The sequence below is a fragment of the Dendrobates tinctorius genome, unplaced genomic scaffold, assembly GCF_039654945.1.
Source record: "Dendrobates tinctorius isolate UK_male_01 unplaced genomic scaffold, ASM3965494v1 ptg000058l, whole genome shotgun sequence".
Lineage (NCBI taxonomy): Eukaryota > Metazoa > Chordata > Amphibia > Anura > Dendrobatidae > Dendrobates > Dendrobates tinctorius.
Window position 1 is genome coordinate 10087182 of NW_027361726.1, and position 72089 is coordinate 10159270.

Consider the following 72089-nt stretch of genomic DNA (forward strand, 5'->3'; position numbering starts at 1 on the left):
TACTATAATACTGCCCCTATGTACAAGAATATAACTACTATAAAATCTGCTGCCTTCATGCTCTCCAGTGATTCTGAAGCACCTAGTTGCATTAGGTCTAGTAATAAATGGCAGAGGGTCATGGACTAGAGCCCCTCGCTGACCTGTGCAGATCAGGATGAGAAGACAGAAACACTTTCTTGTGGTTGGGTAATTGTGACATTGGACTTTATACTTTAGCAGCTCCATGTCCTACATATTTGATGCTACAGTAAAGCATTGTTTTTCATTTTTTGATATAGTGGGTGATTGTGCTGTGGCTCTTACTTTCTTCTTGCACTCCTCTGCTGGTGTAAACTTTGTATCACATGGTTTCCAGTAACTTATATCTGTTCTCTCCTAGAGTGATGATGACAGATATGTAACCAGAGCCCCTGACCTTAAGAGGGGCCAATATAGAGCTGGGGGCCGTGAGTGCTTCTTACACTTCAGACTGCACCAATGTCGCTTAGATTCTACCAGGATTTGGCGACTTCTCGGTCTGTGAATCATGTACCTGCAGGAGATGACTGAGCACATTGTAGAGCAGGTAAGAGAATAACTCCTATGTGCACATGTTCCTTATAGGCTGCAGATGCCAGTTACTCAATAAGTGGGGGTCCGATTGCTAGGACCCCCTCACATCCTGAGAATGGGTCTTTATATGGCGCATTAGGAATGGGGAAGTGACCACGCGTTCATTCTCTATAGGACGGCTGGGAAAACCAAGTGCTGTGCTCCATTCATGGGGATTTGAGAGCCCCATTCTTGGGATTGACGGGGGTCCCAGTGGTTCGACGCTCACTGATCAGAAAGTTATCACTTGGGTAAGGATGTGACGGACGACAATAAATACAATGGCACACTAGGTCTATGTCTATAGGTGGAGTAGAAAGCAATTCATAGTACCATGAAGTGACACAATATACGAACAGGGAAATCATAGGGCTGCATTATATCGCTGATGGTTCTTGTAATCATGTACGCCCCCTGCTGGTCCTGAGCCCCGCTGAGCATGTGCCGCTCCGTGACTCATTGGAGAAATATAAAGGAAAAGGGTGAAAACAAAAGAAATATATAAGAGGTTATCAGAAATGGAGGAAATTCCTGTATGTGTCCATAAATAAGAAACATAAAAGAAAAAAAATACTCATGGATTAGATGAAAGGTGCTGGAAAAGGCGACAGAGGCACCCGGGAAATTCCACAGCCTCTAACACTACGGCCATTCACTAGGATGCAATTGTCCATTAATAATTAACTGGAAGGTTTCCAATAACCGTTTATAAGCGAAACATGGCTGCTCTCTGGCAGTAATAGCGCCATCTTTGTCCATTGGTCGTGTGCGGTATTGCAGTTCAGCTTCATTAAAGTGAATAGCACTGAGCTGTAGCACCAGATAAAGCACGAGCCGCAGTAGCTCTGTTAGGCTGTGCGTGCACAGTCTTTTTGCTGAGTTTTCGGAGTGGAAACTCCAAGTTTTTGAGGAGAATTTGAAAAGTTTATGCTCAGTTTCTGATCCAAAAACTCCTCAAAATCTAGGTGTGAACATAAACTTCACCCCATTCTTAGGTTATGGTGACATTTTTTTTCCTAAGTTTTCAGATCAGTAACTCTTCAATAGAAATGCGTGGTGCATATGTGCCCACATGGCGTCATATAGATCCCAGTATAGCTGCTTCAGGTAAATGCCCGCAGTCGTTTTGACCAAGACTGCTGAATATACATCACAACAGAGACACCAAGACTGCTGTATACTTCACATAGGAGACACAAAGACTGCTGTACATACATTATATATGAGGCACTGAGACTGCTGTATATAGATCACATAGAAGACAGCAAGACTGCTGAATATACATCACAAAGGAGACACCAAGACTGCTATATATACAGTACATAGGAGACACCGAGACTGCTGTATATACATCACAAAGAAGACACCAAGACTGCTGTATACTTCACATAGGAGACACCGAGACTACTGTGTATACTGTATATACATCACATAAGAGACACTGAGAATGATTTATATATATAGTGTAGTATAAATCAACACTGCTGTGTGCATCGCATAGAATACACAAACTGCTGTATTCATCACATATGTGATGTACCCAGTCTCAGTGTCACCTATGTGATGTACCCAGCAGTCTCAGTGTCTCCTATGTGATGTACCCATCAGTCTCAGTGTCACCTAGGAGACACAGACTGCTGGATACATCACATAGGAGATGCTCAGACTGCTGTATACATCACATAGGAAATACAGAAAATGTTGCATACATCACATAGGTGAGACTGAGACTGCTGTATATATAACATAGGAGACAACAAAACTGCAATCACATAAGAGACCAAGATTGCTACAGTATATATTTCACATAAGATACATCGACACTGCTATGTACATCACATAGGCGACAGAGACTGTTATCTTAATTTAACTTTGTTTACTTTTTAGTGTTATCTGTTATTTGCACTTGGACTCATCGTACCCGTGTGGCTAATTTTGACTGTTTCATCCGACTGACCTACGTTACATTGTGGGATTCATCTCATATTTTGATCTTGGATGAAATATCTATGGACCAGCGCAACTCATTCAAATTGTTGCTTATCATCTCTTTATCTTTGTATTACCATTCATGTTTTTCCCCTTTCCCCTTATCTTTCCCTTCCTATATTTATCAAAATGTAATTTTATATATAATATGCATATTTGGTGTTATTGTATAGGGAACTATAGTGGGGCTCAAGTCCACAGATCATTTTTCTTGTGCTGTCCACTTTATGTGTCATATATTTATGCTGTGTGCTGGTTTCCCTTGGTTGGTGCGCGCATGCGTGGTGTTATGCGCCGCCTCCTCTTGCTGCGACGTGTCTCTGATGCATTGTCGGGCATCTCATGCCCGTACATGCGCTAAAGACATGATGCGCTCGCCGCTCTGAGGACCTGCCGCTCACACGGCGCATGCGCTGATTCACGGCCTCCCATTGGCTCCAGCGTCCGATGTGATCTGTCACATGGGCTATTTTAAGGTCCTGTGCCTACAATATACCATCCCCTTGAGAAAGCGGCATTTTACCTGCAAAACGCGCATCGGGGTGGACATCGGACCCCGGGATCACCCCCTTTGAGCCCCTACCTGCCTGGTAAGCCTCCAGCTATTTAGCGATAATGATTCTTTTCACTCTAATGAGTGCTTGCCATGCTCTCCGGTCACTTGACCATTAATCTCTACAACATTGAATGTGGTGGTGTCTGCAAGAGGGTGTTTCTTCCCGTCCTATTGACATTTATTGTCTTGGTGCATGTCTTTGGTTACTTTTTGTATGTAATGATTTTTAGTAGAAATATGTAATAAAGCAATTTATATTTTTACAAATCTTTTGTCACCTTTCTCTCCTTTCCTCTGGTTTTTCATGTATCTTGGAGTTGCTGTAGCGTTTTATAGACACATCACTTGGTGTCCCTTTCCCTTGCATTAATATGCAACTGGGTTTTGCTGTTAACAGTTTTTTCTGTGTTTTTCACAGCTTACCCCAGTATTAATATGGAGTTCCATGCACGCGACGGCACTTTGCGTGCCCAGATTAATGAAGTGTTCCAAGACAGTGCTGATAGGTCTAGTAACAACTCCAATAAGGAGTTGCAGGAGGCTATTTTTCAGTTCAAGGATCTTCTCAAAAAAAGAAAGAGGGTTTGGTGGAACCACGAGTTCCTCAGCAAATATATTCAGTCTGATCTTATACCAAGGGAGTTGCCTATTCAGGTATTCCCGTCTTTTCCAATATCTGAGGATACTTTCAAAAACAGATGGGAAGAATTAACTAATACTTGCTCCAAAGGATTTATGACCCTTTTAAAGGAGATGAATCATCAGACTTTGGAGACTCTGGAATCTGAGATTGATAAACTACAGGTGATTCTGCGGAGGGACATGTCCAGTGAGTCCCTTAAGAAATTGAATGATGATATTGATGCAGAGCTGCAAAAATGGGCTCACAAAATACAGACAACGAAAGCAAAAAAATTTAAGCGCAATATCACTGATAAACAGATGTCCAGAGTATATCGCTGGCAAAATGTGACTGAACGTTGAAGATCTAGATATAGAAATTTTTCGTTTTCGAGATCAAGATCTACCTCTAGATGCTCCAATAGATCACATGACGGAGATTCCACCCCAAAACCACTGTCTAACGAGGGAACATCTAGTGACCAATCTACCAACCAATGAATTATGACTAGGCAAACTACCAAGAATAAAACGTCTAGTGGGAGGTCGACCCAGAATGGTACCCAGGGTGGTCTGCAGGTATTGAACCTTTCCCAACATAGACTCACAGATACACAGGTGGAGGTTTTGAGCAGAGGACTTTCATTTTCTCCCACTAACCCATATGATTTTTTCACAGCCTTAAAAGATTTGGAGTTGTTTTCAAGAAAGCTCCGGCTCAAAAAATTACACAGTCGTGGTCAAGTTCCATCATCTATGAGCCAAATCGAGATCGAAGCCCTTAACAACCTTGAAGAGCTCCTTGAGAAACAATCAACACCTCAAACAAGCAGGTTTCCATCTTCTCTCTTGCCCAGATTGACCAGGTTCCCTCCCTTGTCTCTAAGTCCCGCGATTGAGATATTTACCAAATTGGTCGCTGAGGATTTTAAGAAATTATCAACAAAGAAAAAAGTATGACAATTTAACTCTGAAACAGCATCAGGCTATTTCACAGTTACAGGCTATTCCTGATGTTGTCTTTAAATCTACAGACAAGGGAGGGAACATTGTCATCTGGCCGAGTGACATGTATGAGAGGGAGGCTTTCCGGCAACTTAGGGATCCTAACACCTATACGAAGTTGCATTCTAGTCCCATGACTTCCTTCTCGATTGAGCTCTTCCAAATTTTGAATTGTGCCTGTGAGTCTAACATCATTTCTAAAAAAGTATTTGACGGTCTGGTCACCAACTGCCCCAGGGTGCCCACTTTTTATTTATTACCCAAAATCCACAAGGATGCCCTGAAACCCTCTGGGCATCCTATCGTGTCAGGAATTGGTGGGCTCTGTGATGTTGTATGTAAGTTCATTGATTTTTATTTAAAACCTTTAGTGAAAACTCCTGGCATGGGTTGATGGCATCCTTGTGGATCATAATGCTTTATTTGTTACTGCGGATGTAGAGTCTCTCTACACTTGCATCGATCATGCCCATGGCTTGGAGGCGGTGCATTTTTTCCTGGGGACCTCCGACCTGGACGGCCCTCTGTGTGATCTGATTCTTGAGCTGCTGCACTACGTCCTGTCCCACAACTTCTTTGTTTTCAAAGATAATTTTTATTTCACCCCCTTTGAGCCCCCACCTGCCTGGTAAGCCTCCAGCTATTTAGCGATAATGATTCTTTTCACCCTAATGAGTGCTTGCAATGCTCTCCGGGCACTTGACGATTAATCTCTACAACATTGAGTGTGGTCGTGTCTGCAATAGGGTGTTTCTTCCTGTCCTATTGGCATTTATTGTCTTGGTGCACGTCTTTGGTTACTTTTTGTATGTAATGGCTTTTAGTAGAAATATGTAATAAAGAAATTTATATTTTTACAAATCTTTTGTCACCTTTCGTTCCTTTCCTCTGGTTTTTCATGTGTCTTGGAGTTGGTGTAGCGTTTTATAGGGAGGCACATTACTTGGTGTCCCCTTCCCTTGCATTAATATGCAACTGGGTTTTGTTGTTAACTGTTGTATACATCAAATAGGAGACACTGAGACTGAAGTATACAATACATCACATAGGAGACACAAAGATTGCTGTATACACATTACATAGGAGACACAAAGACTGCTGTATATACATCACATAAGATACACAGAGATCACTGTATCCATCACATAGGATATACATAGATCGCTGTATACATCACATAGGAGACACCGAGACTGCTGTGTACATCACATGGTATACACCAAGATTGCTGTATATACATCACATAGGATACACAAAAATTGCTAAAATACATCACATACGGGATACTGGGCTGGAGCATATACATCACAGGCAATGCTGGCGCTGCTGTCTTAATCAGTGGGATAGGATAGGAGAGTGTGCTAACTTTTCCCACAAAAAACTTACATTGCATATCAGTAGTGCATGCTGCATGTACAGTATGTGCTCACAGTGTAAGGGGGAATTAAAGTGGCTACCAAAGCTGGTCTGCCAGATCAAGTACTGTGGTCTAGTGTTGAGCATTCCGATACCGCAAGTGTCGGGTATCGGCCGATACTTGCTGTATCGGAATTCCGATACCGACTTCCGATATTTTTTCAATATCGGAAGTCGGCATCGGAATCGGAAGTTCAAAGTTGATTGACAGCCTGACGTCATCATGATGCGCGGTGTGTGCGCATCATGATGCGCCGTCATTTCGGGCCTTCCGGGGGTCTCTGCCGGCCTGCCGGGGGGCTGTGTGGACTGCCCGGGGTCTGTACCGGCCTGCCGGGGGGCTGTGCCGGCCTGCCGGTGGTCTGTGCACCCTGTGGGGGTCTGTACCGGCCTGCCGGGGGGCTGTGCCGGCCTGCCGGTGGTCTGTGCACCCTGTGGGGGTCTGTACCGGCCTGCCGGGGGGCTGTGCCGGCCTGCCGGTGGTCTGTGCACCCTGTGGGGGTCTGTGCCGGCCTGCCGGGGGGCTGTGCTGATGTCCGGGGGTCTGTGCAAGCATCGTCCGATGGGACTACAAGTCCCATCTGGCGATGCCTGCTACCATGACAGTGATTGACACATTAGCCAATGATGGGACAGTAGTAGTCCCATCATCCGGCTAATGTGTTAAATGTTAAAAAAAAAAAAAAAAAATACTACATACATACTACATGCATGCTACATACATACTACATGCTACATACATACTACATACATACTACATATATACTACATGCATGCTACATACATACTACATATATACTACATGCATGCTACATACATACTGCATGCTACATACATACTACATACATACTACATACATACTACATACATGCTACATACATACTACATATATACTACATGCATGCTACATACATACTACTTGCTACATACATACTACATACATACTACATACATAACACATATATACTACATACATACTACATACATACTACATATATACTACATATATACTACATGCATGCTACATACATACTACATACATACTACATGCTACATATATACTACATACATACTACATACATACTACATACATACTACATGCATGCTACATACATACTACATGCTACATACATACTACATATATACTACATGCATGCTACATACATACTGCATGCTACATGCATGCTACATACATACTACATACATACTACATGCTACATACATACCACATATATACTACATACATACTACATACAATACATTCATACAATACATACATAGACATACAGTACATATAACATAGAGTAACATACTTACCAATACTTGTCACATTGTTCCCCGAAGCCATTGTCGTCTACGGAATAAATATTAACATAACAAACCACAAAAATACTCACCCACGATCCGAAGCAGTCCACGAGTGTGTCCCACGACGATCTTGGGTAGAGAACTGCAGCATCAGCTGTTGCTGCCGTTCTCTACGGGCTGCAGGAATCCAATGACAGAAGGTAGGTATCCTTCCGCACTGTATTCCTCCGCCACTTAAAAAAAAAAAAAGTCCCTAGTCTCACTTTATGCCATTGCTGTGTGGGAAATTCCCACGCAGCAATGGCATAAAGTGAGACTAGGGACTTTTTTTTTTTTTAAGTGGCGGAGGAATACAGTGCGGAAGGATACCTACCTTCTGTCATTGGATTCCTGCAGCCCGTAGAGAACGGCAGCAACAGCTGATGCTGCAGTTCTCTACCCAAGATCGTCGTGGGACACACTCGTGGACTGCTTCGGATCGTGGGTGAGTATTTTTGTGGTTTGTTATGTTAATATTTATTCCGTAGACGACAATGGCTTCGGGGAACAATGTGACAAGTATTGGTAAGTATGTTACTCTATGTTATATGTACTGTATGTCTATGTATGTATTGTATGAATGTATTGTATGTAGTATGTATGTAGTATATATGTGGTATGTATGTAGCATGTAGTATGTATGTAGTATGTATGTAGCATGCATGTAGCATGCAGTATGTATGTAGCATGCATGTAGTATGTATGTAGTATGTATGTAGTATGTATGTGGTATGTATGTGGTATGTATGTAGCATGTAGCATGCATGTAGTATGTATGTAGTATATATGTGGTATGTATGTAGCATGTAGTATGTATGTAGCATGCATGTAGTATATATATAGTATGTATGTAGCATATATGTAGTATGTATGTAGCATGTAGTATGTATGTAGTATGTATGTAGCATGTAGTATGTATGTAGCATGCATGTAGTATATATGTAGTATGTATGTAGCATGCAGTATGTATGTAGCATGCATGTAGTATATATGTAGTATGTATGTAGCATATATGTAGTATGTATGTAGTATGTATGTAGCATGCATGTAGTATATATGTAGTATGTATGTAGCATATATGTAGTATGTATGTAGCATGTAGTATATATGTAGTATGCATGTTGCATGCATGTAGTATATATGTAGTATGCATGTTGCATGCATGTAGTATATATGTAGTATGTATGTTGCATGTAGTATATATGTAGTATGAATGTAGCATGTATGTAGTATGTAGTATGAATGTAGCATGTATGTAGTATGCATGTTGTATGTATGTAGCATGTAATTTTTTTTTTTTTTTTTGTACATTCAACACATTAGCCGGATGATGGGACTACTACTGTCCCATCATTGGCTAATGTGTCAATCACTGTCATGGTAGCAGGCATCGCCCGATGGGACTTGTAGTCCCATCGGACGATGCCTGCACAGACCCCCGAAGCCTTCACAGCCCACCGGAGCCTGCACAGCCCCCCTGGCAGGCCGGCACAGCCCCCCGGCAGGCCGGCACAGCCCACCGGAGCCTGCACAGCCCCCCTGGCAGGCCGGCACAGCCCCCCGGCAGGCCGGCACAGACCACCGGAGCCTGCACAGACCCCCTGGCAGGCCGGCACAGCCCCCCGAAAGGCCCGTACAGACCCCAGAGAGGCTGTACAAGGGAAAAACAGGATTTTTCTTATTCCGATACCGGAAGTCCCATAGACTTGAATGGGACTTCCGGTATCGGAATCGGCGATACCGATACTTTTTTTTAATATCGGCCGATCCATTCCGATCCGATACTTTGAAGTATCGGACGGTATCGCTCAACTCTACTGTGGTCCCCTGGAAAGGTTCCCAACCCCTGCCTTAAGTAGTTAAAAGAAGTGAGCTTAGACATAACATGTATACAAAAAGGTCATTTTCACAATGTTGTGCATTGTATTAATTTTTTTACTGCAGAAACTCTTCCTATTCATTTCTATGAGGAGGAACTAAAGAGCGATGAAGATGTTTGAGAGAAGTAGGTGTTGGAAGTCTGGACACAGCCCTTACCAGCCGGGACAGCAGGACTTACCGCTCAAATTGGGACAGTCCTGCTGTATCCAGGACGGTTGGGAGCTATGGTATATCTATGTTATTATACATCTGTTGTGAAGTGCCAGTCGTTTTGATGTTATCATACATATAGCCTCTTATGTTTGGGGACTGATGGTCTGATCTATCCACAACAAACCGCTCATTGTGCGATATGTGAATGTCGCCACATTGTATCACTGATCACAAGAAGAGGAAGTGATCGTCACCCTTCTGCAGAAGTAACCGATTATTCTACAACAGTGCGGGCTTTGTTGAGTTCTGATGAAACAATATTAATTATTATCTATCAGGTTAATTACGTCTGCGCTCATTCTGCCATCTTTTGTCAGCAGTCACGATATCTGTTATGACCTTTTGGACTATGGAGCTCCAGCAGCATGACTGGTTCAATCACATCTTCCTGCCCCTGATATCACCAACCTTTTCTATCCTCTATTGAGCTTGTGTTTATACACAGAAGCCTATCTAACTTGCAGAGCTGCAGTGTAAAGCATGGGGGAGTGAGAGACTGACAGCCTGATTTTTTGTTGAGACAAAAGGTGAATTTTAACAATATAAAAGACTATATTAGAGACATGGAGGGGGATTCCTGTGGACACTGCAGTAATCTGTAGAACTGTTATGAAGTGACAGTGTGGTAATGAAAATTTGCTAAAAATTTGCTCTCTTGTGCAATATTGGGAGCATTCCCAACTTTAGGATTAAAGTGGATATTCATGATCAGATAAACATGCCAATTTTCTTAGAAGAACACTGCCACACCTGTCTTCAGGTTGCCTGTGGTATTACAGCTCAGGTCAATTAAAGGGAATGGAACGCCACAATACCTGGAGACACGGGGGCCGCGGCTTTTGGTAGAAATTGGGATGTATTAATAGATATTAGTAAGGGAGGGGAGACATGTTTACTGCAATGTAGCGTTACATAATCATACGCTATCTATAGACCTTACAGAAAGGAGCTGATGTGATTGTGACGGGTCCCTTGGCGGCTCTGCCTCCTGTCTTCACTGTACAGTTTTATACGGTGTTTGTTTCCATGTGACAAGACATTGCATTTTTTTCCATTACGATTTTTTTTTTCCCAGCACTGAAATACACAATAGCTTCTGCAACATTTATTGCATTTCTGATACATTTCGCTTGCGATTTCCTATTGTTTTTATGCATTTTTGTTACAGGTTTGAAGCAGTATTTTTTTTCTTAGTGCATTTTTTAGTGCAATAAAAAGCTGGGATTGCTGCACTTAAAGGGGCTCTCCAGTCCTGTGGTGTAAATTGGCAAACTTCTGAATTCTCACAGCGCGCGCACGGCACGCTGTCAGGATTCTCCAGCGTCGGCGGCAAGAGAAAGTGGTCACATGAGCCCAAAAATGGGATTTGCACTCTTCTGGTCACAATCTGACGAGACGAGTGTGGTCTCACTCAATTCACTTGTAATCAGTGAGGCCGAGCACAACTAGTTGGCAGGTGACTACACCGGAGAATCCTAATAGCGTGCGCTACGTGCGGTACATGTGGTGCATGCGGTGTGAGCATTCAGAAGTCTGCAGTCATACAGAGTGACTGGAAACTTTCACCACGAAACCAGACAACCCATTTAAAAACATAATTTTGTGCACGCTGCTGTTTTTTCAGGTTCCTAAGGTAGCCTGGAGGGGCTACTAGGGATAAAACATGGCTGATTTCTTCTAAGCACAGTGAACCACGGCTGCCTACCTGCTGTATGATACATGATACATCTCATTCACTTCAATGGAGCAAAGTTGCAAAAGCCGATATCACTCATAACACGGAGTGACGGAGGTGACGATGGGAAGAAAGCAGCCATCATTCTCTAATCCAGAGCAATCCCTTTAAGGATAAGCCTCTGACTTGTGTAAGACAATTTCATCATGATTGATTTATTTCCTTACAACATCATCCTCCGCACAGTATATATTTATATATCACCGCACTTACTCAACCGTGGAAAGAAAACGCTTCTCTTTTGTGGTTTTGTATTTTGGAGATATTTAGAAAAATAATGGAAACCCCCCCAGTATGGAATTCCTTACAAAATGTGCCAAGTGACTGCGTGATGCCCTTGACCAGCCGTCCTCATATGTCCTGTAGCATCCCCTTCTGAACAATGTAAAAATATTATAATAATTATTATTACTGCCTCCCTGGCAGATACAATGTATTATTAATAATAATAATAATAATAATAATAGTAGTACTGTCTCCCTGGTAGATACAATGTAACAGACAATACCCAGTGCACTGGTCGGATCTATGTAAAAAACCTCCTTGTGCTCGAAAACTTGGGCACACGCCTGGCATTACCACATGCATACAGTGTCCTTGGGTTTATGTATGGCGTCTTTCACCTTCATGGAGGTCAGCTATAATGCTCATGGCACAAGCTCAGTAATAGAGGTGTCAACAATACTGCAGAGAGCTAGGTCACGAGTAGTATGACAGACCGTCGCGTGGTTGAGCTTGGGCTCAAGGGCGTATTCCCAGCTCTATTATTCTTGAATACATAAGACATCCTGCATCTGAAATCAGGACTTATACTGTAACAGCGCCCCTGACACGTGGGCATTGTGCCTGGCACAGGAGGCATGGCGGCTCTCATGAGAGCTCGGGAGTATTGAGGTTAGAGAGCATCAGGACAGTCTTTGCTGTTGACTTCAAGACACTGACGGCGGTGTGGCCGGTATGGAGGGCGGTGTGGCCGGTATGGAGGGCAGTGTGGCCGGTATGGAGGGCAGTGTGGCCGGCATGGAGGGCAGTGTGGCCGGCATGGAGGGCAGTGTGGCTAGTATAGAGGGCAGTGTGGCCGGCATGGAGGGCAGTGTGGCCGGTATGGAGGGCAGTGTGTCCGGTATAGAGGGCAGTGTGGCCGGCATGGAGGGCAGTGTGGCCGGCATGGAGGGCAGTGTGGCTGGTATGGAGGGCAGTGTGGCCGGCATGGAGGGCAGTGTGTCCAGTATAGAGGGCAGTGTGGCCGGCATGGAGGGCAGTGTGGCCAGTATAGAGGGCAGGGTGGCCGGTATGGAGGGCAGTGTGGCCGGCATGGAGGGCCAGTGTGGCCGGTATGGATGGCAGGGTGGCCAGTATGGAGGGCAGTGTGGCCGGCATGGAGGGCAGTGTGTCCAGTATAGAGGGCAGTGTGGCCGGCATGGAGGGCCAGTGTGGCTGGCATGGAGGGCAGTGTGGCCGGCATGGAGGGCAGTGTAGGGCAGTGTGGCTGGCATGGAGGGCAGTGTGGCTGGCATGGAGGGCAGTGTGGCCGGCATGGAGGGCAGTGTGGCCGGTATGGAGGGCAGTGTGACCTTTATGGAGGGCAGTGTGACCGGCATAGATGGGCCCTTATGGTTTTTATTGAGGTCATGGAACCTGGGGGAGCAGTGTGCCTGACATAGGCAGCGTTGAAGGAACTGTGATAGCATGGGAGCAGTGATTGTTATAGGGACTAAACATGGAGGACATAATAACAGTCATAGAAGTCTGGATGATGGCATGAGGGGCAATGATGAGAGCCATGGAGGGCGTGTGACTTCTGTGGAGGGTAGGTAGGCATTGTGAGGGCATTGTGGTTGGAAATGGGAGGATTGAGGGCACTGAGGCTGGGAGAGGGGCACAAGGAACATCTTTATACTGCACTGAATTGCACAAGTATGAATATACTCGTACAATTAATGGCAGGAGGAGCAGGGAAGGGCCCACGCTCTCTTATCTACCCCACTCGTGGCTCCTATCTATCCCACCCATGGCTCATATTCCCCACCCAAGGCACTTATATACCATACCCCACCCATGGCACTTATATACAGCACCCATGGCACTTATATACCATACCCCACCCATGGCACTTATATACCCCACCCATGACACTTATATACTATACCCCACCCATGGCACTTATATACAGCACCCATGGCACTTATATATACCCCACCCATTACTCTTATACACCCCACACATGTCTTTTATATACCCCACCCATGGCTTTCTCCCTGGGCCTCTCTGCTCAGATTATTTAACCCCTTCCTGCGGTAATGAACCATTAAACAAACATTCCTGAACTCTTGTCAAGTGTAAAGTGCTAGGAAAGCATCCAATAATTCAACGAGAGCCGCCTAGAAGAAAAATAATCAAATTCATTGCGATGTCTGTGCATGAAATTAGCGGTAATAGCTGTATTTGCTGCTTATGTATTAGATTGTAAGCTCCACTGACAGCAAAAAGTAAAGGACAAGATATGTAACAAGGTTGTAAAAGTTAGAAAGATAGGAAAGCTGAGATTATTAAAGGGAATATCCAACAAAGTAAAAAAAAATCTGCTTTCTTCAATATAATAAATAGCGCCCCCCTGTCCACAGGTTGCATCTGGTATTGCATCCCTACCACATGCATTTCAATGGAGCTGAGCTGCAGTACCAGGTACATCCCATGGACAGGTGTGGCGCTGTTTATAGAAGGAAGTTGACATGTTTTTCTAATTCTAAACATCCTTTCAAATCCATAAAGGTTTTTTTTCAAAGATAATTCCTGTCCACATATCGTATGAGGCCGCATGAGCTGTAAAGAAGGGAATCCCCCACATCTGACGGAATTGAGTTGCCAATGCTGACAAGAGATCTTCTCATAAGACTACTCCTTTAAGAAGCTATTGCCAAGAGACTTTCCAGTTTCTTATCTTTTTTTTCATATCTTAAGTCCTGAGATTCAATTTCCTAGAATTTCAATTCTTTTTATTATAGATAAGATTATCATATTTCTAACACAATGCTTCTTTCAAACCTTTAAAAAGAATCCAAGCTTTTGTGATGTAATCTGACAGCAGCATGATCTAGGGGCAGAGACCCTGATTCCAGCAATGTGTCACTTAGTTTACTGGGTGCAGCAGTTGTGACAGAATCCCTGTTTTTATTGTAGCAGATCTAGCAGAGCTCAGAATGTTTAGCTGTGTGTAACTCAGCCCACACCACTGATTGGCCGACTCCTGTGTACACTGTGCATAGACAGAAAGCTGCCAATCAGTGGTGGAGGTGTGGTTGGACACCTAGAATGGCAGTGATAATCTCCAGTTTAAAAAATACTGATTTTATTGAAACAGCAAAATACAGCCTAGTAAGTGACACATCACTGGAATCAGACTCTCTGTCCCTACATCATGCTACTTCCAGATTGCATAGAAAAACCTGCTGACGGATCCCCTTTAAAACCATAGTAGACCAATAATGTAGCCCACAACACTAAGAGACGAGCTCAGGTCAGGGCCATACAATCTCTGATGGAATCTTGTGACATTTCATTATGGAGATAATTCAACATGGACTAGCCCTTTAAGTAGCTGAACTCTGGACCTGCACTTATTGTACCCATGTGCTTCTTCCTACTTGGTCCTGCAGCCTGAAGAAAAAATCCTGTACATGGATTCTAGTGTATCATCAGCAATCACATTCCAAGCGCTTTCTCCAGAGAACTGGAAATTCCAAGTAAATTCTCTGAGAGTCCAAGTCGGCATCTGCTAGACGTGAGCGCCATAGATCTCTGGCTCATGACTGTGCTGGAGGAATCTGATGGCAGCTGACACTCCAGATATTAGGTCCAACAATTGTGTATTGTGAATATTATGTGATTTGTCTGCAGATGAATGCAATATAGGAAGTAGGAACTGATCAGCAGGTCCTCAGCCATTTCTACAGTCCTGGCTAAACCCTTTCTTTACCAGGTGCAAAGACTGTTGGTTTCTCTTTTACCATACAGCTCCTGCGGCTTATGCCCCATCATGTTCCCAGCCGTGCCTTTTTCCTGACCAATACATCTTTATAGAGATTTGGTTATTCTGTTGACACCTACTGTATTTATCTTGATTTCCCTCTCCCAGGCCCCTCTGTATTTCTCCAGACCCCACTGTCCTTCTCTAGACCCCACTGTCCTCCAGAATCCTCCGTTCTCTTCCAGAACCCTCTGTTCTCCTACAGAACCCTCTGTTCTCCTCCAGAACCCTCCGGCCTCCTCCAGAACCCTCTTTTCTCCTACTAGTACTTCATATCCCTGTCCTCCTCCTTCTTGCCCCCTGTCCTTCTCCAAACACTGCTGTCCTCCTGCAGTCCTCTATGTCCTCCCCTAGATTCCGCTGTCCTTTTCCAGATCCCTCTGTCTTCCACCATACCCCTCTGTCCTCCTGCAGACCCCTATGACCTCCTTCAGACCCCTTTGTCCTCTTCTAGATCTCTCTGTCCTCCTACAGACCCCACTGTGCTCATCTAGGCACTTCTTTCCTCCTCCTTCACTTCTCTCTGTCCTCTGCAGACTCTTTTTTTCCTCTCCTTGACCCTTCTGTCACCTCGACACTCCCCTGTCCTTCTCTATATCCAGCTGTCCTCCTACAGACGCGTTCATGCTTCCCAAGACCCATCTCCTCTCATCCAGACCACCCTACTATCCCCTCCACACTCCTCTGTCCTCCTTCAGACCTAACTGTGCTTCTACAGACAAGTTCATCCCCTCCAGACCCCTGTCTTCTCTATTGTCCTTCGTGCTCTTCCAATCTCTTCTGTTCCTCTCCAGATGTCACTTTAAGACCCCCATGTTTCCTCTAAACACTTATTTGCTGCTGATTTCAACTAGATAGTCTGATGTGTGAGGCCAGCTTAAAGGGAATCTGTCACCTATTTTTAGCCCTATCAGCTGCGCCCACCGCCATCAGGGGCTTATCTACATCATTCTGTAATGCCGTAGATAAGCCCCCTTAACCTGAAAGAAAAGAAAAATGAGTTATATTATACTCACCCAGGGGCAGTCTGGGTCCGGTATTGGTCCAATGGGTGTCGCGGTCCGGTCCGGCGCCTCCCATCTTGTAGCGGTGGCGTCCTCTTCTTGGCTTCCCGTCGTGGCTCTGACACCCATCGGACCCGGACCGCCCCTGGGTGAGTATAATATGACTCCTTTTTCTTCTCTTTCATGTTACATCGGGGGGCTTATCTACAGCCTTACAGAATGCTGTAGGTAAGCCCTGATGGGGTGGGCGCAGCTGATAGGGCTTATTGCAGTGAAAGAGGCAAAACTAACCTTCAAGACCTAGAGAAACCATGATTGTGCAGCTCTGATTCCACACTTGGTTCATGAACCTATGGACAGGAAGCTTCTTAATAATCAGCTACACTCCATAGTTATTTATTGGCAGTGGCATGTGTCTATGCACATTGTGTTATCCGTGTACTATAGGCCACCCCTGCTCCACAGTCTCTGCTGGTATCAGGGATGACGTGGTGCTCGTTGGCTTCACACATGTGGACACAGCTTTCATCCATACATTCTGCTTCCTGGAATTCCCATTCTGGAGTAAGGTGAATGAAGTCCGCTATTACCCTAAGAGGAGATGTGAGGTCGACCTCGTCCTGCGCTCCTGCTGTCATGTAGCAAAACCGATAAGAAAAATTCCATTGCATGAAAATATTACCAGCTCCTCTACATGACACCAATATATCTTGTGGCCAGTTCCAGATCACATTCCGTCTTGTTCTCACCCACCTCTCGTTCCATTTAGGAAATGTCCCAATGAGATATCTGGAGGTGTCAGGAGGTGACATGTACGGTGCTAACGGAATTCATAGCATGCAGTATGGCAGATAGACTCAACACTTGGATGTGTAACACAAGAGCGATGTCTTACCAAATACTGCCATGTTTAGGAATCATTGTTTTAAAATGGTCAATGGAAGTAACTAATAATGGCTTTTATAGGCATTTACATAATGTACAATGGTGCTCCCCATTATTGGCACCCCTTCATTTTTTTCATAGAATGTACAATATCTTCAGAAATAAATGTAAATGTACCAAAGTTATATCCTCAGGATTTTTTTAATTCACGTTCCAAAGTAATACAACAATAAAACATTGTTTTTCAACTTAGATGTTGCAATTTCAAAGAAGAAACAGAATAAACATCTTGTGCAGTAATAAAGGCACCCTTAATTAATACTTGGTTGCACGCCCTTTGGCATTAATGACAGCCTCAAAATGTCTCCTGTAGCCATTTATAAGCTTCTTGCACTTCTCAGCTGGTATTTTCTCCCACTCTTCCTTTGCAGTTTGTTCAAGCTCTTGAATGTTTGCAGGGTTCCTTTTCCCAATAGCAATAGCAGATTTCAGCTCACCCCAAAGATTTTCAATGGGATTGCGGTCAGTTCATTGTTGGCCATTTGAAAACAGTCCATTTTTTATTTTTCGACCATTCCTGCCTACTTTTGGATGTGTGCTTCGGGTCATTGTCTTGCTGGAGGACCCATGATCTCCGTCTCAAATCAAGTTTTCTTACACTGGGTAGAACATTTTACTCTAAAACCTCTTGCCAATTCCCTGATTTCATGATTTCTGTGATACAGTCAAGTCCTCAGGTACCAAATGCAGCAAAGTAACCCAACAGCATTATTGATCCTCCAAAATGCTTTACTGTTGGTAGGGTGCTATTTTCCTTATAAGCTTCATTGCACCATCTGTAAACAAACTGTTGCTTTGCATTGCCAAAAAGCTCTATGTTGTTTAATCTGTCCACAGAACACTCTCCCAGAAGGATTATGCTTTGTCAAGGTACTTTTTGGCATAGATCAGTTGTTCCTTTTTATGTCTTTTCTTCAGCAATGGTTTCTTTCTTGGCCTTCGCCAAAAAAGCTTTAGTGGTTTAGTGTCTGACCAACATGCCGACTATTATATATAATGAATTTCAGTCTGTACGTCTGGCAAAAGGCCATGGAGAGGACGTGCTGGCAGCACGTGAGTTACGCTGCAGTCACACCTCAGGCTGCAGGGCTCCGGACTCAACAAATCCAAAATAACAGCCTAAAACATCATGAGACTGTCAAGTTCAGGTCATGAGAGACGCGGCAAGACCACGCACTGCAATCTGTACTCGGATCATGACTCATGATATGCGAGTAGTGGACAGCTCTGACAACTGACAACCAAATATGCTGTACTTTCTACACAGAGGTTGTATTTGGCTACCACGGGTCCATAATGATTTCCATGGTGGTGTCCCAGCAGAGTTAACCAATCCTTTAAACTTTGCTTTTCTAAATTATGATCAAAACACTCCAGCATGGCGTCCTCTTCTATGAGCCAATGGTTTGTGAATCGCAGCATCGAGACTCTGCAAATGTAACCTTTTGCTATGGAAAAGCTGTGTGTTTGACCATCCCTCTAATAAGGACCTCATTGCACGGCTGCACAGCTGCTAGTGGTGGGTGCGGAGTGGTCATACCAGTGTCACACTGGATTCAGCATGGATCCCCTTCCCTAGAGTAACATTGCTCAGGTTTGGACATCCTAAGCGGGGAATGAATCACTTGCTGCATTTCTGCTATATAAGTCATTTCACCTTTCTTAATCAGCGCAGTGATAACAATGGTTAAACACATAAACCAGAAAACGTGCAGATAACATTCTTGTTCTATATAAAGAACATTTCAAGGGTATCACCCACATTGTGATGTTCATCTGCCTGGACCAGTTGGGAAGACTAATAGGGAAAATGAAAGAGTCAACAGAGGAAAAACCCAATAAAGTCCAAAGTGGGATAATTATATAAAAAACCTTTATTTGTGTACAATTAGGTAAGTGGAGGCAAAGAAAAAGAGCAAATACACACATAAAATTATATAGAATTTGAACCAAGCGGTCCTACTGAAAAGATTTGAGCTGTGTGTGATGGCTGTTCCTGGACAACTGAGCATGTGACACCTCAAGTGACCGGCCTGTCTCTACCGTAAGACGTAGAATGCCGGCAGACTTCCTGCTTGTTCTGTTTGCACTTGCGCCAGCACCCATCTGTTTTCTTTCATTGGCGGCCACTACCTTTTTAAACGTCTCCTCTAGAGCCTGAGGCCACCCACAATGAAGGATGCAGCGAAACGCGCGTCGGGGTGAGCGCCACACAGTTTGCAGGACACTACATGATACAGGTATCTCTCCATTTGTTTACTCTTGATGAAATATAGTATTTTTTGTACAGTGGTGATGGACTATGCACATCTGGTACATAGGGCATATGCAATGCTACAAAAAATATGATTTCCACAGGTCTAAGGGTATGTTCAATTATTCACATCTCACTTTCTATCTACGTCTATTGAATTTCACTTTAGTGTGCTATTTACAAATCTTTTCCATGGGACTGCCACTGTCTCTCCCCTGAATTTATCAGTATCACACATTATGCCCCCTGAAAATATTACCGCCACACACCATTTCATCTGAATATAGTACTGCAACTCACCATGCCTGAGCATAGTACTATCATACACTGTCACATCAGCGTAGTACTGTCAAGTTCCCTGACCCTGAATATAATACTGCAGCACCCTGTGCCCCTATATCTTTATATATAATAGTGCCTCACTGTGTGCCAGTATATAATAATTCCACACCCTGTACCTCTATAATACTGCCACACACTATGTCACCTGTATTTAATACTGAAACACCCTGTGCTCCTATACTTCCACACCCTGTACCTCTAGATATAATAATACTGCCACATACTGTCACCTGTATTTAATACTGCATCACCCTGTGTGCCTATATCCTTATATATAATAGTGCCACACTGTGTGCCACTATATAATACTTCCACACCCTGTACCACTATACATAATACTTCCATACATACTCACCTGTATTTAATACTGCAGCTCCCTGTGCCCCTATATCCTTGTATATAATAAAGCCACATTGATTGCCAGTATATAATACATTCGCACCCTGTACCCCTATATAAAATACTGCCACACACTATGCCTATTGTGCTTTTTTTCCTGACTGAATTGCAAAACTATTGCTTTTTTGAAAAATGCAGCATGTCAATTCTTTCAGTGTTTTTGCAGCGTTTTTTCACCTACATAAAGAAATGGGTAAGTGCAAAAATGCAGCGTTTTTGGTGAAAAAATGCAGCTTCAACAGGATGTCAAAGCCATTTATTTTTGCAATTTTTCTGGTTAAAATCATAATATTTTGGGGTCCTCATTTGAGCATGGCTGCTAGTATTAAGGGCATGTCACACTAAGAGATATCGCTAGCAATATCGCTATAACTTGTGACGTTATAGCGATATTGCTAGCGATATCGCTGTGTGTGATACTTACCTACGACTGGCTCCCCCGCTGGTTATCGCTGATCGCGCGAGAACGTTCAGGACTGTTTTTCGTCGTCAGCTTCCTGCGGCGCTTCCTGCTGAGACGACGAGCGACGCGTGGAGCCGGGCGGGAGGACGCGGGATCGCCTGGTGTGACAGGTAAGTAGCGACCCCCGTCCCCAGCGATGTCGCTAGTGAGATCTGCCTGTGTGGCAGCTCACTAGCGACCACTTAGCGATGTACCAGCGATCCTGACAGCGTCATATCGCTGGTCGGGATCGCTGGTACATCGCTAAGTGTGACAGTACCCTTAGTACAGTTAATTATATTAGTGACATGTGTGAAGGTAAACAATTACCTATCAATGTGTAAAAGTAAACAATGCCCTACAACTCAAACCCCTACCAATGTGTGAAAGTATACAGTGCCCTACCAACTCAGTGCCCTACCAAGTGTGAAAGTAAAAAATTGCTTACTAATGTGTGAAAGTAAACAATGCCCTAAAAACTCAATGTCCTACCAAAGTGTAGAAGTAAACAATGCCCTACAACTCTATGCCCTTTCAAAGTGTGAAAGTAAACTATTCCCTACCAGCTTGATGTCCTACCAATCTGTGAAAGTAAACAATGCCCTATTAATGTGTGAAAGAAAGCAATGCCCTACCTACTCCTTGCTGTATCAAGGTGTGTGAGCAAATAATTCTTGACCAATGTGTGAAACTGAACAATGCCCTACCAACTCAATTTCCTACCAATATTTGAAAGTAAACAATGTCCTACCAATTCAATTCATTACTAATGTGAAAAGTAAACAATCCTTAAACAATTCAACTTCCCTCTACTGATTTTACATAAAAAATGCTTTATGGGTTCACATACATCTAGCATTGGTGGCCTAACATCTTGTATTTTAGGTAACAAAGTTGATGAACTTTGATATCCTTTGATATCCTGAAAAACGAGGCCAAAAAAATGCTGCAAAACTGAATCAGAAAAGCAGCAAAATCTGTGTTTTGACTGCAACTTTTCTTTACTGTCAAGAGATCAGGTTTTGGCTGCAGAACAAAACAGCAGCGAAAAAGCAATGTGTGAACAAAGGCGTCTTCTTGGTTTCCAGATTACCTACTCACAAGCAGACGGGAGCTTTTACATGCAGATTGAATATTCTGTAATATAATATAATCAGGACCATAACTAAACTGTATCAAAACTTGATTGTGAACAGTGACAGCTGGAGGACAGGCGGCAGCGGTTTTCACTTTCACTCTTGCTACATTGTGTATAGGGTACATGTCCTATAAATTTGCTAATAATGACATGTAGAAGCCCCAATAAGGAGGGGCTGAAATGTGGGGGTTTCCCAGGCAGATGGGAAGTTTTCTAGTGATTCTGGAGTGGGTTGGGAGTGGCTGTAGCTTGAGGATGACACATACATAAGAGACTGTGATGCAAGGAGCTCAGTCAGTCCCAGCTCAAGAGCCAGACACAAAGCATCCACCCAGAAGCCTCACAGGTAAGGAAACAATGTATCATGCAACATTGCCAGATGACATATGTATCCACAGAGCCATGTAGGATTGCTGCTGATACAGGGCAGGGGTCTCCTAAATGCAGATTTCCTTGGATGATTTGCTGACTTGACTGTAGATAGTAGAGTTGCACCTGATACAAACCAGAAAAAAATGTATCTTATCTTCTTTTTCTGTACAGTTGAACGCAATTTATTGCTCGCTGTTATCAGCCAAGAGGCAGGCTTTCTGCATTTAGTGGATGGATGGTAATAAATGACTTGCACTGGATGTCAGCTCTGCAGACAATGACATGTGTGTACTTTACCTGCACTTCTTCTGTTATTAAAAGGCATCTGAGGCAAGGACTATTGTTTTCAAAATCTTTCCTATTGCAAAATCTTGTATATTTAGGGAACAAAGGTCATGTGTGTCAGGGTAGTCACAGCTTCTGAAGGCTGGGAATAATGGGGAACTGGTGTCTGAATTGTATCTTTGCCCCTTATTGAAGCTTTTAGTAAATATTTGCATTCTGATACATGTACCTATAAGTCAGGGTCTATCTGTTCCTCCTGGAAATGTATAAAAAAACATGACAGTCAGGTCTAAACAATTCCCATGTCAAAGTATGTCCATACACAGTGTACAGCCTCCCGTAACGCCCAGTTGTCAATTTATTAATATTTTTAAAGGAAGAATAACCACTCAGAGTTACAAGAATCCAGAATTATTATTTTATGGGTAGGGGGGTTTATTATTTACTGGAACAGAAATGTCCAAGTGTTTTTTTCACAGAGGATTCTGGAAGATATTTTTTGCCCCCTGGAAACCACCAATAAGCAGGCTGTCAGCTTTATCAATATAACATATTAATAGTCTTTCAGAACATGTTTTAGGTATTGAGATATGATTGGAACAACTAGAACCACTAGTCATCCAGAGAAGAACAGTATTACCCACTCAAGAGGCCAAAAACAGGAGCATATCGATCGTTTCCAGGTGACAAAAGGAATGTTTTTCTTATGAAAACTAAGCAGAATATAATGGGGGCTTACAATAAGATTCCCTCCTTTGTGTATACATTTGTATCTGTGATGATTATTTGAAGGTCACCTTGTGCTGTGACCTCTGCTGACTCAGCACATGCAGGAGATTATCAAAGATTTTTAGGATTGATTTCCAATAATTGATATTTTCTAATTGAAATATATTGTGGCTTCTTGATCACATGATGCAAGCAGGATGGTGAAATTGGCAGACTGTCAGGATCCAGGACAGTCAGGATCCAGGACTGTCAGGATCCAGGACTGTCAGGATCAGTCAGTGCTAATGATGCTGCTGCTGCAGGGAGATAGCACAAGAATTGCAGATATATCTCTGTGCATACGTAAAATATAGTTCGCAATTAAAGTATGGTGTTGGAATGACCACCCGCCACCACCACATGTCCTGTATCCTGGAGCAGGAGGGTCCTATCCTATGGTTTGAAAAATATTCAGAATTGAGAGTCCTCAGTGGTTGATACCTTTTAATGGCTAACTGAAAAGATGGAGACTCAGGTCTCTTCATCAGGCATTGAGTCTTGACTAATACAAAATCTGAAGAATCACATATACAGTAACTTCACATCCCAGACTCTTCTCTCTCTCTCTGGGATGTGAAGTTACTTTTCAATACCAGTAATTTCATATCCATGGTGTTATGATCAGGCAGCGTCTGGGAATTCAAGCTCATGATGACCTTTGACACTTTCAATGCTGGAATGAATGTGTCGCATGGATTTATGTCATTTTAGATCAATTAAGGAAGTTGCTCCTAAGACCTTGTGGGGGCATCACAACACATTAGGAGACCCCAATCAGAGGACAATAAAACATCCAGACTCCTTATCTATGAACTGGTCCAATATTTATGTTTCTCCCTCTCCCACAATGATAGTTCTGCTTCTCGTCACTTGTCTTATCTATTGCATTTTTTCTGTGCTGTGTTGTGCATAAATATGTGATTCTTCAGATTTTGTATTAGTCAATGCCTGATGAAGAGACCTGAGTAGTCTCGAATGTGTTACCATCTTTTCAGTTAGCCATTCAAAGGTATCAACCACTGAGGACTCTCAATTCTGAATATTCTTCTATCTACTGGCTAACACGGTACAAAGATATACATCTTTCCTGTATCCTATGGTTTGGTTTTTCACGCTCTTATCTGCTATTCTGTTGGAGAAGGAGAACCTCACTGGATGGAGGATGGGATGACTCTCAGATGAGGCTTCCCATTAATGCTTTTTACATTCTTTGGACTTAGTCCAGAGATGCCCTTAGATAAGGGCACAGAGATGTACGGAGGTTTATTCCTGGCAGATTTTTTTTGTCTTTTTCTCTAAGCACGCAACAGCCAAAGAAATCACATTTGCATAGAACGCTCTTGTCCTATAAGGAATCCATAAATAATCAGAATGTCCTGATGGAAAATCAATGCATAAAGGCCTTCTTTAGCCTCAAATATGTTTTCGAAAGGAGAGGGGGTTTTGTCTGAGGTCTTATTGTGCAATTGCTCATTTGTAAGCTCATACGGTCCGCCTAAGAAGAAGCGAGCCTCATTCTCGTCTCACACATGTTACAATGGTGGAGAAAAGAATGGAGTTTGGAAGTTTTGGCACGGGGTTCTCCTAGGGGCAGTAGGTTCAGTGGTTGCAATAAAAAAAGACCCTTTGACCTGTATGAAAAGCCCCATACTAATAATTGGCCATGTTGGAGCTTTTGCTTTGGGGTCTATGAGTTTCTAGTTACGCTGCACTGGGTTATCCAGTGCAGTTAAAATCTCTATCAGTAGGATAGGGGATAATTTACAGATCTGTAGGGATCCGTCCACTGGGAACTGCAGAACAGGGAACTGTTGTCCCTGGTAGAAAGGAGTGACAGTGCGCATGCTCACCCGCTGCTCCATTCATTCCCTATGATCCTGCCAGGAAATGCAGCGCTCGGCAGTCCCATAGAAAATGGATAGAGTGCCATCGAGATGAAAGTGCCCCGATCTGTCTATTGGAGCCATGGTATGGCACCATCACCGATCGATACGTCATCACCTATCCTGCGGAGCACCCCTTTAAGGGACTCAAAATCCTACTGAGTTGTTAGCAGCCCTACTAATAATGATCTTACCTGGGTGTGTATAAAGTCGAAATATGAAAGGGAAACTTAATAACAGTAATTATCAGGGTAGACACAGGTGAAAGTCTCCAGCAACTCTGCAGTTAAGGCTTGTGATTGCCCAATCTGCAGCTTAAAAACAAAACAGGAAACGCAATTTTAATTTTTTCCATTCTTTTGCTAGATTTATGGACAGAAGGAAGGCTCTGTTTAGGCGACTATAACCCTTCCTCGCTACTTTGTTTCCTTCCTTTATAGCTGCATTCTGATACATGAAGAATATTAAATCCAGAATGGCTGCCTTGGCGCAACTGGCCACAACGGAGAACATTACTGGGAAGAAAAGGAACAGCGCGGACAATGGTCACAAGAAGAACAACATCTTCAAGGACATGATGAAGCCTTTCAGACCACGGAAATCCAAAGAGCAAGATCAAGAAATCAAGAAGGAGCCCACAGGTAGGACTGGTCAGCAGGATCTCTGGAGTCCTTGGGAGGCAGATTTGTTACTGGTTGAGGCGACTGGTTCATTGATGTTAATTAGTCATTAATCATTGATGTTAATTAGTGGTACTAAGAAGCGGTAGGTTATTGTAGACAAAGCCATATTTCTAAGGTCGTGGTAGGAAATGTGGTGTGATTGGTCCCATCAGTCGGATAATATTTGTCATGGTGATCATCCTAGGTCTTGGTAGGTACTTTGCTATGGCTGATTTCTTTACCCTTATTGATACGGTCCTGGTACTATGCTATGGTTGGTCCTATCATATGCATCATATTTGATTTAGTTATGGTACAAATGGACAATGTTCTTGATTTACTGAAAACCTGTCATGTAGGTACTATGAATTTGTTGGTGTCACCAGTCAGAACATATCAGCATCTTCTAGGGTTTGGTTGATTTCTTTACTCAAGACTTAATAGGAATTTTGGTATATCTGATTCCCTTTAGTCAAGACCAGTGTGCTACAGTCATAGATGGTCCTGTGGTGGAAGTGGTCTTGGCACTATGGTATGATTGGTGCCAATTAAGAGATAAGTGTCACAGTCATGGTACTCCTTGCGGAGAATGACATGCTAAACATGTCGAGGTGAGGAGACTTAAAGCCACCTCGACATGTTTGGCATGTCATTCTCCGCAAGGAGAAATGATACTTCATGGATATCGGTCAGACGCCTCTCTCACAGCCAAACCAGATCTCCCACTTTGCACTGATGAGGGTCAGTACCCCGAAACACAGTGTCTGCAAATGGAGATTCTGGCTTGGCTTTTATCCTAAGTCATGTAACTAGGCTCGTTAAAGGGTCAACATTGACTTTTAGGATTGCTACCTCCAATAGGTGGCACTAGAGTTCTAGTCCTCTTCCTCTCTGAAGAGACAATTTGCATAATTAGTCATGGTACTATGATATGTATCAGTCATTATTGTCATGGTGATAGAACCATGGTGTTATCGGTCTCATCACACAAAGCAATTTTTTGTTATGGTCATGAGACTATGATTAGTCCTATCAGTAGGATATTTGTCATAGTCATGGTACTGTTGTATGGCTGATCGCTATATATAAAACTTACTTGTTATTGTCATGATATGAGGAGTCCCATCAACTGGGGACATAACCGTCATAGTCATGGTACTGTTATATGGTTGGTACTGTTAGAGTATATTTGTAAGGGTCAGGGACTACGATCCCATTATTCTGCTATGTGGGTACTAATATATAAGTGATAAGCCAAACGTTTTTACCATAACCAGGTTCCCCGCATCATGTTCCCACATGCTTTATGCATCTATAAGCCCTCTGCGTCTGTACTGTTACACACTTAACAATATAGCTGGTCCATACAATCAGGGCAATTGTTACCACCCACCTTTCCTGTCTCCCCTTTTTTCCTCATAGATTGTAAGCTTGCGAGCAGGGCCCTCATTCCTCTTGGTATCTGTTATGATCTATACGATTATTGTTATGCTGTAATGTCTATTGTCTGTACAAGTCCCCTCTGAAATGTAAAGTGCTGCGGAATATGTCGGCGCTATAGAAAAAAAATTAATTATTATTATTATTATAAGACGTGAGGGGGGCTGAGTTGTAATGCCAGTCAAAACCTGTGGACAAATGTGGCACAGGATTTTTTAAGGCTCATCTATATTATTATAATCTCCAAAAATATGAAAAAAGTGATGCCTTCTGAAGAATTGCTGTCTCGTCTTGGTTCAGTTCCCCTGAAATTCCCCCAAAAACGTGTTGTTATTTTTTATTTTCAGTTGAAGACATACAAGAACAAATTGATGAAAAGCAATTATTAGATGCAGCCAAAAACCTGATTGATCTAGAAGACAAGATCCTCCAGGATCCTCTTCTGCAGGACAAGATCGAGGAAGTTAATGCCCTTTATGGAAAGTTAGAGAAAGTGGTATTTCAAGTAGTCGGGGACTCAATCACCCAAACGAATGGAGATTTGCTTTCTCAGGCTGTAAAGGTCATCGTGGAACTAGAGAAAGAAGATGCCCAACATGTCCCCCACAGGATCTACCCAAATAGTCCATGGCCGAGGGGCTGGAGATTGAAATGGGAGCAGTGCATTGAGAATAGTGTAACCGATCGCTTCAGTGACTTGTCCAATTTTTTACTCAATGAATTTACATCCTCGTTGTCCCAAAATCTTGCTACTTTGGGAAGAATTTTAAAACAAGACTTAGTCCAGGTGGTCACCCATCTGAAGGATCATTATCCCAAGGACTTTGATGTTTGCAACATTTATGCAAAAAATTACTATTGGTACGTGGTGTCACAGATGGAGCTTATAACAGGGTTTCAGCTGGCGGACGAAGATACTTACCTGCTCCTATGTTGGGTGAACAACTATTATCCAAAGTAAGTATCTCGCTGAGGTTCTCTACTGATGTCCATGTGATGAGCACAATCTGAATCACCCTCGTGTCGTAAATGGAGGGGTGTACAAATTATTCCCAAATAATGCATGGTGTAATATATGTAGCAATACGTTATAATCATACCCTCTCTATTGCAGCTTGATTTTGAAGGACCCAGTGTTGATTGGACATATCAATGACTCAAAACTGCAAGACCTTCTCTCACCTCAAGTGATCAGGCTATTAGAAGCCACTTATGTTGCCTATGAAATAGTGAGTACTTCTGAAGGATTTCTGTGTCTATCTTCCTATTTATTTATTTTGGCCAAACCCACCAATTTTGGTGTGAGCGGGCAACCATCTGGGGGGTCTCTTGTCTCTCCTCCAACAGATGATGTCAGGGAAGATAAGAATCGGCATTCAAAATTCAGATCCTTTTGTTCTCCCAGAGATCGGCTGCAGCAAGAGGTGTCCTCCTCTACTACTGAAATCACATGAATGCTCACACACATGAATATGCTCTGATGTAAACCATCCATTGTAGCTGTGTTTAGGGTCATTGAGACTAGGGTGTAGGTTCACCTATCAGCAGAACAACTGTTTTGCAGTCTCTAACAGCTTTTCCTCCAGGATAGCTCCATCCATTTTTACATCAACTCTGACCATCTGCCCCTGCTGAAAAAAAGCCTCCTCACAGCATGATGCTGCCACCACCATGTTTGAGGGTGGGGATGGTGTTCTTATGGTTACGTGCAGTGTAATGTTTCCACCACACAGAGTGCTTTGCATATAGCCAAAAAAGTTCTACTTTGGTCTCATCTGACCAAAGCAGCTTCTTCAACGTGCTCACTGTGTCCCCTACATGACATCTGGAAGAAGGTGCTCCGCTGAGATGACACTGTATGATTATCTATACATTCAACACAGCAAGAAGAAGGTAACTGTGCTTTCTATTCTACTCTGACAGGAGTCTGTGAGGACGTACACAAACAGAAGTTTGGACGTGGAAATGAATCGCTGGAAGAGCGGGAAAGAACCGGATAAACTGGGAAATTGTCACCACACTGAGCTACACATTGATATAGTCCAGGTAAATGGCACCCATATGTCTTTATGTTGCATGTTACCAGTATTGCAGTCGGCAACATTTACCTTTTGAAAACTGAACCCAATTACACAAGTATGAAGTGCAGGTTTCTCAACCAGCTGGAAACCCTTAGAGAAAGTGGGGTCAATGTTACATAGAAAAGAACAACCGGGGGCGTCCATTGGTCACCAGTCTCTTGCAACTTAACAGTCTTCAAATGTCTTGTCCTCTTCCATGAGCCCTTCTTAACTGCACAGAATTTAAAGGAGTTTGTTCTTTGTACAACACACTACACATACCGTACTAACATAATGGAGATGGAATTCAGTCAAGTGGATCCCACATACAGGACCATTAGTCAGAGCGGAGGCGCAACAAAGGGCAACGCTTCTCTTGTAGGACTTATGAAGTGGGTCAATGAGAGCCATGACATGCATCAATTAAAAATCATTCTTAAATGTATATGCTGCTGCCAAATATGTCAGATTGGATCACGTAAGCTAATTACTCATTTATTGCATGTGTTTGATTTGCAGATTTACAGTGGAATGATAAAGAAAGCAGGAGAAATAAATAAGGAGATGGTGGACAAAGTATCTCGCTTGCTTCCTCATGAGATGAGGGAGTTTTTCAAGAGGTAAAGGAATCACTTATTAAAAGGAATTGATATCTGACACCTTGAGTTAACTGTCAAGGCATGCTGGTATTTGTGGTGTTGGAAGGTAGAGAATGCTTCACTTCTGGGACCATCAGAGAATGTGAGGGTGCAATGGGGTTGATTCCTTTAAATGGAGTTTTGTGGCAGTTCTCTGCCGAGGCCGGATACCAATGTGGACAGGACATAAAGTGGCAACATATCTTAATGATTCACCACCACTTTATAAAATGGAAACACCCCTTTAAAGAGGACCTGCCACTTGCCATAAATATATATTGCTTTACCTGGTGTAAAAGCCGCTGTTCTCCTGGATCCGGCGTTGTTTTTCTTTTCTTTCTGCTCCTCTCCATTCTTGAGATATGGCCCTCTCCTCCCGGTATATAAATCTATTCTTGTTAGCCAACTGGACATAGTTTTCAAAAAGATGCCTACTAACGGAAGAGGAGCACGCCCACTTGGCTAAAAAAAACAGGATTTATTTGCAGGAAAGAAATAACCATATCTCAGGAACGGAGAGGCTTAGGGACAAAAGAGAAACATCGTCGGATTCAGGAGAACAGCGGCTTTTACACCAGATTTAAAAAAGACACATTTATGACAAGTGTCAGGTATTGTTTAAAGGGCGTCTTTCAGCACGAAATAATGACTGTTCAAACCAAGCACAGTTCTTTGGTGCACCCTTAGCGCAGCCAAACATATAAGTGCACCTTCCCACCCACTTGTTTTGCCTCTATCTCCATCCTTCTCTATGAAAACAGAGCTGTCAATCAAAGAAGTGGAGGGTGGAGATGGAGGAAAACCAGGCGGGTAGGAAGGTGCACTTGTTGTTTGGGCTCACCAAGGGTGCACCGAGCGCCTCCAGAAGGAGCTTTGTGCTTCAGCCTCAGAGGATACAATTATTTCATTAGAGCCGGCAGGGTAATGAGTGAAGGTCCATAGTATTAAATAGCTTTTTCTTTATAAATTCCCCCAAAAAATTCTAACTGACCAATGATGTCGACATCACACCCTAATGTAGAGGGGTAAAGAGTCAAGAAAACCATTTTTTCCGGAAAAATTGGATAATATTATGACATAGTGGCCAGTGTTTCACATGTCACATAAATGATATTATGTATCAATAAATCATCAGAAATATCTTCTTTTATAGATACAAGAGCAGTGTGGAGGAATTCCTGGAGAAAAACAAGGCACATTCCTTCTACAAAGAGATCGGCATCACCAATGTGAACTGTTGCCTACACTTCAGGTGAAACATCACTCACTTTATTATTGACAGAACTTTTTGTGTGTTTTTTTATGTTAACTACACTTGTTACAACAACTTAATTCCTATTTGGCTTTTATTTTTTTTCAGGAGATTTATAGAAAATGAAGCCATGAAGTTTGACGCGGAGATGCGTCAGCAGATGCTGGCCACCATTCTCCAGTGTGAGGACCTGTCGTATGACGCTTTGCTCCAGGAGCTTTATCGAGAGCTGAAGGTAAAATCATGAAAAAAAGTCTAAAGTCTAAAAATAAAGTAAATTGGAGTGTTCTTATCATTTTACATTAAATTTGTCATTCGTTCCTGTCCAGACGCAATTCAAGAGAATGTCGCAAGGCAGCAACCTGTGCAGCTACCAGATCATGCAGGACATTGTAAAGATGGCGGAGAGATTCGTGTCCGGCTTCAAGACCCTGTGCCCACCCTGCTACAAGGTGAGAGCTGCTATCTGAGGTCCTACAGCCCCTTGTAGTTACCGTTTGTAGTGACCCTTGGGGGCTCGGAGCTTTTGGGGTCCTAGCGGTACATTCTTCAGCAGTGTCCCCCGTGGTGCCACATCAACGACCAATTTTCTTCCAAATATTTTTTTAGGATATGATCGCGAGGATTCATTTGCATCTGGTGAAAGAATATCTTATAAGACTCCTAAAGAAAAAAGTCCGCCATAATAACGCGCTGCAGCTGCAGACACTGGCCACTCAGATCAACGAGAACGCCAATCTCATCAATGACTTCTGTGCCGCTCATGTGAGTAGTGCATCCATCACTGAAGCATTATATGTACTATTGCAATCAGCTTTACTCCAATGCATCTAAAATAATAAAGGAGGTAAACCTTTGCAAATAATCTTAAGAAAATCTCCTCCTACCGTTTTTTTTGTACACAACTGCTTTGCGCCCCTATGGGTTTCCATGGTTGCAGACTAAAAACAAACATTTTTGTAGTCTGACCCTGGAATCATGTGTTACGCCATTACACCACTTCTTCTACATCTGACTACAGTTTGTTTGTAGTCTGTTACCTTGGTAACACAGCTCTGCAACAACCGCTGTATTTGCATTGGTTAAACACTTTTTTAGCATTTCCCACAGTTAGTAAAGTAAAATCCATCATGCATAAAAGTTTTTACAACTTTATGGGTAACTTTTCCAAATAAAGTTCCAGCAGTCAGTGCAACGTGGGAAGATCTGTACTATCCCCGTGTGTTTAGGGGACTCACATTAATCAGATCTGCAGTATTCTAGGGTCACCAAGCTTGCATGGACCAAAGTCAGCAGATTACCCGAGTCCACTGGTGGAATTCCACCATCAATATGCAGGATTGTCTCTCTGTATTGTGAGATGGTGGGGCAGAGACTTGCTCCTGCCATGTCGCCCTCTGGGGGCTCATCTACAAGGGGACAATCTGCAGCCACATGACCGCGTCCTTGACAGTGACAACAAATAATGTTTTTTAGGGATAACATGTCTGGGGGCCTCCTTTATCCCCATTAAATTATGGTCTTCCCTAGTTCAGAGGTCTTCTGGTTCCTTGGGGTTGGCCTGGTGGGAAAGATGTCCTCTGTAGTCTACTAGGGCGAATGGCTTCCTTGGGGTCCGCTTGTCCCACATGACATTGTATCCAAACTGGCAGGGCTCGTATACATCGGTCCAGGATCGCTCTTTGCAGGCGAGACTTCAGGCTGCAGACACTTTTTAGCGAAGTGGAAAGGATCATACATTTGTGATCTCACAGGTTTATCTAGGTACAATGTCCAGGTGTGAACCCGCTGGGCTTTGACAGCAGGGGTACCACCCATGGGAGCCACAGCAAGGACTCATATGGTTTCATTTGGCTTCTTGCTGACCTCAATCATGGTGGACTATCTGGGGACTCCTCATTGAGTAATGGAGCATCAGTATACGCCCGGCGGTCTGCTGGAAGCTGCTTTGTCTCAGCAGTTCTATAAGATAGTGACAATACATCCACGTTGTCCCAAGGTGCCATTTTTTGCAGTGAAGCCTGAGTAGAGGCAGCTTCGGCCTGGAGTTGAGAGCTTTCTGTCATCACCTTTATTATTGGACTATCTAGCTGGTTGGCATTAATCTTTCGCTGGTTGGCAACACTTTGCCGCAGCTAATTGTTGGCTTGTCAGATATTTTACAACTTCCTCCATGTCCTCAGTGTTTGGTTTTGCAAAAGCAGCAGGTTTAACCAATGACTTAAAATTTTCTGTACTTTTGTGCCGCATCCTCCTCCATTGGAAAAACTATAGGGGATAATCTTCCACTGGAACAGACGGCGCTTATGGTTATTTGCTTCTTTTGCTGTTCAGGAAAACAAAATACAATTTATACAAAAATGTTAAAGTCCTTGACTGCTAAGTACACATGTAGGTGGTGAACAAGTGGGCGGACGAGGGCACAGCGCCCAAACACAACATCGGCTTTACTCCCAGGAGTGAACGCTGCTCTTTTCCATCACACCGGAGCATTGCAGGTGATCGGCCGCAGTCTTAGCAAACACATGGAGCATGGACATTCTCAGGTCTCTTGATCAGATCTCCCTCTATAAGGCTATGTTCATTCTAGGAGTTTTTTGCAGCTTTTTTTAATGCAAACTTTCAGCTGCGTTTCACAGTATGAGCCAAGTCTATGAGATTTCTGAAATCACCTGCACACACTTTGTTTTTTTTTTTCTGGCTGTTTTATCAAAGAGCTGAGTTTTTGCAAAATGCAGCATGTCGCTTCTTTCAGCGTTTTTTGCAGCGTTCTTCACTCAGTGAAAGAAATGAGTAGTGCCAAAAACGCTGCAAAAAAAGAAACAGGTATCAGATTATATTTTTTTTTATGAACTAACCTTTATCAGCACACACAAGAGACAGATGTACCCTGACAAAAACGCAGCAAAAACTAAGCAAAACCTACTTTTTGTAAGCAGCTTAAAAGCATAAAAAAACTGCAGCAAAAACGCAACTTGTGAGCATAGGTTCCTGTCTAAGGCTATGTGACATGTTCACACCATGCGGCACGCTCCCCCTGCTCCTGTCACAATGTATCCAGTAGAATAATGGAAATTTCTTTCTATCATTTACAGAAGTCAGAAGCGGAATGGTTGAACCCTGTAATACCCAAAATAGCAGAAATTATTCGTCTCCAGGACCTGTGCGCCATTCAGCTTGAAGTGGCCACGATGGTGGAAGACTATCCAGACATCGGGTGAGAATAAAAACCATTGGTCCTTTATGCTTTCAATGATGTAGTTTTGAGATTCGCAGCACAGAGTGTTTTTGTCATTGAAAAAACAGTGTCCACTGCAGCACAGAGTATTTCGGAAGAGAAGTGCGCTGATTATTTGGAAGGTCATAGATTGAGATTAAAACTGTAGTAGCAGGATCCCAGCAGCACAGAGGATTTCAGGAGAGGAGTGAGCACACCTTTTAGGACTTAACGTCACATAATGCAAGGAGCCGGCTCTCCTGCAGCACAGAGTATGTCAGGTGAGAAGAGTGCAGTGATTTTGTGAAATTTTACAGATCGAATGTTAAATAATAAAATGGTTCTCAAAAGAGCAGAGTATTTCAGGAGTGGAGTGTCCAGATCTTGTTGGATTTAACAGACAGAGCCATGAGCTGGGTCTACAGTAGCGCAGAGTATTTCAGGAGAGAAGGGTGCTTAAGTTATAGACAAAGAGTTACATACGACCGGGCTGCCAATAGCACCGAGTATTTAAGAGAGAAGTGTCCAGAACTTTTAGGATTTAACAGATGGGAAGTTGCTTAGAGCAAAAAGCAGTGTCTACAGCAGTACAGTGTATTTCAGGAGACAAGTGTGATGATTTTGTGAGCAGTCAAAGTCTAAGATTGCATAACTAGCTGTGAGACCCCAATTAATAGAACATAGTTCCCAGCAGCACAGAGTATTTAATAATATAAAGGTGCCTATCTTGCAGGAGAGTAACATAGTGGGAGAAGCATAGTCTCCAGCAGCACAGAGTATTTAATAATGTAAAGGTGCCTATCTTGCAGTAGAGTAACATAGTGGGAGAAGCATAGTCTCCAGCAGCACAGAGTATTTAATAATATAAAGGTGCCTATCTTGCAGGAGAGTAACATAGTGGGAGAAGCATAGTCTCCAGCAGCACAGAGTATTTAATAATATAAAGGTGCCTATCTTGCAGGAGAGTAACATAGTGGGAGAAGCATAGTCTCCAGCAGCACAGAGTATTTAATAATGTAAAGGTGCCTATCTTGCAGGAGAGTAACATAGTGGGAGAAGCATAGTCTCCAGCAGCACAGAGTATTTAATAATATAAAGGTGCCTATCTTGCAGGAGAGTAACATAGTGGGAGAAGCATAGTCTCCAGCAGCACAGAGTATTTAATAAAAGGAGTGTGCTATTTTTGAAGGAGGTCACATACTGAGAAATGCAAGAAGCAGGTCTCCCGCAGCACAAAGTATTTCAGAAGAAAAATGTCAAACGCTTGCAGCGATCTCTCCATTAATGGTCTTCTTACTGCGGATGGCGCTGTAGAGCAGTGTGAGCAGGGAAATAAAAAAAAACACACAGGAGCACAGAATATTTTAGGAGATAAATGCGATGATCAAATTCCAAAAGGAGAAACCTCCTAAAGTAATCTGCGGTCACTGAAGTGAGTTAGATTATTTGGCTCGCTTCTAACATTTCCAGATGGCCCTGCAAGCAAACAAAGCAGAGCCTCGGTATTCCCGGAAATCCACTGTTTACTGTAAGGAAAATAAAAGCTTAAATTCCCCAGAATTCACTAATGACAGATGAATTCCAGTTCGGGGTTTCTTCTGTCACATCCAGGACACACATTCTCTGTTTTTCTGGCTCAGGGCCCTCCAATGCAAACACCATTAACTTCAGACACCGGCGCCACCTCTGGCCCACATTTACAGCTTAGTTTGTCCTTTCAGGGAGTACGGTAACCAACCATTTCCCTTAGAGGGTTAACAAACTGCATTTAGAGGCCATTATTTCTGTGAGAAATCTGCTAATTAAAAGGCATTGAGAAATGTTATTCCAAAATCCTGCTTGATTTTTTGACAAATTCATAAATATGGAATTTAAATGTATCCATGGCAGAGATTGGTGTAAATGGATCTGTACAGTTCAGCATTCTGCCTGTATATACAGTACAAAGCATCACGGAAGCGCAGCCAATCAATACAATAGCAAGTAGTGACATCACTAAAAATGCAGCCAATCAAAACAATGGGAGGTGGTTACATCTTTGATTATTCACCCAATCAAAACATAGGAAGCAGTGACATCACTGAATATTTAGCCAATCAATACAATAGAAACCAGTGACATAGTATACATCACTGCTCTCATTAGACCATCATATATCCTTTCTGTGTATTGATACAATAGGAACTAATGATATATCTTTGCCTTCTGCCTACAAGTACAAGAAAAGGCAGTGACATCACAGAACATTAAGCCAATCAGAACAAAAGGAATCAATGACATCATAGAATGTTTCTCCAATCCATACACCAGCACATAACTTCATGTGCCTATCGATGCAATAGAAATTGGTGACATCACTAAATGCTCAGCCTTTCAATACTATAGGAGGTAGTGACATCACTGATTATTCAGCTAATGACATCACTGATTATTCAGCTAATGACATCACTGATTATTCGGCCAATAACATCATAGAATATTCAACACATCAATTTAAATATTTACAATCCCCACCAGTAAGTTATCCAGCTATTTGATGCTTACCATTGACATCCACCTATGAAACCAATAGGAATCAGTGATGTTAGTAAGCACTCGGGAACAGTGCACTCCCTTTATGTTTGTGGCGATTCATCAAGTAGTGAGTAATGATGTCATACCATATACAGCCAATCAATAGAATAGCAATCATTCACATCACTTAAGTATCAACCTTGGGAACCAGTGATGTCACTGTATATTCTGCCAATCAGTGCAACAGGAGCCAGTGATGTCACTGAGTTTTCTTGAACTTAAAACCTGTGAGATTACTTTTTATTCAGCCAATGAACACACAGCTTTAGGCATTTCCTACTTTGGGACAGCTGAATGACGAGTAACGGTGATGGGAGCACTGGAAATGCTGGTAGTCACCCAGATTTCTTTAAAATAAATATAACTTTAAAAAATTAAGTGACTGAGAAAACTATATAGAAAAAGACACATCGACAGATAATAGATGTTTTTGTTTTATGCAGATTTTTGGGGTCTCTTTACTTATAGATTACAATGGTTTTCTATCATTTACAGGAACAAGCAAATTGAATACATACTGTACATTAAAGGGAACCTTTCCAGTAAAGACATCAAGTCCATCCTGACAGTGGCCAACACCATTGAAAGAAGACCATCTAGTAAACCTAAACTTTTTGAATTAATCAAAACTTAACAAATGCATGAGAACAGTACGAGGTATCTAGTTTACATGGGGCATCTGTCCTTTTCACGTTTGTGGTTAGAAGTTCACGTTCCGGTACAAACCATCAGTAAGGTCCGTGTACCCAATGACCTCTAGATTTCATTGCACTTTCACTGGCCTCCATAAAGTAGGTCCTTACTCCATATAGCTGTACTATCCATTGCATTGTATCAATGGAGCTTTTTTTCTTTGTAATTTTTTTATCGTCTACTAATGTAATTTTTTACATTTTATTTAATTTTTGTATATATGTACTGTATAAGATGCATAATAAGTATGTAAGAATGTACACAGTGTACAAATATTGGATGTATAGCGGGTTCCCCTACTTGAAATAAGATTCATGATTGATTATTTTTCAATCCTGTCACCTGAGTGAATATTTTTGTGTTTCAGGATGTAACATCCAATAAGTGATTACACCATGCACATGTATAATGAAATGCTCATTTAAGAGTTGTGTTTCATTTTTGATTGCTGTTAAAATAAATGTAACTGTTTCTGAAAATTTTTATGCACCACTAATGTGCAGTAACCCATAGCACTCAAAGAACTGTTAAAACCAATATACAGTAGCTTATACTTTGTAGGCAGAAGAAGTTAAAATAGGTGTGAACTAATGACCTACAAAGTCAATGGACTGAGAAGACAGTATTAAGGAGGGCATGGTCAATGAGGAACTGCCATGGGCTTCACAGCTTGCCCATTCAGTAATCGGTAAAATAACTGATCTAGACCATAGGCTACAAAATAAGCTTCATTATCAGGAAGGGATTTATATAATAACATTGTATTTTACTGAACAGATCATACAAATATGGTTATATTATGCATGTTTGTTTATCTTTGTGTTTTTTCATTTTCAGTTTTTTATCTCTTTGAATAAATATTTTTGTAATAAAATATTATATTGTAATTTTTGTGATTTTTTTTTTTTTATTAGAAAAATTTAACAGAAATATTTCACAAATAATTTGAGTTAATAGATGTAGAAATGGAATGTAAACGTTACAGTTCACTTAGTATGGTTAATTGGGAACCGCCATGGGCTTCACTACTAGGCCATCCCCTGTAATTGACTGGCAATATACCCTGAAATTGGTGTCACCTACATGTTTTAGGACATCTTATATTAAAAAAAAAAAAAGGACTGTCACTATGAGTTTTGTACGACTGTTGCTTCTTCTGTAAGTTTATGAATCTTGGAATAAATGGATAGGTAATGGGAACAATGCCATCTTCATGACTCAAAGCTAGAGCTGAGCGGATTCATCCACCGAGGATGGAATTGGAGTTGAATTGGCCTGAAATTCACGGTTTCATGAAAATTTGAATATTTTGAGATTCGACTCATGGTTCACAAAATAAAAAAAGCCTGTCCTGGCACCATTTCCCACACTTCTGAAAGCTCCAAGAGTGTCATGGTTGTGTCAGAGGCTGTAGACAGTTGCACTGCATCTAGCTCTACACAGTCTCAGTGGTTGGCTTTGCAGACTCCTTCCTAGTCCTTTTGACTTTAGGACCCAGTGGCAACCTGCCCCAGCTCTAGTTGACACACCTGGATCGGGGTGTGTATAACTCCCAGCTTGATGCTGGGAGTTGCCATTGAAATTTCCATTTCCCTTTTGAGGCTTGGAGCTATAGCAGTCGGCTATCTTCCTCTTTGGTGTTTGGAGGACATCTGTGTTTCTCTCTGAGTCTACTCAAGCTAAGTGTTCCCCTTGTTTGTATATCCCATCTGTCTTTAGTGGTAGTGGGGATTGACTAGTGTATATCCTGTCCTTCCCTTTGCAGGGTTTATCGGAGGAGGGTCAGGCACGGGTCAGGTATCCTGCTTGGCGATAGGTGGATAGGTGCAGAACCTATATAGGGACACTTAGGGTAGACAGGGAGATGTTAGGTCTGCCTAGGGGTCTCCACTCGCCCCTTCCCTAGTGTTGGGTTCCCTTCCACTTATCCCTTCATGTTGCACTTAGTCTTTACTGCACTGTGCGTGACATTATCACCTGCCGTTTACGTTTGCAAAAAAAAAGACGTGGTTTTTTTTTTGGTGTGTTTTTTCTTTTTTCTCTCCTTAGGTATGGATCCAGTTGCAGGACTAACAGAGCAGTTGCGTGGTCTGTCTCTGGAGGTGAATGACCTCCGCGATGAGGTTCAGCACCAGCGACAGCGGCTGCAGATTGCTGATGTTGTGGTCTCTGCAGATAGGCCAGTCCAGCCTGAACCCAAGGTTGCCCTCCCAGACAGATTTTCTGGATGAATGGACAAGTTTTTGGTATTTAAGGAAGCAACGAGTGGGTATTGTGATCTCTCTGTTACAGGGATATCCTCAATCCTGGGCTTTCTCTTTGCCACAGGATTCAGTTTGTCTCCAGTCTGTGGAGGAATTTTTTTGGGCTCTAGTCCTTATCTACAGTATGATGACCCTGATCAAGTTTTCTTGGCTGAGATCAGATTTTGTCGCCTTCGGGAATCAGTCATAGCTCCAAATTCCGCAGGTGGGCAACTGATACTATGTGGAATGACCCAAATCTCAGAAGCCTATTCAGGGTCTCACAGAAAGGATGAAGTATGCTTTGGCAGTGTATGAAGCCCCTGAAACCTTGGAAGCCACTATGTCTTCGGCTATTCGTGTGGATAGAAGTCTTCAGGATAGTTGAGTAAGACCACCTTCTCTACAGCCTCTTTTTAGAGGTATTGCCCCTTTGTCACGGGAATGGTCTAGTGGTAAACCATAACTGAGGAGGGCTGAGGAACCGATGCAGTTAGGGAGTGCCTCTGCCTCGGTCATTTCACAGGAGGTTTGCAAGAAAAAGGGTGTGTGGTTTTTTTTTTTTGTGTGGAAAAAAAGGGACATTTTATTGGGGCCTGTCCTTTGATGCCTAAACAAAGGTAGACTCATTTAATCCTTGGTAGTCTGGAGTTGAATAAGCAAGTGGTACATTTTTCATCAACCTGCAGTTCCCAGTTTGTCCTGACAGAAGAGGTGGTGCTGGAGAGCAAGACCAAGGAGATTTCTGTATTTGACAGTGGAGCTGGAGTCAGCATGATTGATGCTGAGTTTGCTAGAACTCACAGGCTGGTTTGCTGTGCTTTAGTTAAGCCCATTTCCATCTTTGCCATAGACTCAGCACCCTTGCACAGAAAGCTCTGACTCATATTGTGCATAATGTAAGACGGTCTTCCCATCCCAATTGTATTGGGTCTTCCCTGGTTGGTGAAACATAATCCGTTGGTGGATTGGCTGCCAGGGAGGTAATTGAGTAGGTAAATTACTGCCAGGAGAACTGTCTAAATATTTCCCTTTCTTCAGTCTCTACAGAAACCTTACGTGCTTTTTTTCTGGGTTTGAGGATGTTTTTTCTGAGAGGGGGTGTCAGGATTTGACTCCTCATTGCGAATATGACTGCCCTGTTAATCTTGTCCCCAGAGCTAATCTGCCTAAGTCCAGACTGTATAATCTTTCTGGTCTGGAGAGGTAAGCCATGAAGGATTTCATTGCAGAAAGTCTGGAGAAGGGACACATCAGACCTTCATCTTCACCCATGGCGGCAGGGCTCTTCTTTGTGAAGAAAAAAGATGGCGGTCTACGTCCGTTTAGATTTCCGGGAACTAAATCAAATTACCATCCGAGATCCATACCCTCTTCCTCTGATTCCGGTTCTGTTAAGCCAGGTGGTGGGATCTAAGGTGTTCTCAAGGTTGGATTTAAGGGGTGCCTACAACCTGGTCAGAATCAGAGAAGGGGATGAATGGAAGACGGTTTTCAATATTCCCGAGGGCCATTTCGAAAGTCTGTTTATGCCTTTCGTTCTGACCAATGCACCTGCGGTATTCAAGCATTTCATTAGAGTTATTTTTCTTCATTTGGTAGGCAAATTTTGTTGCACAGCTTGTTGTAAAGCTCCTGGATACCCAGAGTTGCAGTAGAAAACTTCACAGAGCAGATCACATGGGATAACAAGCGTTTACTTCTCAGAGCATGAGGTAAAGGGAAAAATGCACAGTCATACAATGCTGCATCATTAGGAAGTAGGAAAACAAAAACTGAATCTAACAAAAGAGATTTTCTCTTACAACACATTAAGCAAGGAAACGTTACACAACATCGCCATCTATTGTCAGATCAGCATAAAGTCCTCCTTTACACAAACGAAGAAGTAGCAGTCCAAAACTGTTGCATATACCAACAAGTTTGTGGTGGTCTATCTAAATGATATTTTCGTTTACTCACCTGATTTGGAGACACATCGGGAGCATCTTAAACAGGTGTTGCAAATATTAAGGGATAACAAACTATATGCCAAACTGGAAAAATGTGTTTTCGCAGTCCAAGAGGTGCAGTTTTTGAGGTACCTGCTGTCAACTTCAGGTTTTCGGATGGATCTTGAGAAGGTCCTTGCTGTTCGTGATTGGGACCGTCCCAAGAATCTGAAAGCCCTATAACGTATTCTGGATTTCACCAATTTTTACCGGAAATTTATCTGGAATTATTCAGTAATAGTGAAACACCCCTTACTGACATGACAAAGAAGGGGTCTGACTTTTCCAAATAGTTGTATGATGCCCTGCAGGTTTTTTCCTTCCTAAAGAGCTGTTTGCCATGGCTCCTATACTCAGGGAACCCGATGTTTCCCAATCCTTTATTGTGGAGGTTGATGCTTCGGAGGTAGGGGTTGGGGCTGTGTTGTCTCAGGGTCCATCCCCTGTTAAGTGGCATTCATGAGCTTTCTTTTCGAAAAATATTTCTTCGGCTGAGATAAATTTTGATGTAGGTAATAGGGAGCTTCTGGCAATCAGGTTGGCATTTAAAGAATGGTGACATTGGTTGGAGGGGGCTGTCCATGCTATTACTGTTATCACTGGCCATAAGAACCCCTGATATCTTCAATCCGCTAAATGTCTCAAACCTAGGCAAGCTAGATGGTCTCTGTTTTTACTAGGTTCAATTTCGTGGTCACTTTTCGTCCAGAGGTAAAAAATGTCAAGGCTGATGCTTTGTTCCAGAGCTTCCCTGGTGGTGGTGACCATGACAACCCTGCCCCGATTTGGCAAAAGGGAGTAGTCATTTCGGCATTGTACCCTGAGCTCGAGGGTGAGGTGTTGGAGGCCCAGGGGGACCCCCTGGCTTTCTGCCCTCCAGGAAGGTTATTTGTACCACCAAATCTACAACACAAAGTAATAAGGGAACATCACAACTCTGTGCTTGCAGGTCATCCAGGTGGTAAGGCAACTGTGGACCTTATTTCTCATCGTTTTTGGTGGCCGGGGTTGCATCGGAATGTGGTTGAACACATATCTGCTTGTAGTATCTGCACGGGTTCTGAAGTATCGCATACCCATTCGTCTGATATTTTTGTTCGCTACCTATTCCTAGTAGACCTTGAATACACTTGTCCATGGATTTTATTACTGACCTACCGGTATCTGCAGGCAAGACTGTGGTTTTGGTGGTTGTAGATAGGTTCAGTAAGATGATTCACTTTATCGCATTACTGGCACTCCTGAATGCCAAGACTCTTGCTCAGGTGTTTATAAATGAGATCATGAAGCTTCACGGGGTTCGCTCCCATGTGGTGTCAGATCGGGGGACTCAGTTTGTCTCCAAGTTCTGGAGGGCGTTCTGTTCTCGACTGGGTGTGCAGCTGTCCTTTTCCTCTGCCTTCCATCCCCAGTCAAATGGACAGATCGAAGGCATTAATCAGAATTTGGAGACCTACCTCAGGTGTTTTGTCTCCAAAAATCAGGAGGATTGGGCATCCTACTTACCGCCGGCAGAATTTTCTATAAATAATCATCATCAGGAATCTACCGGCAGATCACCCTTCTTTGGTGCATACGGTTACCATCCACAGTTTGGTACTTTTAGTGGGGGGAGGGGCTTTGGGAGTTCCTCAAGAGGAATGTTTTGCTTCATCGCTCTCCTCAGTGTGGCGGGGCTCTGAGTAATTTGAAGATTATGGGAGACAGGTACAAATATATGGCTGACAGAAAGCACTTCCCAGGTCCGGACCTGAACCTGAATGACTTTGTGTGGTTGCCTACCGGGAATATCAGGTTGAAGATTCCTTCCTAGAAGTTGGGACCTAGATTCATAACTAAAAAATGGAAGGAAATGCAGAAAAAACATAGGATGTCAGAATCCACTGTACACCTCTATCCCCACCCACATATATATACTGAAAGATAAAGTGAAAATGGTGCAAGGTGCCAGAATACACTATACCGCTCTTATCCTCCACTGAACAAATAAATTCAAATGTTCTTAGAGTGGAACACAATATACCTGTTTGTGGACGATTCCCCAAAATCGTAGAAGGATCCGCTCAGCGTCCCCTCACACCGACAAGTATTTCACTTCCAGCTTATTCCGGGGGCATGGGATGTTTCACCGACAGCTTCTTCTGGGACGCCCCCAGAAGAAGCTGGCTACAAAATGCACTTTGGAGTAATGCATTAGTCAAAGTTGGCGAATTTGAATTTAAAAAAAATTAACTTCTCATTTCTCAGAGCCCACTGTAGCCAAAATTCTCAACGGTCTGAACCTAACAATTAAATTATAACCCTAATATGCATCGTACTCATTGAACAATAGTTATTTTTCTCCTGGGAGGAACTAGAAATGTCTTTGGTGTAACCAGTAATGTTGGACTTTACATCCTCGTTTCATAAACTGACCTCTATATGCCCAAACAATTTGTAAATTCATTTCCCCAAAGTTTTGTTTAGCAAATCTCTGGGACTTTTTTTGGCAACCATCATTATAAACTTTCTGATAAAAGTGGTTAGAAACAAGAAATGAAGTGAGCGCAGTTTATTTACATTGTGACTCGTAGGAAATCATTTCCATTTCCTCTGATAATACAATGTTATTGATACAACATCGAATAGCGGCTGATTCATCATGGATGCACAATGCCAGGATGGATGTTTGAAAAGCCAGTTGATTTAACCCCTTAATGACCAGAGGTATTTCAGTTTTTGCTTTTTCGTTTCTTCTTCCCAGAGCCATAACTTATTTATTTTTCTTTCAAAATGGCCATGTGAGGGCTTGTTTTTGTGGGACAAGTTGTATTTTTGAACAACACTATTGGTTTTAACATATCGTATACTGGAAAACGGGGGAAAAATTCCAAGTGCGGTAAAATTGCAAAAAAAGTGCAATTCTACAATTGTTTTTTGGATTTTTTTTACCATGTTCACTAAATGCTAAAACTGACCTGCCATTATGATTCTCCAGGTCATTACGAGTCTGCAGATACCAAACATGTCTAGACTCTTTTTTATTTAATTGGTGAAAAATAAAAATTGGTAAAAAAAATGGTGCTATTTTTCCGAGACCTGTAGGGTATCCATTTTTCAAGCTCCGGGGCTGGGTGAGGGCTTATTTTTTGCGTGCAGAGCTGACGTTTTTACATTTTTATTGATGCCATTTTGGTGTATATACGATCTTTTCATCGCCCGTTATTGCATTTTATTGCAATGTAGCAGCGACCAAGAAAAGGTCATTCAGCTGCCCTGAATTTTTTTCTCACATCGGGCGATTATGAACGCAGCTACACCAAATATGTGTATATTTGTTTTTTATTTATTGTTTTATTTTGAATGGGGCGAAAGGGGGGGGGTGATTTGAACTTTTATATATCTTTTATTTTTTTATATTTATAAAAAATTTTTTTTTTTTACTTTTTGCATGCATCAATAGTCTCCATGGGAGACTAGTAGCTGCAGTACTTTGATCGCTTCTGCTACACACAGGCGATGATCAGATAGCCTGTGTGTAGCAGAAATTCTCATCTGCTATGAGCGCCGACCACCTCATAGTAATGCGGCAATGACAACCATAGAGGTCTGCTGGAGACTTCTGGATGTCATGCCGACCCATTGGTGACCCGCGATCATGTAACGGGGTCACTGATGGGCGGGATTTTCCACTCTCTTCCAGTAAGCGCGAGTTAAAAGCCGCTGTCAGATATTGACAGCGGCATTTATCTAGTTAACAGCGCGGGTGGATCGCGATTCCACCCACGGCTGTTGCGGGCACATGTCAGCTGTATAGATTAGCTGTCATGTGCCCCGAAAGGTGTGGACTCAGAGCAGGAGCTCTCACCAAACAGGGGGAGTCCGATATGGGCACACTATTATGCCCAATGTCGGAAAGGGGTTAAGGAGAATTTTTTGAGTTATTTCCCTAGTTACTGTAAACTTTTCAGTCAGTTGAAGACATCATATTACATTCACGGAAAACTAATTAGTGCAAGGAAGCTTGAGGTGTTTCCAGGAAAATACACAAGGCTACAATATGGGAACGGGCAGAATTCAGAAGTAATTGTGGATTGTAATTGGGGACATGACAATGTCCATGACTGTATCATCATATACTCATATTCCAATGCAAAGGCAATTACGGTATGTTGCATCTTTTCTTAGAATCTTGGCTTTTCCTGTTCCTCTTATATCTCCTGATTCATTCCAGATGAATGATTATACTGACACCTGGATATCACCATTTCTTTGTCCACAGAAAATGTCCTTACATTACAGTGTTACTTTCAATACTTACTGGACATTATCAGTGTGTTAGACCCACATCAAAAGACAAAAACGGTAAAGACAAATGTATTTCTACACTAAAAGGAGGAAGTAGTTATGTACATAAATGAGATCACTAATCTAGTATAGATGCTGAGCTACATCCTCGAGAGCTGCACTCACTATTGTGCTATTCTCACCGAGTGTGGATATTTCCTGAGGACGAGGTCGGAGTACCTTTGAAATGAATAGATCCACACCATAGAATAAAGAAATGTTATTATTTTATTGATTATCCGTTATCCTTTGTGGGATATTGACAGCAGTGCAGGAAAGCCGTCCATCTACTTCTACTATCCTAATAATCCTGAGCTTCACTCACTATTCTGCTGGTGCAGTCACTGTGTACATACATACATTATTAATCCTGAGTTACATCCTGTATTACACTCCAGAGCTGCACTCACTATTCTGCTGGTGCAGTCACTGTGTACATACATTACATTACTGATCCTGTACTGATCCTGAGTTACATCCTGTATTATACTCCAGAGCTGCACTCACTTTTCTGCTGGTGGAGTCACTGTGTACATACATTACATTACTGATCCTGTACTGATCCTGAGTTACATCCTGTATTATACTCCAGAGCTGCACTCACTTTTCTGCTGGTGCAATCACTGTGTACATACATTACATTACTGATCCTGTACTGATCCTTCAGTTACATCCTGTATTATACTCCAGAGCTGTACTTACTATTCTGCTGGTGCAGACACTGTGTACATACATTATATTACTGATCCTGAGTTATATCTTGTATAATACTCAATAGCTGCGCTCTCTATACTGCTGGTGCAGTCCCTGTGTATATACTTTACATTACTGTTCCTGTACTTATCCTGAGTAATATTCTGTATTATACTCCAGAGCTGCACTCACTATACTGCTAGTGCAGTCACTGTGTACATACATTACATTACAGATCCGGTACTGATCCTGAGTAATATTCTGCATTATACTCCAGAGCTGCACTTACTATTCTGCTGGTGTAGTCACTTTGTACATACATTACATTACTGATCCTGAGTTATATCTTGTATAATACTCCATAGCTGCACTTTCTATACTGCTGGTGCAGTCCCTGTGTATATACACTCACTGGCCACTTTATTAGGTACACCATGCTAGTAACGGGTTGGACCCCCTTTTGCCTTCAGAACTGCCTCAATTCTTCGTGGCAGAGATTCAACAAGGTGCTGGAAGCATTCCTCAGAGATTTTGGACCATATTGACATGATGGCATCACACAGTTGGCGCAGATTTGTTGGCTGCACATCCCTGATGCGAATCTCCCGTTCCACCACATCCCAAAGATGCTCTATTGGATTGAGATCTGGTGACTGAGGAGGCCATTTGAGTACAGTGAACTCATTGTCATGTTCAAGAAACCAATCTGAGATGATTCGAGCTTTATGACATGGCGCATTATCCTGCTGAAAGTAGCCATCAGATGCCTGTTCTTAGCTGAGAGGAGTGGTACCCAGTGTGGTCTTCTGCTGCTGTAGCCCATCTGCCTCAAAGTTCGACGCACTGTGCGTTCAGAGATGCTCTTCTGCCTACCTTGGTTGTAACGGGTGGCAATTTGAGTCACTGTTGCCTTTCTATCAGCTCGAACCAGTCTGCCCATTCTCCTCTGACCTCTGGCATCAACAAGGCATTTCCGGCCACAGAACTGCCGCTCACTGGATTTTTTTTCTTTTTCGGACCATTCTCTGTAAACCCTAGAGATGGTTGTGCGTGAAAATCCCAGTAGATCAGCAGTTTCTGAAATACTCAGACCAGCCCTTCTGGCACCAACAATCATGCCACGTTCAAAGGCACTCAAATCACCTTTCTTCCCCATACTGATGCTCGGTTTGAACTGCAGGAGATTGTCTTGACCATGCCTACATGCCTAAATGCACTGAGTTGCCGCCATGTGATTGGCTGATTAGAAATTAAGTCTTAACACACAGTTGGACAGGTGTACCTAATAAAGTGGCCAGTGAGTGTACATTACATTACTGATCCTGAGTTACATCTTCTATTATACTCCAGAGCTGCACTCACTATTCTGCTGGTGTTGTCACTGTGTACATACATTACATTACTGTTACTGTACTGATCCTGAGTAATATTCTGTATTATACTCCAGAGCTGCACTCACTATTGTGCTGGTGCAGTCACTGTGTACATACATTACATTACTGATCCTGTACTGATGCTGAGTTACATCCTGTATTATACTCCAGAGCTGTACTTACTATTCTGCTGGTGTAGACACTGTGTACATACATTATATTACTGATCCTGAGTTATATCTTGTATAATACTCCATAGCTGCGCCCTCTATACTGCTGGTGCAGTCCCTGTGTATATACATTACATTACTGATCCTGAGATACATCCTGTATTATACTCCAGAGCTGCACTCATTATTCTGCTGGTGCAGTCACTGTGTACATACATTACATTACTGATCCTGAGTTACCTCATGTATTATACTCCAGAGCTGCACTCACTATTCTGCTGGTGCAGTCACTGTGTACATACATTACATTACTGATCCTGAGTTACATCCTGTATTATACTCCAGAGCTGCACTCATTATTCTGCTGGTGCAGTCACTGTGTACATACATTAAATTACTGATCCTGAGTTACCTCCTGTATTATACTCTAGAGCTGCACTCACTATTCTGCTGGTGCAGTCACTGTGTACATACATTACTGATCCTGAGTTACGGTACATCCTGTATTATACTCCAGAGCTGCCCTCACTATTCTGCTGGTGCAGTCACTGTGTACATACATTACATTACTGATTCTGAGATACATCCTGTATTATACTCTAGAGCTGCACACACTATTCTGCTGGTGCAGTCACTGTGTACATACATTACATTACTGATTCTGAGATACATCCTGTATTATACTCTGGAGCTGCACTCCCTATTCTGCTGGTGCAGTCACTGTGTACATACATACATTATTAATCCTGAGTTACATCCTGTATTACACTCCAGAGCTGCACTCACTATTCTGCTGGTGGAGTCACTATGTACAGACATTACCTTACTGATCCTGTTCTGATCCTGAGTTACATCCTGTATTGTACTCGAGAGCTGCACTCACTATTCTGTTGGTGCAGTGAATGTGTACATACATTACATTACTGATCCTGTACTGATCCTGAGTTACATCCTGTATTACACTCCAGAGCTGCACTCACTTTTCTGCTGGTGCAGTCACTGTGTACATACATTACATTACTGATCCTGTACTGATCCTTCAGTTACTTCCTGTATTATACTACAGAGATGCACTCACTATTCTGCTGGTGCAGTCACTGTGTACATACATTACATTACTGATCCTGAGTTACATCCTGTATAATACTCCATAGCTGCGCCCTCTATACTGCTGGTGCAGTCCCTGTGTATATACATTACATTACTGATCCTGAGATACATCCTGTATTATACTCCAGAGCTGCACTCATTATTCTGCTGGTGCAGTCACTGTGTACATACATTACATTACTGATCCTGAGTTACCTCATGTATTATACTCCAGAGCTGCACTCACTATTCTGCTGGTGCAGTCACTGTGTACATACATTACATTACTGATCCTGAGTTACATCCTGTATTATACTCCAGAGCTGCACTCATTATTCTGCTGGTGCAGTCACTGTGTACATACATTAAATTACTGATCCTGAGTTACCTCCTGTATTATACTCTAGAGCTGCACTCACTATTCTGCTGGTGCAGTCACTGTGTACATACATTACTGATCCTGAGTTACGGTACATCCTGTATTATACTCCAGAGCTGCCCTCACTATTCTGCTGGTGCAGTCACTGTGTACATACATTACATTACTGATTCTGAGATACATCCTGTATTATACTCTAGAGCTGCACACACTATTCTGCTGGTGCAGTCACTGTGTACATACATTACATTACTGATTCTGAGATACATCCTGTATTATACTCTGGAGCTGCACTCCCTATTCTGCTGGTGCAGTCACTGTGTACATACATACATTATTAATCCTGAGTTACATCCTGTATTACACTCCAGAGCTGCACTCACTATTCTGCTGGTGGAGTCACTATGTACAGACATTACCTTACTGATCCTGTTCTGATCCTGAGTTACATCCTGTATTGTACTCGAGAGCTGCACTCACTATTCTGTTGGTGCAGTGAATGTGTACATACATTACATTACTGATCCTGTACTGATCCTGAGTTACATCCTGTATTACACTCCAGAGCTGCACTCACTTTTCTGCTGGTGCAGTCACTGTGTACATACATTACATTACTGATCCTGTACTGATCCTTCAGTTACTTCCTGTATTATACTACAGAGATGCACTCACTATTCTGCTGGTGCAGTCACTGTGTACATACATTACATTACTGATCCTGAGTTACATCCTGTATTATACTCCAGAGCTGCACTCACTATTCTGCTGGTGCAGTCACTGTGTACATACATTACTGATCCTGAGTTACATCCTGTATTATACTCTAGAGCTGCACTCCCTATTCTGCTGGTGCAGTCACTTTGTATATACATTACATTACTGATTCTGAGATACATCCTGTATTATACTCTGGAGCTGCACTCCCTATTCTGCTGGTGCAGTCACTGTGTACATACATTACATTACTGATCCTGAGTTACATCCTGTATTATACTCTAGAGCTGCACACACTATTCTGCTGGTGCAGTCACTGTGTACATACATTACATTACTGATTCTGAGATACATCCTGTATTATACTCTGGAGCTGCACTCCCTATTCTGCTGGTGCAGTCACTGTGTACATACATTACATTACTGATCCTGAGTTACATCCTGTATTATACTCTAGAGCTGCACTAACTATTCTGCTGGTGCAGTCACTGTGTACATACATTACTGATTCTGAGATACATCCTGTATTATACTCTGGAGCTGCACTCACTATTCTGCTGGTGCAGTCACTGTGTACATACATTACATTACTGATCCTGAGTTACATCCTGTATTATACTCTAGAGCTGCACACACTATTCTGCTGGTGCAGTCACTGTGTACATACATTACATTACTGATTCTGAGATACATCCTGTATTATACTCTGGAGCTGCACTCCCTATTCTGCTGGTGCAGTCACTGTGTACATACATTACATTACTGATCCTGAGTTACATCCTGTATTACACTCCAGAGCTGCACTCACTATTCTGCTGGTGGAGTCACTATGTACAGACATTACCTTACTGATCCTGTACTGATCCTGAGTTACATCCTGTATTTACTCGAGAGCTGCACTCACTATTCTGTTGGTGCAGTGAATGTGTACATACATTACATTACTGATCCTGAGTTACATCCTGTATTACACTCCAGAGCTGCACTCACTTTTCTGCTGGTGGAGTCGCTGTGTACATACATTACATTACTGATCCTGTACTGATCCTTCAGTTACATCCTGTATTATACTCCAGAGCTGTACTTACTATTCTGCTGGTGCAGACACTGTGTACATACATTATATTACTGATCCTGAGTTATATCTTGTATAATACTCAATAGCTGCGCTCTCTATACTGCTGGTGCAGTCCCTGTGTATATACATTACATTACTGTTCCTGTACTTATCCTGAGTAATATTCTGCATTATACTCCAGAGCTGCACTCACTATTCTGTTGGTGCAGTGAATGTGTACATACATTACATTACTGATCCTGAGTTATATCTTGTATAATACTCCATAGCTGCACTTTCCATACTGCTGTGCAGTCCCTGTGTATTTACATTACATTACTGTTACTGTACTGATCCTGAGTAATATTCTGTATTATACTCCAGAGCTGCACTCACTATTCTGTTGGTGCAGTGAATGTGTACATACATTACATTACTGATCCTGAGTTAAATCCTGTATTATACTCCAGAGCAGCACTCACTTTTCTGCTGGTGGAGTCACTGTGTACATACATTACATTACTGATCCTGTACTGATCCTGAGTTACATCCTGTATTATACTCCAGAGCTGCACTCACTTTTCTGCTGGTGTTGTCACTGTGTACATACATTACATTACTGATCCTGTACTGATCCTTCAGTTACATCCTGTATTATACTCCAGAGCTGCACTCACTATTCTGCTGGTGCAGTCACTGTGTACATACATTACATTACTGATCCTGAGTTACATCCTGTATTATACTCCAGAGCTGCACTCATTATTCTGCAGGTTCAGTCACTGTGTACATACATTATATTACTGATCCTGAGTTACCTCCTGTATTATACTCCAGAGCTGCACTCACTATTCTGCTGGTGCAGTCACTGTGTACATACATTACATTACTGATCCTGAGTTACGGTACATCCTGTATTATACTCGAGAGCTGCCCTCACTATTCTGCTGGTGCAGTCACTGTGTACATTCATTACATTACTGATTCTGAGATACATCCTGTATTATACTCTGGAGCTGCACTCCCTATTCTGCTGGTGCAGTCACTGTGTACATACATTACATTACTGATCCTGAGTTACATCCTGTATTTACTCGAGAGCTGCACTCACTATTCTGTTGGTGCAGTGAATGTGTACATACATTACATTACTGATCCTGAGTTACATCCTGTATTACACTCCAGAGCTGCACTCACTTTTCTGCTGGTGGAGTCGCTGTGTACATACATTACATTACTGATCCTGTACTGATCCTTCAGTTACATCCTGTATTATACTCCAGAGCTGTACTTACTATTCTGCTGGTGCAGACACTGTGTACATACATTATATTACTGATCCTGAGTTATATCTTGTATAATACTCAATAGCTGCGCTCTCTATACTGCTGGTGCAGTCCCTGTGTATATACATTACATTACTGTTCCTGTACTTATCCTGAGTAATATTCTGCATTATACTCCAGAGCTGCACTCACTATTCTGCTGGTGCAGTCACTTTGTACATACATTACATTACTGATCCTGAGTTATATCTTGTATAATACTCCATAGCTGCACTTTCCATACTGCTGTGCAGTCCCTGTGTATTTACATTACATTACTGTTACTGTACTGATCCTGAGTAATATTCTGTATTATACTCCAGAGCTGCACTCACTATTCTGTTGGTGCAGTGAATGTGTACATACATTACATTACTGATCCTGAGTTAAATCCTGTATTATACTCCAGAGCAGCACTCACTTTTCTGCTGGTGGAGTCACTGTGTACATACATTACATTACTGATCCTGTACTGATCCTGAGTTACATCCTGTATTATACTCCAGAGCTGCACTCACTTTTCTGCTGGTGTTGTCACTGTGTACATACATTACATTACTGATCCTGTACTGATCCTTCAGTTACATCCTGTATTATACTCCAGAGCTGCACTCACTATTCTGCTGGTGCAGTCACTGTGTACATACATTACATTACTGATCCTGAGTTACATCCTGTATTATACTCCAGAGCTGCACTCATTATTCTGCAGGTTCAGTCACTGTGTACATACATTATATTACTGATCCTGAGTTACCTCCTGTATTATACTCCAGAGCTGCACTCACTATTCTGCTGGTGCAGTCACTGTGTACATACATTACATTACTGATCCTGAGTTACGGTACATCCTGTATTATACTCGAGAGCTGCCCTCACTATTCTGCTGGTGCAGTCACTGTGTACATTCATTACATTACTGATTCTGAGATACATCCTGTATTATACTCTGGAGCTGCACTCCCTATTCTGCTGGTGCAGTCACTGTGTACATACATTACATTACTGATCCTGAGTTACATCCTGTATTATACTCTAGAGCTGCACACACTATTCTGCTGGTGCAGTCACTGTGTACATACATTACATTACTGATTCTGAGATACATCCTGTATTATACTCTGGAGCTGCACTCCCTATTCTGCTGGTGCAGTCACTATGTACATACATTACATTACTGATCCTGAGTTACATCCTGTATTATACTCTAGAGCTGCACTCACTATTCTGCTGGTGCAGTCACTGTGTACATACATTACATTACTGATCCTGAGTTACATCCTGTATTATACTCTAGAGCTGCACACACTATTCTGCTGGTGCAGTCACTGTGTACATACATTACATTACTGATTCTGAGATACATCCTGTATTATACTCTGGAGCTGCACTCCCTATTCTGCTGGTGCAGTCACTGTGTACATACATTACATTACTGATCCTGAGTTACATCCTGTATTACACTCCAGAGCTGCACTCACTATTCTGCTGGTGGAGTCACTATGTACAGACATTACCTTACTGATCCTGTACTGATCCTGAGTTACATCCTGTACTCGAGAGCTGCACTCACTATTCTGTTGGTGCAGTGAATGTGTACATACATTACATTACTGATCCTGAGTTACATCCTGTATTACACTCCAGAGCTGCACTCACTTTTCTGCTGGTGGAGTCGCTGTGTACATACATTACATTACTGATCCTGTACTGATCCTTCAGTTACATCCTGTATTATACTCCAGAGCTGTACTTACTATTCTGCTGGTGTTGTCACTGTGTATATACATTACATTACTGATCCTGTACTGATCCTTCAGTTACATCCTGTATTATACTCCAGAGCTGCACTCATTATTCTGCAGGTTCAGTCACTGTGTACATACATTACATTACTGATCCTGAGTTACCTCCTGTATTATACTCCAGAGCTGCACTCACTATTCTGCTGGTGCAGTCACTGTGTACATACATTACATTACTGATCCTGAGTTACGGTACATCCTGTATTATACTCGAGAGCTGCCCTCACTATTCTGCTGGTGCAGTCACTGTGTACATACATTACATTACTGATTCTGAGATACATCCTGTATTATACTCTGGAGCTGCACTCCCTATTCTGCTGGTGCAGTCTCTGTGTACATACATTACATTACTGATCCTGAGTTACATCCTGTATTATACTCTAGAGCTGCACACACTATTCTGCTGGTGCAGTCACTGTGTACATACATTACATTACTGATTCTGAGATACATCCTGTATTATACTCTGGAGCTGCACTCCCTATTCTGCTGGTGCAGTCACTGTGTACATACATTACATTACTGATCCTGAGTTACATCCTGTATTATACTCTAGAGCTGCACTCACTATTCTGCTGGTGCAGTCACTGTGTACATACATTACTGATTCTGAGATACATCCTGTATTATACTCTGGAGCTGCACTCACTATTCTGCTGGTGCAGTCACTGTGTACATACATTACATTACTGATCCTGTACTGATCCTTCAGTTACATCCTGTATTATACTCCAGAGCTGTACTTACTATTCTGCTGGTGCAGACACTGTGTACATACATTACATTACTGATCCTGAGTTACATCCTGTATTACACTCCAGAGCTGCACTCACTATTCTGCTGGTGGAGTCACTATTTACAGACATTACCTTACTGATCCTGTACTGATCCTAAGTTACATCCTGTATTGAACTCGAGAGCTGCACTCACTATTCTGTTGGTGCAGTGAATGTGTACATACATTACATTACTGATCCTGAGTTACATCCTGTATTACACTCCAGAGCTGCACTCACTTTTCTGCTGGTGGAGTCACTGTGTACATACATTACATTACTGATCCTGTACTGATCCTGAGTTACATCCTGTATTATACTTCAGAGCTGCACTCACTTTTCTGCTGGTGCAGTCACTGTGTACATACATTACATTACTGATCCTGTACTGATCCTTCAGTTACATCCTGTATTATACTCCAGAGCTGTACTTACTATTCTGCTGGTGCAGACACTGTGTACATACATTACATTACTGATCCTGAGTTATATCTTGTTTAATGCTCAATAGCTGCGCTCTCTATACTGCTGGTGCAGTCCCTGTGTATATACATTACATTACTGTTCCTGCACTTATCCTGAGTAATATTCTGTATTATACGCCAGAGCTGCACTCACTATACTGCTAGTGCAGACACTGTGTACATACATTACATTACTGATCCTGTACTGATCCTGAGTTACCTCCTGTATTATACTCCAGAGCTGCACTCACTATTCTGCTGGTGCAGTCACGTTGTACATACATAACATTACTGATCCTGAGTTATATCTTGTATAATACTCCATAGCTGCACTTTCTATACTGCTGGTGCAGTCCCTGTGTATATACATTACATTACTGTTACTGTACTGACCCTGAGTTACATCCTGTATTATACTGCAGAGCTGCACTCAATATTCTGCTGGTGCAGTCACTGTGTACATACATTACATTACTGATCCTGAGTTACATCCTGTATTATACTCCAGAGCTGCACTCACTATTCTGCTGGTGCAGTCACTGTGTACATACATTACATTACTGATCCTGAGTTATATCCTGTATTATACCCCAGAGCTGCACTCACTATTCTGCTGGTGCAGTCACTGTGTACATACATTACATTACTGATCCTGAGTTACATCCTGTATTATACTCCAGAGCTGCACCACTATTCTGCTGGTGCAGTCACTGTGTACATACATTACATTACTGATTCTGAGATACATCCTGTATTATACTCTAGAGCTGCACTCACTATTCTGCTGGTGCAGTCACTGTGTACATACATTACATTACTGATTCTGAGTTACATCCTGTATTATACTCTAGAGCTGCACACACTATTCTGCTGGTGCAGTCACTGTGTACATACATTAATAAAAAAGAAGAAGCGGGCGGCACCGCTGTTACCGTGCTAGGATCCGTGGCTTGCAGCAGGCGGTAAGCTCACATGGAGGATTCCCGGGTGCTTGACCTCATAACAAATCACTTGTGGTTTCCAAAGAAAGAAGGTCGCACTCTGCGAGATAATAGTGAAGATTTATTGACACATAATTACATGTCAAGTCGGGGATGTGATAACAAGAGTGTCAAGTGGCTGACAACGGCCGTTTCGCGCTACTCGAGCGCTTCCACGGGTCAAATTGCAGGGGGAAATGACGGATTCTTAAGCAAATCATGTCATCCAGTCACTCCTCCTACCTCAGCCGCTGTATAACTAACAAGTAAAACAGACAGGTGCTCAGTGCAAACATATAAAAAACACACATATTTCACCGCTGCAGCGGGAACAATAATCTTACATATAAAGACAAATATTACAAGGACTATTGAGTGATTATCAACATAACTAAAGGACCCCTATTATCAAATTAACCCTTCTGGGTAATCTGTTCCAAAGGAAACAGCTTATTAATATAAATCCGAGAGCTGCATGATACTAAATCCATAGGAAGTGTGTGCTTCCATACATTATGATCTAATCAAGATATATATATGCAATTTTACCATGGCTCCAGCAATTAAAATAAAAAATTACTGACACCTATCTTTTGGCCATTTATGTCACAATGATGATCTAAGCCCATTGTATTGTCCTTGTTAAAACGATTTTAGGGCAAATTATACCGCATGATTCAGAACTAACCAATTAGGGAAATACCTATATATTTTTTTAATTATTTTTTTTATATTTTTTTATGAGATATGTATTACTTAACACCAATAATTTAAATTATCCCCTAGATATTTGTCTATTTGTCCTTAATTTATAACCTGCCAGTATTTACGGAAAAAGAAATGCATTATTTAAATCAGTTATCACAAAAAAATGGCCATATCTATTTTATCATTGAAACCTATGGGACCAGTTGCCCGTGTATCCATAATCCATTTGGATTCCCGCTTCAATAATAATTTATGCAAATTCCCCCCTTGTGGGGGTAACATGACTTTTTCAATACCAGCAAAAGAAAGGACACCTGGATCCATCCCATGTACAGTCCTAACATGATCAATAAGACGTGGCACTCTTTTCCCGTTGTTATCGACTTGAAGTGTTCCCGAAATCGAACATAGAGTGGACGTATTGTCTTTCCTATGTAAAAAAATCGACATGTACAGAAGATGACATAAACCACATGATCGGTCTTACATGTAATTAGACTGGACACTGTATGTCTAACCGCACCTATTTGTAGTATATGGTCAGTGCAATGATATCTACAATAAGGACATTGTCCACATTTATAATTTCCCTTAGGTATTCCTTGATTCAACCATGTATCACATGGAGTTATTAACCGGTTCTGCACTAGAACATCCCTAATCCTTGTACTACGTTTATTAGAAATAAGTGGTCCTCTTGACACTATATCAAACAGCTCTCTATCTTGTTCCAAAATGTGCCAGTGTTTCCTAATTACCGATCTAATCTGCCTATCCATCGGACCATAACGGAAACAAAAGGTGAATCTCTTTTCCTTCTTACTCTCTTTACTCTGTTGATAAACTACACATCTCCTACTGTCATCCCAATGTGATCTCACTTGTTGAAGTGTGGTGTCCAATAAATGGTCAGGATATCCTCGTTGCCTCAATCTCTCATATAGTTCTCTGGATTGTCGTTCCCGACCCTCCACTGTATTATTCAAACGAAATATTCGCAAAAATTGACTATATGGTACTGAATTAACGGTATGTGTGGGATGATAGCTATCAAACCGCAATATGGAATTGGTGGCTATAGGTTTCCTAAAAACCGAAGTACAAATAGTATCATCTTTGATCTCCAACAGGACATCTAAAAACTCTAATTTAACACCTCCAAATTTATGGGTGAATACCATATTCATTTGGTTCACATCATTGAGATAATTAACAAATTCCACAAATATATCTTCTGTACCGTCCCAAATTATGAACACATCGTCCACATATCTGAGGTATAGTCTAATATGTCTAAAATATTTTTGCATGTTGTAAATATATTTCTCCTCGAAAGCTCCCAAAAACAGATTCGCAAACGTACAAGATACTGGTGTACCCATCGCTGTTCCCACAATTTGACAATACCATTTTGAATCAAAAGTGAAGGCATTGTGTGTTAAAATAAAACTCAATGCATTACAGACAAAATCAATAAAACCTTGTTCTTTCCCTATGGTACCTAATATCTCTCTAATAGTGTCAGCTCCCAATTGTTGAGGAATCCTTGTATACAGACTCTCTACATCTATTGATGTTAGGAAAAAGCCAGGTTGCCAACCAAACTCATGTATTACTTCTAAAAAAGCTTTAGTGTCTCTTATGTAAGACGGGATCTGAGTGAGCAGTGGTCGTAGTAACCAATCTACATATTGTGAAAGTGCCTCCGTCACTGATCCTATCCCAGAAATAATGGGGCGACCTGGAGGACAAGAGAGGGATTTATGTAATTTTGGTACGTGGTACCAGTGAGAACGTGTGGGAAATTCAGGTAATAATTTTTCTGCCTTTTTTTCAGAAATAGTATTTTTTATAACATACTGCCTAAGTAAAGACCTCAAGTCTCTTATATATTTAGGGGTAGGATCTCCCACCAATTTAGTGTATGTTACTATATCTGATAATTGTCGATGGGCTTCTGCTAAATACATTTCTCTGGGCAAAAAAACAGTATTCCCTCCTTTATCTGATGGTCTCACTACTGTGTCCGTCCAATCTCTGATTTCTCTCATTGCTTGCTTCTCTGCCACTGTTAAATTCGAAGGTGCTATAGGATATACTAATGCCTCTACATCTTTAATGACTAACATCTCAAATAAATCGATTAGGTTTCCTGGGGAGACAGGGGGCATATATTGGGATGTTACACCCCCTAAGAATGGGGTTTTAATCATTTGTGGAAAATCACCCTCAGGTTCAGTAATGCTCAACAATAATGCAGTGTCTTCATGCACTTCTGCCAAAGTACCTACTCCTGCCATAAATCCCAAAGGACCCACTTCACATTGTACCTCCCCTGATAATGGAGTGTCAGTAGGTGATTTGAATAAAAAATGCTTATGTAGGTGCATCTTCCTAATAGATTTAAACAAATCAATCTTAAATTCTGTCAAATCAAAATTACCTGGTATACAAAAATTAAGACCCTTAGCTAGTAATGAATAATGAGAATCTTGTAACACATGATCGGTTAGATTAATTACTGCATGCAATGATGTGTCCCTTAACGTCTTGGTCTCCATGAGACCTGTTTTCTCTTTCGATTTTGTCCATAAGGTCTTCCTCCTTCCTCTTCTGATCCTCCGCCTAAAGGGATGTGTGATCCAGACGCACCTGCCTCTGCTGATGCTTGCTGATCAGATGGAATCATGGATAAACTAACACCTTCTCCCATGCTTGAATCAGAATCCGTTGTCAAATAATCTCTCCTAATTGGTGCATGATTCTGTTTGTGGAAATGGCGCTTATATTTCCCTTTTCCTGATTGTCCAGTATGTGCATTCATTCGTTGCTTATTCCAGCTGAATATCTGACCATTCAAAAAATCATTTTTATCACGTAAAAATTTGTCTCGTTTCCTTAATTTAATCTCTGCCTGCATCGGTAACAATTTACTGTCCATTTTTTTATTCAATGTAAGCCACTGATTATCCGTCAGTCTTGATTTTAACTCTTCTTGTGATTTTGTTAATTCCTCTTTAACTGTATCATAATTGCGCAAATTGGTGGCCAGGACTAATTGCAATAAATCTTGTGAACATTTTAGTAGGATGTTTTCCCATTCCGTACGAAAGGAAGCATCACTCCTAAACTCGGAAATTTCCTTCCACACTCTCAATCCACGGGGTACACGTCCACAATCAATGTAGGACTTCAATGAATTGTTAGTCCAAAATAATTTTGTCTCTCTTTCAGCCAGATTCATCAATTTAAATTCCAAAGCTTTAGTGCTTAATGTCTGCACTTCGTCACATGTTTCACACTCTTTAAAATATTTATCAACATCCTCCCGACCAGCCTGTAAGCTCATTCCCAATGTGGCTGTGTCCGCTTCCATGTCTACCGACATGGTCAAACTGCTATATATGCAACGTCTATATAATCCACTCTTTAGATCCAGTAACAAAGCGTGCTCAGTCCAGAAACCAATGCTATAGTAATAAAAAAGAAGAAGCGGGCGGCACCGCTGTTACCGTGCTAGGATCCGTGGCTTGCAGCAGGCGGTGAGCTCACATGGAGGATTCCCGGGTGCTTGACCTCATAACAAATCACTTGTGGTTTCCAAAGAAAGAAGGTCACACTCTGCGAGATAATAGTGAAGATTTATTGACACATAATTACATGTCACGTCGGGGATGTGATAACAAGAGTGTCAAGTGGCTGACAACAGCCGTTTCGTGCTACTCGAGCGCTTCCACGGGTCAAATTGCAGGGGGAAATGACGGATTCTTAAGCAAATCATGTCATCCAGTCACTCCTCCTACCTCAGCCGCTGTATAACTAACAAGTAAAACAGACAGGTGCTCAGTGCAAACATATAAAAAACACACATATTTCACCGCTGCAGCGGGAACAATAATCTTACATATAAAGACAAATATTACAAGGACTATTGAGTGATTATCAACATAACTAAAGGACCCCTATTGTCAAATTAACCCTTCTGGGTAATCTGTTCCAAAGGAAACAGCTTATTAATATAAATCCGAGAGCTGCATGATACTAAATCCATAGGAAGTGTGTGCTTCCATACATTATGATCTAATCAAGATATATATATGCAATTTTACCATGGCTCCAGCAATTAAAATAAAAAATTACTGACACCTATCTTTTGGCCATTTATGTCACAATGATGATCTAAGCCCATTGTATTGTCCTTGTTAAAACGATTTTAGGGCAAATTATACCGCATGATTCAGAACTAACCAATTAAGGAAATACCTATATATTTTTTTAATTATATTTTTTTATGAGATATGTATTACTTAACACCAATAATTTACATTATCCCCTAGATATTTGTCTATTTGTCCTTAATTTATAACCTGCCAGTATTTACGGAAAAAGAAATGCATTATTTAAATCAGTTATCACAAAAAAATGGCCATATCTATTTTATCATTGAAACCTATGGGACCAGTTGCCCGTGTATCCATAATCCATTTGGATTCCCGCTTCAATAATAATTTATTCAAATTCCCTCCTTGTGGGGGTAACATGACTTTTTCAATACCAGCAAAAGAAAGGACACCTGGATCCATCCCATGTACAGTCCTAACATGATCAATAAGACGTGGCACTCCTTTTCCCGTTGTTATCGACTTGAAGTGTTCCCGAAATCGAACATAGAGTGGACGTATTGTCTTTCCTATGTAAAAAAATCGACATGTACAGAAGATGACATAAACCACATGATCGGTCTTACATGTAATTAGACTGGACACTGTATGTCTAACCGCACCTATTTGTAGTATATGGTCAGTGCAATGATATCTACAATAAGGACATTGTCCACATTTATAATTTCCCTTAGGTATTCCTTGATTCAACCATGTATCACATGGAGTTATTAACCGGTTCTGCACTAGAACATCCCTAATCCTTGTACTACGTTTATTAGAAATAAGTGGTCCTCTTGACACTATATCAAACAGCTCTCTATCTTGTTCCAAAATGTGCCAGTGTACATACATTACATTACTGATTCTGAGATACATCCTGTATTATACTCTGGAGCTGCACTCCCTATTCTGCTGGTGCAGTCACTGTGTACATACATTACATTACTGATCCTGAGTTACATCCTGTATTATACTCTGGAGCTGCACTCCCTATTCTGCTGGTGCAGTCACTGTGTACATACATTACATTACTGATCCTGAGTTACATCCTGTATTATACTCCAGAGCTGCACTCACTATTCTGCTGGTGCAGTCACTGTGTACATACATTACATTACTGATTCTGAGATACATCCTGCATTATACTCTGGAGCTGCACTCACTATTCTGCAGGTGCAGTCACTATGTACATACAGTATGTTACATTACTGATCCTGAGTTACATACTGTTTTATACTATAGAGCTGTGTTCACTGTTCTGCTCATGCTGCACTGACAACTTCGGCAAGTTTTAGTGCTGAAATTGTCCTGCATAACCTATTTTATTTGTGCCCCTGCACAATTATTACTCATGTAACTTGCAATCTGTGATTTTCACACCAGACAATTGATGTAGGAAAATATAACTGCTACTTGTAATATAAGAGGTCAGCAAAGCTTTGAAAATGGTGCCCGACAAACAAATGTGCTGTCTGTTTCCAATAGTAACCAGCAGAATTGTGATTTACTACAGGATTTGGCCTTCCGTGCCAGTCTCTTCGCTTGTATTCTCACAGGTAGCATTACAATGTGCTTTTATATGCATCAATTCATGTTTTTACTTTAAGGCTGGGTTCACACGTAGCGGAACTCTCGTGGAAATTACCGTGAGAGTTCTGGAATTCCATTCCGCGGGAAAATTGCATTTTAAATTTCCGCGATTTTCCCACGGAAAAACTAGCATTTTGCAAGCGTAATTAGCTTGCAGAATTGCTAGCGTTTTCCAAGCGATCTGTAGCATCGCTTGGAGAACTGATTGACAGGTTGGTCATACTCGTCAAACATAGTGTTTGACGAGTGTGACCAACTTTTTACTATTGAGGTCGCCTATGCGGCATCCATAGTAAAAGATAGAATGTAAATAATAATAATAAAAAAGAAATATTGTTATTCTCACCTTCCGACGTCCCGCGAAGCCTTCCCGCCTCTCTCCATGCTCCCGGTCCCAGTAAGCCTTTGCGAGCGATGATGTCCGTTCTCGCGGGATCGCGACGTCTCGCAGTCATTCGCGATGACGTCGCGCGAATGACCGCGAGACTTCGCGATCCCGCGAGATCGGACGTCATCGCTCGCAAAGGCTTACTGGGACCGGGAGCATGGAGAGAGGCGGGAAGGCTTCGCGGGACGTCGGAAGGTGAGAATAACAATATTTTTTATTTTAAATTCTATTTTTTACAGGGATATGGTACCCAAAGCCCGGAGGACAGTCTCCTCTCCTCCGGACCGTGGGTACCATCCGCAATTGTTCTGCTTACTTTTCGCATGGTGTGCACAGCCACATGCGGAAAGTAAGCAGAACAATGCATTCCTATGGGTGCGGGATAGCTGCGATTCCGCGAAATTAATGAGCATGCTGCGTTTTTTACCGCAAAGCAATTCCGCCGCGGTAAAAACTTCAGCATTAGCACAGCATTGCGGAATCCCATAGGAATGCATGGGATGCTTATTTTTCACGTTTTCGCGGCAAAATCGCGCGGTTAAAACCGCCACGGAAGCGCGAAAAAAACGCCACGTGTGAACTCAGCCTAATGCTCAAATTGTTCTCTAAGGACTCTATCTACATAAGGAGAAGAGCTGAACTCGTGATTTCATCTGTAGGGGAATGGACTGATACGTGGACCTGTCTGATTGTAAAAAGGCAAATGTATATGTGCGGTGTGCAATACTTTACTGTAACTTGTATACATGTGTGGGGAAAGAAGATAGAAATAGCTAGAGACAGTTGAGTACAGAGTTTGGCCACTATAGGGAAACACAGGATGGAGAGGAAAGGGTCTAACAGCAGCTGAAGCTAGGAAAAGGCAAAGTCATTTTGGGCGGAGTAACTGGGACTGAGAAGGGGAATGCCGAAAAGAGGGAGAGTCCCAGGGTCATTGTCAGTCGGGGGGTGGCCCTGACAGGACAGCTGCAGACAGAGGATGCCTGGGGTACTGGATGGCTGGACACCGAAGGGCAGGAGGTGTCACAGCAGGTGGACGGTCTCGACCAGGGGAAGCGCCGTGGCCGGAGACTTAGGCCTGTTTCACACTTCCGTTTTTGACCATCAGTCAAAATCCGCCATTTTTGCAAAAAAACGGATCCGCCATTTTTTTGGCGGATCCGTTTTTTTCCCCATTGATTTGTATTACCGGCGGGTCTTGACGGATGGCCATCTGTTGGATCCGTTTTTTTGCGGATCCGTCAATTTTTTTGTGTCTGCTGAGATGTCTGGACGGACCATGCAACGTTTTTTGTGCTGCAGGATCCGCAATTTCATAGTGCGCATGCCCGGAGGAATGAAGTCAGGCGGAAATTTAACCCTGAAATCATTTCTGGCGGACAGAAAAAAAAATTCTCTCTCTCTCTCTCTCTCTCTCTCTCTCTCCTTCCCGGGCAGCGGTTGCTTTAAAATTCTTCATTCGGCGGATCCGTCAAAAAACGGTCCGGTGGCATCCGTTCACTTCAGTTAGCAACGGATCCGCTTTCTGCCATTTTGGCAGATTTTAACTGACACAAAAAAACTGATGGTGAAACAGGCCTTAGACAGGCACAGTGAAAGAACCTAAAGGGCTGTCGGTCGCATCAGGGAGAAGGAAGGAGTAGACGTGGTGACAGGTACCCAGGCCAGTGTGCAGGAGCTGTCGTTTGCTGTGGATGTCGGATAAGACACCTAATAAAGAGGACCTGATTGAACTTCTACGTGCTTCTGACTCCAGTCTTTTCGCTCAACCGGAAGGGACCAGGGGCAGCATCGGAAGTACGGAGTGTGTGCTGTAGGGACCACCCCCCGGTCGGCACATGATCCTACAAGTGGCGTAGTCGGCAGGATCATCACTGCCCAACACAGGCAGTGAGACCATGCCGGAAGATAAAGAAGGCAACTACTGTGTGAAAAGGATCCACAGGGAGCGGGTTGAAGATTCTGTTAGTGTGATTTATGGACTGTGCTTGAACTCACCGGATTTGACCGAGGAGCTGAAGGTGACTTTGCAAGATAACAAAATGGATTGCCGTGTCAGCAAGGGGCACTCTGGGGGCGTGACAGCATCTGGATGGCACCAAATGCTGACTGTCAGCTATGCCGGGTCCGCCCCTGGGAGGAATGGTGTACGCCAAGTGACAGGCGCCTTGTCCGACTGAACGCTGGAATATGGTTGGAGAGGCCGGCACCAGCCCCACCTTGGAATAGGAGTGACACGGCTGGGAAAGCTGGGTGCCGCTCTCACCCATCTTGAAGACCTGTCACAGTTGGGGTCTCCGACATGTGAGCCTGCAGCCCTGGAGCCAGATCACCCATCAGAGATGCGTCCGCACTCTCCTCAGTCCACGCCGGAGACAGCGCGGCAATACCATACTGTAGGCTTTTCTGCAGTCCTGCGCAAAAACAAAACTAACATAGTGTGAGGCACAGTATTGCCATCAATGATATATTAGAGCAGACTTGAGTTTGAAATCATTGTCTACTTCTGATAACCGTGGTTACCTCCAAGGAAACACATAGTTATCTTTCCTTTCCATTAAAAATGGCTTTACAGGTAAGGACATGGCCATGGGTAAAATTCTTCCCAAATAAATCATAAAAAACTTTAGAGAGAGGAGCTCAATTAGGGTATGTGTCCATGATCAGTAATTGCTGCGGGTTTGACGCTGCATACTTATGGTAGTAGATGGTGATAGTGGTGATGGTACAGAAGATGCAACATATTTTTTGAGGAGAGATCGATGAAATACATTATGGATCCTAAATGTAGGCGGTAAAGCAAGGCAGCAAGGCAACATTCTACGGGATTGACAACGGGTACGATCTTAAAAGGACTGATAAACCTGGGACCCAGTTTCCAAGATGCAACCTTCAGCTTAATGCTCCTCGAGGACAGCCACACCAAGCCAACAACACACAGGTCCAGACCAGCCAAATGTCTCCTATCAGCACCACATCTGGATGCCATCTTCCTCAAATTATTAGTCACCCCCTGCCATATAGTAGTAATAGAAGATGAAAACCATTCTTCCTCCGGTAATCCAGAAGGATGAGTACTATGAAATGAACTAAACTGGGCACGGATCCCGTAGGCCCCAAAAAACGGGGACTTACCGGTTGATTCCTGACAACGATTATATACAGCGAATTCAGCTAACAGTAAATCGTTAACCCAGTCCTCCTGATTTTCAGAAACAAAACACCTGAGATACCTCTCTAGATTCTGGTTAACCCTTTCAGTCTGCCCATTATCGTGATGTTCACTGAGGACTCTAAGATGGAAATTATCAGGAACAGTTTACCCAGTGTGCAGACAGCAGGGGCGTCCCACTGAGTGTCAACAACCTGTCTTTCCAGATCGGAGCATAAAGACAACATAACCACTCCATTTTGAAGAATAGGTACAGGTTCACACTTATTTCCTCCCCTAGGAAAGCAATGGGATAAGGCATCCGCCTTAATGATTTTGTTCCCTGTCCTATATGTCACAAAAAAGTTAAACCTGGTAAAGAACAATGCCCATCTTGCCTGTCAAGGTGTTAGACGTTTAGCCGATTCCAAATATATCAGATTCTTATGATTTGTGATTACCATAACCAGTTGAACCGCTCCCTCCAAAAAATGATGCCACTCCTCAAAAGTTCACTTGATTGGCATGAGTTCCCTGTTACCAATGTCATAATTTTTCTCAGCAGGCGACAATTTTTTAGAAAAATAAGCACATGGTTGCCATTTAGCAGGAGACACACCTTGCGACAACACAGCCCCCTCAGATGCATCGACCTCGACGATAAAAGGCTGAGAGACATCAGGCTGGATAAGGATCAGCGCACATGAAAAACACCTCTTCAACATATCAAATGCCTCCCTGGCAGGACTGGACCACTTGGAGAAGTCCGTCCCCTTCCTGGTCATATCCGTAAGAGGTTTGGCTACTACCGAAAAGTTCTTTATGAAATTGGCGAAACCTAAAAACCTTTGTAATGCCTTCAAATCTTCAGGATGATCCCAATCCAAATACAGCCCGGACTTTCCATGAGAAAACCTGTGGATGATAACACATATCCTAGGAAAGTGATCTTCTCAACTAAGAGCATGCATTTCTCTGGTTTGACATATAATTTATTGTCGCGAGTTTGTGTAAGACCTGCCTGACATGTGGATTGGCCACCAGGGCAGTGGGGTACTCGGTCCCGGGCCGGTATCTCAGAGGGATGTGTCACAGTAGCGGTGACCTGGTCTGTGACCCTGGGCGTCTGTTATGAATGGGTCACCGAGGAGGAAAAAACAAAACAAGCTAAGTCCCAGAAAAACCAGAGAGGTTGGTAACTATGCAGATTGCAGATCCCTGATCCTAACCACACAACTAGCAGCAGCCGTGGAGCGTTCCTACGATGATCCTAGATGCCTCGTCACCGCCGGAGGACTAAATAAGCCTAAAGCAAGAAAGGGGAAATGTTATGATTGAGTCACCGTAGGAGGCAGACACAAAAATAGAAGCTACGTCCAGAAAACCAGAGAAGTTGGCAACTATCAGATTGCAGACCCCTGAACCTATCAACACAACTAGCAGTAGCCGTGGGGGGTTCCTACGATGCCCTAGACCCCTCGATCACAGCCAGAGAGCTAAATAGCCTAAAGACAGAAAAGGAAATCTAAACTGCCCCAGAGTAAAAGGCAGCCCCCAACATATAATGACGGTGAAGCAAGATGAAAAAACACTCACACAGATAGAAAGATAGGCTGAGCAAACGATGGGGCCCAAGCTAACTAAACAGAACAGGAAAGGAAGGTTGCTGTCTGCAATCTGCCAAAACCCTATCAAAGACATAAGCCAACAAGCTGATATGGAAAAAGACCCTGAAGCAGCTAGGCTTCAAAAACTAAATCAGCACTCAGGTATTTTCAGAAGACAGAGCTAAAGGAATTCAGCACACCCCAGGAGGGAATGGCAGAAATCCAGAAAAACAAAGCAAAACAAAGTCAAAGCACAAATGCAAAAAGCCGAGCAGAAAACTTAGCTTTAGAAGAGCAGGAATTCAGACTGGTCTCCAAGGATCCCACAGAGAAATCACCCGCAGGGCAGAAGGGCGTCGGCAGCCTTATATCCAGTCAGTAACTCCACTCAGCCAGTCATCATCATCAAGCTCAGGTGTTTGATAATCAGGCTCACTACCTTTCTTTACCAGAAGAGGGAGTTCCTCGGGCCTCAGTCGTGAAGGGGAAAATTAACTCACAACAGGGAAAACTAACTGCCCCAGAGCAGACCCCAAAGGAAAGACAGCCCCCACACATGTATTGATGGTGAAACAAGGTGAACACACAAACACAGGCAGGAAAATAAGCTGAGCAAACAATGGGGCTCAAACTAACTAGAAAGGACAGGTAAGGAAAGACACTGTCTGCAATCTGCCAAAAACCCTACAAAAATAATGTCCAACACTTCTGATAACAAAATTAACCCTGAAGTCACTAGACTTCTCCCACTATATCAGCACTCTGAAATATTCTGAGACAGAGCAAAAAGAGGCCAATCTAATAGGGGACAAAAAGCAAATTGGCAAATACAGATAAATAAGAGTGGAAATTCAGCACAGCCCCAGCCGGGGCTGGCTGACCACACAAAAAACTGAATAGACCAACAAAATCAAGTGTGAACATTAGCAGAAAAACTTAGCTTGAAATGACTGGAACAGAGCTGAACACCAAGAGCTGAAAAGCCTGAAGGAATCACCAGCACCAGAATAGGGTGTCGGCTGACTTAAATCCAGTCTGAAATTCCTGAGGTCCAATCATCATCCTCATTATCAGGTGGCAGATCTCTACTGATTAAATCAGCCTCACTACCTCCTGTTACCACCAGAGGGAGCCTGGAAGGAGAACTCACAACTGGTAGACCAGAAAATGAACTCACAACAGGCGTTCTTGTAAAAGGGGTGAAACGTGGCTGATTAAAGTTTATAAGTGGATGATACGTGATGCCACCTGTGGTGCTCGGCAATGAAGGGGTTAAGCCGACGCTGCAGGAATATCCTCTGGGATAGATGGTATAAGGCAGCAAGATGTAATAGCTCCCCACAGGTAGAGCTGTAGTCCCACGGCAGTAGTAATAGGTGTTGAGGAAGAAGGTGCAGTGTTGAAGAGTGGCACAGAGATGTAGCAGTGCTGAAGGGGTTGCAAGAAGAAGGCAATGACACAACAGGGTGCAGTTTCTGTTACCTTTACAGATGGAACAGGTGTTGGCCAGCCTGGAAGCAACTTAGGAATCTCTCTATATAGATGGGTTGTGTAGTCTCCTTTCTAGCGCTTACCTGAGGTACATGTAGTACTGAGTTACACTGAAGTTCCCCTTGCTTGCTCTCTTTTAGAACCCCCTTGTATGGCAGACAGCTGTAGCCTCCTTCTTCTGTCTCACACGTTGCTGTTGTGCCTCCAAGTCTTATGTGGGAACAGAGCATTTAGAGCTTCCTATTACTCCGGTTTCTGCTGCAGGAACATCAGTATCCATACAACCTCAGAGACCAGACTCTGGACCATGCGCTACGCTAGAAGTGAGCCTGAACTCTGCTCAATCCTCCAGCTCTTCTTCTCTTGTCCACACACTTCGCCCTCCTCACACGAACTGACTAACTTCCCCTTCCCGGCCCTCAGAGAGCAGCTCTTCCCCCAGTTTTGGTTCAGAGCTCCCTCTGCTGGCCTGGAGTGGGAACTGTGCTGTGTGTTGAATTTACCTGATAGAGAGACCCTTTATTGCTTCCAAGCATGACATCACACTCCTAGGGAGGAAGGTAATGCCACTGTGGCGACCATACTCCTGGGGGCGCCACACATGTACCTGGTGTGACTCAAGGTCAGCTGAATAAATTAGTATGTCATCCAGATAGATAACTACAAATCTGCCTACCAGGTGACTAAAGATGTAATTTAAAAGTATTGAAAGACAGCAGGCACGTTCGTCAACCCAAAAGGCATCACCAGGTTCTCATAGTGTCCCTCTGGCGTATTGAATGTGGTCTTCCACTCATCCCCCTCTTTAATGCGGATAAGATTACCGTATATGCCCTCCTGAGGTCCATCTTAGAGAAGCATTTTGCCCCTACAATCTAATTAAAGAGGTCATGGATGAGTAAGAGCAGATAAGGATTACAGACAGTGATGGCATTAAGTTCGCGGAAATCCAGGGAAGGGCGTAACCCCCCATCTTTTTTCTTTACAAAAAAGAACCCTGTGGCAATGGGAAATGAGAACGGTCTGATATGACCCTTAGCCAGACTTTCTGTGATGTAGTCCTTCATGGCCTAACTCTCTGGACCAGAGATATTATAGAGTCTGCTCTTGGGCAGCTTGGAACCAGGAGCAAGATTAATGGCGCAATAATAAGGATGATGGGGGGAGTTCTTGACTCACCTGCTCAGAGAACACATCCCCAAAGTCCGACAGGTAACTCGGCACAGACTGGTATCGACCCTAGCCAACCAGGTACCCAAGCAGTGTCCTTGACAATACCCAGTCCATTTTACTACTTCCTGAGTTTGCCAATCTATTACAGGATTGTGCTGAGTGAGCCAAGGAAGTCCAAGAACCACAGAAGAGGGCAGACCCTGTTATGAATGGGTCACCAAGGAGGATGGCAGGAACAGTATAGCCACCAGAAGACCAGAGAGGTTGGTAACTAAGCGGATTGCAGACCCCTGATCCTATCTGCACAACTAGCAGTAGTCGTGGAGCGTTACTACGATGCCCTAGACGCTTCGTCACAGCCAGAGGAGTAGCTAAGCCTAAAGACAGAAAGATGAAATCTAAACTGCCCTGGAGCAGATCCCCAAAGGAATAGACATCCCCCAAACATATATTGTTGGTGAGACAAGATGAGACACAAACACAGGCAGAGAAAAGACTGAGCAAACGGTGGGGCCCAAGCTGTCTAGACAGGACAGGACAGAAAAGATACTGTCTGCAATCACGCAAAAAAACCCTGAAAAAGTCCAACACTTCTGATATACAAAAAAATCTGAGATCACACGATATCACCCCCGCTAGATCAGCACTCTGGTATAAACTGGCAGCAAAGTAAAA

General features: G+C 42.6%; 1 protein-coding gene across 2 annotated transcripts; it reads left to right on the forward strand.

Annotated features, from left to right (window-relative positions):
• The first annotated feature begins 12216 nt into the window (after positions 1–12216).
• Positions 12217–38639, forward strand: TNFAIP2 (TNF alpha induced protein 2). 2 transcript variants are annotated; one of them, XM_073578029.1, is made up of 12 exons: positions 12217–12251; positions 25657–25857; positions 27666–28275; positions 28433–28547; positions 29242–29364; positions 29898–29998; positions 31170–31268; positions 31377–31503; positions 31598–31720; positions 31878–32033; positions 34364–34485; positions 37555–38639. In XM_073578029.1, the coding sequence occupies exons 2-12, from the start codon at positions 25671–25673 to the stop codon at positions 37691–37693; spliced, it is 1902 nt and encodes a 633-aa protein (XP_073434130.1). In that variant the 5' UTR covers positions 12217–12251; positions 25657–25670; the 3' UTR covers positions 37694–38639. The 2 variants fall into 2 exon arrangements, with proteins under 2 accessions (XP_073434130.1, XP_073434129.1); XM_073578028.1 differs by lacking the exon at positions 12217–12251 and adding an exon at positions 22077–22254.
• Positions 38640–72089: the final 33450 nt, after the last annotated feature.

Excerpts from the sequence above, each read along its gene's own strand:
- TNFAIP2 (XM_073578029.1), top strand. The coding sequence starts at position 25,671 with ATGAAGAATATTAAATCCAGAATGGCTGCCTTGGCGCAACTGGCCACA. Across the intron at positions 29,365-29,897 it reads TACACATTGATATAGTCCAG|ATTTACAGTGGAATGATAAA; the intron begins GTAAATGGCACC and ends TTTGATTTGCAG. Across the intron at positions 31,504-31,597 it reads AGCTTTATCGAGAGCTGAAG|ACGCAATTCAAGAGAATGTC; the intron begins GTAAAATCATGA and ends GTTCCTGTCCAG.